This window comes from Arachis hypogaea, chromosome 14 (genome assembly GCF_003086295.3).
Source record: "Arachis hypogaea cultivar Tifrunner chromosome 14, arahy.Tifrunner.gnm2.J5K5, whole genome shotgun sequence".
Lineage (NCBI taxonomy): Eukaryota > Viridiplantae > Streptophyta > Magnoliopsida > Fabales > Fabaceae > Arachis > Arachis hypogaea.
The window spans coordinates 23323189-23395277 of record NC_092049.1 but is presented as its reverse complement, the minus strand read 5'-3'; the positions used below and the strand labels follow the sequence as shown (position 1 = coordinate 23395277).

General features: G+C 38.3%; 1 protein-coding gene and 3 non-coding genes across 4 annotated transcripts; 1 reads left to right on the top strand and 3 right to left on the bottom strand.

Annotated features, from left to right (window-relative positions):
• Positions 1-1729: 1729 nt before the first annotated feature.
• Positions 1730-1837, top strand: LOC112745508 (small nucleolar RNA R71). Its single transcript, XR_003173433.1, has one exon. It is a non-coding gene; the product is annotated as a small nucleolar RNA R71 (small nucleolar RNA).
• An 8750-nt stretch (positions 1838-10587) lies between these two features.
• On the bottom strand, positions 10588-10691 carry LOC112746119 (small nucleolar RNA R71). The gene has a single exon (XR_003174017.1). It is a non-coding gene; the product is annotated as a small nucleolar RNA R71 (small nucleolar RNA).
• A 35584-nt stretch (positions 10692-46275) lies between these two features.
• LOC112742420 (uncharacterized) lies at positions 46276-67774 on the bottom strand. Its single transcript, XM_025791655.2, has 3 exons — positions 67678-67774; positions 67117-67535; positions 46276-46916 (listed from the first exon to the last, which is right to left on the bottom strand). The coding sequence occupies exons 1-3, from the start codon at positions 67772-67774 to the stop codon at positions 46293-46295; spliced, it is 1140 nt and encodes a 379-aa protein (XP_025647440.2). The 3' UTR covers positions 46276-46292.
• On the bottom strand, positions 58471-58578 carry LOC112745387 (small nucleolar RNA R71). The gene has a single exon (XR_003173319.1). It is a non-coding gene; the product is annotated as a small nucleolar RNA R71 (small nucleolar RNA).
• Positions 67775-72089: the final 4315 nt, after the last annotated feature.

Here is a 72089-nt window from a genome sequence, read left to right as displayed (position 1 = left end):
CTTCTTTAATGTCAATAGCTTGACAGTGGACTCTCATGGAGCCTCACAGATGTGCAGAGCTTTGTTGAGACTCTCCAACACCAAACTTAGAGTTTGGATATGGGAGTTCAACACCAAACTTAGAGTTTGGTTGTGGCCTCCCAACACCAAACTTAGAGTTTGACTGTGGGGGCTCTGGTTGACTCTGCTGGGAGAGAAGCTATTCCTGCTTCCTCTCCATGGTTGCAGAGGGGGATCCTTGAGTTTTGAATACAAGGGAGTTCTCATTCCATTGAAGGAATATTTCACCTCTGTCAACATCAATCACAGCTCTTGCTGTGGCCAGGAAAGGTCTTCCTAGGATGATGGATTCATCCTCTTCCTTTCCAGTATCCAGGACTATGAAATCAGCAGGTATGTAAAGGCCCTCAACCTTTACTAATACATCTTCTACCTGTCCATAAGCCTGTTTTCTTGAGCTGTCTGCCATCTCTAGTGAGATTTTAGCAGCTTGCACCCCATAGATTCCCAGTTTCTCTATTACAGAGAGGGGCATGAGGTTTATTCCTGAACCAAGGTCACATAGAGCCTTAAATATCATGGTGCCTATGGTACAGGGTATTATGAACTTTTCAGGATCCTGTCTCTTCTGAGGCAATGTCAGTTGATCCAGATCACTTAGTTCATTGATGAACAAGGGAGGTTCAACTTCCCAAGTATCAATGCCAAATAATTTGGCATTCAGCTTCATGATTGCACCAAGAAACTTGGCAGTTTGCTCTTCAGTAACATCCTCATTCTCTTCAGAAGAGGAATACTCATCAGAGCTCATGAAGGGTATAAGGAGGTTCAATGGAATCTCTATGGTCTCTAGATGAGTCTCAGAGTCCTTTGGTTTCCCAGAAGGACGCTCCTTATTGATCACTGGACGTCCCTGGAGGTCTTTCTCCTTGGGATTCACGTCCTCTCCTCTCCTCTCAGGTTCGGCCATGGCACTTATGTCAATGGCCTTGCACTTTCCTTTTGGGTTCTCTTCTGTATTGCTTGGGAGAGTACTAGGAGGGATTTCAGTGATCCTTTTACTCAGCTGGCCCACTTGTGCTTCCAGATTTCTAATGGAAGATCTTGTTTCATTCATGAAACTTACAGTGGCCTTAGATAGATCAGAGACTAGATTTGCTAAATTAGAAGCATTTTGTTCAGAGTTCTCTGTCTGTTGCTGAGTTGATGATGGAAAAGGTTTGCTATTGCTAAACCTGTTTCTTCCACCATTATTAAAGCCTTGTTGGGGCTTTTGATCCTTCCATGAGAAATTTGGATGATTTCTCCATGTTGAGTTATAGGTGTTTCCATAAGGTTCACCTAAGTAATTTACCTCTGCTATTGCAGGGTTCTCAGGATCATAGGCTTCTTCTTCAGAAGATGCCTCTTGAGTACTGTTGGATGCAGCTTGCATTCCATGCAGACTCTGAGAGATCATATTGACTTGCTGAGTCAATATTTTATTCTGAGCCAATATGGCATTCAGAGTATCAACCTCAAGAACTCCCTTCTTCATAGGCGTCCCATTACTCACAGGATTCCTTTCAGAAGTGTACATGAACTGGTTATTAGCAACCATGTCAATGAGTTCTTGAGCTTCTGCAGGCGTTTTCTTTAAGTGAATGGATCCACCTGCAGAAGTGTCCAGTGACATCTTTGATAGCTCAGATAAACCATCATAGAATATATCCAGGATGGTCCATTCTGAAAGCATGTCAGAAGGACACTTTTTGGTCAACTGTTTGTATCTTTCCCAAGCTTCATAGAGGAATTCACCTTCTTTCTGTCTGAAGGTTTGAACATCAGCTCTAAGCTTGCTCAGCTTTTGAGGAGGAAAGTACTTGGCTAAGAAAGCCGTGACCAGCTTATCCCAAGAGTTCAGGCTGTCTTTAGGTTGAGAATCCAACCATAATCTAGCTCTGTCTCTTACAGCAAAAGGGAAAAGCATGAGCCTGTAGACTTCAGGATTTACTCCATTAGTCTTAACAGTATCACATATCTGCAAGAATTCAGTTAAGAACTGAAAAGGATCTTCAGATGGAAGTCCATGAAACTTGCAGTTCTGCTGCATCAGAGAAACTAATTGAGGTTTCAGCTCAAAGTTGTTTGCTCCAATGGCAGGAATGGAGATGCTTCTTCCATGTAAATTGGAATTAGGTGCAGTGAAGTCACCAAGCATCTTCCTTACATTATTATTATTTTCGGCTGCCATCTCCTCTTCCTGTTCGAAAATTTCTGAAAGGTTATCTCTGGATTGTTGTATTTTGGCTTCTCTTAATTTTCTCTTCAGAGTCCTTTCCGGTTCTAGATCTGCTTCCACAAGAATGTTCTTATCCTTGCTCCTGCTCATATGACAAAGAAGAAGGCACAGAAAAATAATAATAATAATAATAGAGATCCTTTATACCACAGTATAGGGATCCCTTTGTGAGTGGAAGAAAAGGGGGAGATAAAGGATGTCATGTAAAGGAAGAAACACAACTGTACAGATGGAAGAGATGTGAGATGAGATGTTAGGATATGAATGAATAAATAGAATAGGATGGAGGAAGGATAATTTTCGAAAATTATTTTGAAAAAGAGTTAGTGATTTTTGAAAATGGTTTTTGAAAAATGTTAGTAATTTTCGAAAATTTTTGAAATCAAAAATAAAAAATAAAAATAATTAGTTAATTAAAAAGAAATTTTTGAAAAAGAGGGAAGATATTTTCGAAAATTAGAGAGAGAGAGTTAGTTAGGTGGTTTTGAAAAAGTTAAGAAACAAACAAAAAGTTAGTTAGTTAGTTGAAACAAATTTTGAAAAGATAAGAAGTTAGGAAGTTAGGAAAGATATTTTGAAAAGATATTTTTGAAAAAGATAAGATAAGAAGATATTTTTGAAAAGATATGATTGAAATTAGTTTTTGAAAAAGATTTGATTTTTAAAATCACAATTAATGACTTGATTCATAAGAAATCACAAGATATGATTCTAGAACTTAAAGTTTGAATCTTTCTTAACAAACAAGTAACAAACTTCAAATTTTTGAATCAAAACATTAATTGTTTATGTTATTTTTGAAAATTTGGTATAAAAATAAGAAAAAGATTTTTGAAAAACATTTTTGGAATTTTCGAAAATAACTAAGAATTTTGAAAAAGATTTGATTTTTTGAAAAAGATTTTGAAAAAGATAAGATTTTCAAATTGAAAATTTGATTTGACTCATTGGCAACAACTTGATTTTAAAAAATTTTGAAAAAGTCAATCCAAATTTTCGAATTTGATGAGAGAAAAAGGGAAAGATATTTTTTTTATTTTTGAAATTTTTATGATGAGAGAGAAAAACATGAAAAATGATGCAATGCATGAAATTTTTAGATCAAAACAATGAATGCATGCAAGAATGCTATGAATGTCAAGATGAACATCAAGAACACTTTGAATGTCATGATGAACATCAAGAACTTATTTTTGAAAAATTTTTAATGCAAAGAAAACATGCAAGACACCAAACTTAGAATTCTTTAATGCCTAGACACTAAGAATTCAAGAATGCATATGATAAACATGAAAAGACACAAAATAAAAAATCATCAAGATCAAACAAGAAGACTTACCAAGAACAACTTGAAGATCATGAAGAACACTATGAATGCATGATATTTTCGAAAAAATGCAAGATGCATATGCAATTGACACCAAACTTATGATATGACTCAAGACTCAAACAAGAAACACAAAAATATTTTTGATTTTTATGATTTTCTAATTTTTTTGGATTTTTTTCGAAAATAGTATGAAAAAGAAAAAATAAGGATTCCAAAATTTTTAATATGAATTCCAGGAATCTTGCCATGTTAGTCTAAAGCTTCAGTCCAGGAATTAGACATGGCTCACTAGCCAGCCAAGCTTTCAATGAAAGCTCCAGTCCAAAACACTAGACATGGCCAATGGCCAGCCAAGCTTCAGCAGGTGATCATGGATCAGTAGCAGGTGGATGAGCAACAACTAATTTGCTCTTGATAACAAATTGCAAGCCTCAGTCCAAATGAATTTAGACATGGCTTTACAGCCAGCCAGGCTTCACATGCTTCATGAAACACTAGAATTCATTCTTAAAAATTTTGAATAAATTTTTGAAAACATTTTTATTTTTTTCGAAAACAAAAGAGAAATTTTTGAAAAATATTTTTGAAAAATTTTTGAAAAGAAAACGAAAAGAAAATTACCCAATCTGAGCAACAAGATGAGCCGTCAGTTGTCCAAACTCGAACAATCCCCGGCAACGGCGCCAAAAACTTGGTGCACGAAATTGTGATCTCCAGGCTCGAACAAATCCTGGTAATGGCTCCAAAGCTTGGTGCTCTTATCTTAATTCATGATTGTCACAACTTCGATACAACTAACCAGCAAGTGCACTGGGTCGTCCAAGTAATACCTTACGTGAGTAAGGGTCGAATCCCACGGAGATTGTTGGTATGAAGCAAGCTATGGTCACCTTGTAAATCTCAGTCAGGCAGATATAAAACAGTGATATGGTTTTCGAATAATGAATAATAAAATAGGGATAGAGATACTTATGTAAATCATTGGTAGGAATTTCAGATAAGCGAATGGAGATGCTTTTCGTTCCTCTGAACCTCTGCTTTCCTGCTATCTTCATCCAATCAGTCTTACTCCTTTCCATGGCTGGCTTTATGTGATACATCACCACTGTCAATGGCTACTTTCGGTCATCTCACGGGAAAATGATCCAATGCCCTGTCACGGCACGGCTAATCGTCTGGAGGCATCACCCTTGCCAATGGCTTCATCTTATCCTCTCAGTGAATAATATGCTCACGCACCCTGTCACGGCACGGCTATTCATCTGTCGGTTCTCGATCATGCTGGAATAGGATTTACTATCCTTTTGCGTCTGTCACTAACGCCCTGCAATCGCGAGTTCAGAGCTCGTCACAGTCATTCAATCATTGAATCCTACTCGGAATACCACAGACAAGGTTTAGACTTTCTGGATTCTCTTGAATGCCGCCATCATTCTAGCTTACGCCACGAAGATTCTGGTTAGGAGATCTAAGAGATATTCATTCTAGCTTATTTCATGTAGAACAGAAGTGTTTGTCAGGCACGTGTTCATAGGGGAGAATGGTGATGAGCGTCACACATAATCATCACCTTCATCACGTTCTTGGGTGCGAATGGATATCTTAGAAGTGAAATAAGATAAGTTGAATAGAAAACAGAAGTACTTTGCATTAATCTTTGAGGAACAGTAGAGCTCCACACCTTAATCTATGGAGTGTAGAAACTCTACCGTTAAAAATACATAAGTGAAGGTCCAGGCATGGCCGAGAGGCCAGCCCCTCTGATCTAAGAACCAGGCGTCCAAAGATGGTCCAAAAGACGTCTAATACAATAGTAAGAGGTCCTATTTATAATAAATTAGTCACTAGGGTTTACATGAATAAGTAATTGATGCATAAATCCACTTCCGGGGCCCACTTGGTGTGTGTTTGGGCTGAGCTTAAGTGTAGCACGTGCAGAGGCCATTTGTGGAGTTGAACGCCAGTTTCTGTGCCAGTTTGGGCGTTCAACTCTGGTTTTGGATCCTTTTTTGGCGCTGGACGCCAGATTTGGGCAGAAGGCTGGCGTTGAACGCCAGTTGACGTCATCCATTCTTGGCCAAAGTATGGACTATTATATATTGCTGGAAAGCCCTGGATGTCTACTTTCCAACGCAATTGGAAGCGCGCCATTTCGAGTTCTGTAGCTCCAGAAAATCCACTTTGAGTGCAGGGAGGTCAGAATCCAACAGCATCAGCAGTCCTTTTTCAACCTCTGAATCTGATTTCTGCTCAAGTCCCTCAATTTCAGCCAGAAAATACCTGAAATCACAGAAAAACACACAAACTCATAGTAAAGTCCAGAAATGTGAATTTAACATAAAAACTAATGAAAACATCCCTAAAAGTAACTAGATCCTACTAAAAACATACTAAAAAATGCCAAAAAGCGTATAAATTATCCGCTCATCACTTGTCCTCCTCCTTAGGAGTTTTCAGAGGCTCCTTTATTTCCCTTGGCTCCTCTAACTTAGGCTGAGCATCATAAAAGATGTCGTTCAGCTCTTCTTTGAGTCTCTCATCCATCTTCACTTCTTCTACCACGGAATCAATGATATCAATACTCATGCACTCCTTTGGAGTTTCTGGATGCTGCATGGCTTTGACAGCATTTAGTACAAACTCATCCTCATTGACTCTCAAAGTTACTTCCCCTTTCTGAACGTCAATGAGGGTCCGTCCTGTAGCTAGGAAGGGTCTTCCTAGGATGAGGGTTGCACTCTTGTGCTCGTCCATTTCCAGTACCACAAAGACTATGGGAAAAGCAAAGGGTCCAACCCTAACAATCATGTTCTCAATCATGCTTGATGGAAGCTTAACAGAGCCATCAGCGAGTTGAAGACATATGCAAGTAGGTTTAACTTTGTGAGTCAAACAGAATTTCTTTATTAGTGATGCAAGTATTAAGTTAATACTTGCTCTGAGATCACGTAGGGTTGTTGACAGACAACTGATGAGCGGATAATTTATACGCTTTTTGGCATTATTTTTAGTATGTTTTTAGTATGATTTAGTTAGTTTTTATTATATTTTTATTAGTTTTTAATTAAAATTCATATTTCTAGACTTTACTATGAGTTTGTGTATTTTTCTGTGATTTCAGGTATTTTCTGGCTGAAATTGAGGGACTTGAGCAAAAATCAGATTCAGAGGCTGACTAAGGACTGCAGATGCTGTTGGATTCTGACCTCCCTGCACTCAAAGTGGATTTTCTGGAGCTACAGAACTCCAAATGGCGCGCTTTTAATTGCGTTGGAAAGTAGACATCCAGATCTTTCCAGCAATATATAATAGTCCATACGTTGCCCGAGTTTAGATGACGCAAAATGGCGTTGAACGCCAGCTCTCTGCCCAATTCTGGAGTCAAACGCCAGAAACAAGTTGCAAAGCAGAGTTAAACGCCAAAAACACATTACAAACTGGCGTTTAACTCCAAGGAAGACCTCTCCACGTGAAAACTTCAAGCTCAGTCCAAGCACACACCAAAGTGGGCCCTGGAAGTAGATTTCTACATCATTTACTTATCTCTGTAACCCTAGTAACTAGTTTAGCATAAATAGGACATTTTACTATTGTATTTACGTCTTGGTTCTTCTGGTTCCCTCTCTGGGGGCCGAAGCCAATGAACACCATTATCACTTATGTATTTTCAACGGTAGAGTTTCTACACACCATAGATTAAGGTGTGGAGCTCTGCTGTTCCTCATGAATTAATGCAAAGTACTACTGTTTTTCTATTCAATTCAACTTATTCCGCTTTTAAGATATTCATTCGCACTTCAACATGAATGTGATGATCGTGACATTCATCATCATTTCCTACGAACGCGTGCCTAATAACCACTTCCGTTTTACCTTAGATTGAATGAGTATCTCTGAGATTCCTTAATCAGAGTCTTCGTGGTATAAGTTAGAACCCATGGACGGCCATTCCTGAGATCTGAAAAGTCTAAACCTTGTCTGTGGTATTTCGAGTAGGATCCGGGAAGGGATGGCTGTGACGAGCTTCAAACTCGCGAGTGCTGGGCGTAGTGACAAACGCAAAAGGATAGTAAATCATATTCCAGTATGATCGAGAACATCCAGATGATTAGCCATGCAGTGACAGCGCATCGGACCATTTTCACAGAGAGGACGGGATGTAGCCATTGACAACGGTGATGCCCAATATACAGCTTTCCATAGAAAGGAGTAGACCTGATTGGATGAAGACAGCAGGAAAGCAGAGGTTCAGGAGGAACGAAAGCATCTCTGTACGCTTATCTGAAATTCTCACCAATGAATTACATAAGTACCTCTATCTTTATTTTACGTTTTATTTATCTTTTAATTATTAAATCTCCATAACCATTTGTATCTGCCTGACTGAGATTTACAAGGTGACCATAGCTTGCTTCAAGCCGACAATCTCCGTGGGATCGACCCTTACTCACGTAAGGTTTATTACTTGGACGACCCAGCGCACTTGCTGGTTAGTTGTGCGAAGTTGTGACAAAGAGCTTATATTATGAATGTGCGTATTGAGTTTTTAGCGCCGTTACCAAGGAAAGAATGATCACGATTTCGTGCACCAAGTTTTTGGCGCCGTTGCCGGGGATTGTTCGAGTTTGGACAACTGATGGTTTATCTTGTTACTCATATTAGGTAATTTTATTTTAATTTTAAGCTTTTTATTTTTATTATTCTTAATTTTGAAAAAAAATAAAAATAAAAATTTATAAATTATTCTATGTTCTTCAGAATTTTTAAGAATGAATTCTAGAGTTTCATGAAGCATGTTGAAGCCTGGCTGGCTGTAAAGCCATGTCTAATTCATTTGGACTGAGGCTTCCACTTATCAGCATATGAAGTTGGATGAAGTATCAGCTGTTATATGTCTGATTTGTATCTACTGAAGCTTGGCTGGCCATTGGACATGTCTAGTGTTTTGGACCGGAGCTTTCACTGAAAGCTTGGCTGGCAAGTGAGCCATGTCTAATTCCTGGACCGGAGCTTTAGACTAACATTGCAGATTCCTGGAATTCTTATTAAAAATTTTGGAATCTTTATTTTTCTTTTTCAAATAATTTTCAAAAAATACCAAAAAAAAAATATAAAATCAAAAATATTTTTGTGTTTCTTGTTTGAGTCTTGAGTCAAATTTTAAGTTTGGTGTCAATTGCATGTTTTTAATCTTTCTTGCATTTTTCGAAAATTCATGCATTGCATTCTTCATGATCTTCAAGTTGTTCTTGATGAATTTCTTTGTTTGATCTTTACATTTTCATGTTTTGCATCTTTTGTTGTTTTTCATATGCATTTTTAATTTGTTAGTGTCTAAACATTGAAAATTTCTAAGTTTGGTGTCTTGCATGTTTTTCTTTTCTTAAAAATTTTCAAAAATAAGTTCTTGGTGTTCATCTTGACATTCATAGTGTTCTTGCATGCATCATTTGTTTTGATCCAAAACTTTCATGCATTGAGTCTTTTCATTGTTTTTCTCTTTCTTCATTAAAAATTCAAAAATCAAAAAAATATCTTTCCCTTTTTCTCTCATAAATTTTCGAAATTTGAGTTGACTTTTTCAAAAATTTTTAAAATCTAATCATTTCTTATGAGTCAAATCAAATTTTCAATTTAAAAATTCTATCTTTTTCAAATCTTTTTCAAAAAAAAAATCAAATCTTTTTCATTCTTCCTTTATTATTTTCGAAAATTTCAAATTAATTTTCAAAATCTTTTTCTTATTTTATTTCATATTTTCGAATTCAATGCTAACAACTAATGTGATTGATTCAAAAATCTTAAGTTTGTTACTTGCCTAATAAGAAAGGTTCAATCTTTAAATTTCAAAATCAAATCTTTTTGTTTCTTGTTAGTCAAGTAATCAACTTTAATTTTCAAAATCAAATCTTTTTAAATTTCTTTTTCAAATCTTTTTCAAAATAAGTTTCAATCACATCTTTTTCAAAATTTGATTCCAAAATCTTTTCTAACTTGTTATCTTTTCAAATTTGATTTTCAAATCTTTTCCAATTAACCACTTTACTTTTTGTTTGATTCTTATCCTTTTTCAAAACTACCTAACCAACCCTCTCTCTCTAATTTTCGAAAATCCCTTCCCTCTTTTTCAAATTTCCTTTTTAATTAACTAATTGTTTTAATTTTAATTTAATTTAATTTCAATTTCAATTTTCGAATTTTTAACTTTAAATTTTAATTCTATTTTATTTAATTTTCGAATTCTTCTCTTCCTCATCTCCTTCTATTTATTTATTCATCTACTAACACTTCTCTTCCACCCAAAATTCGAACCCCATCTTCTTCTCTATGTTCGAATTTTCCTCTTCTCCTTCTTATATTCTTCTCTTTTTATTCTTGCATAAGGAATCTCTATACTGTGACATAGAGGATTCCATATTTTCTTTTGTGTTCTCTTCTTTTTCATATGAGCAGGAACAAGGATAAGAACATTCTTGTTGAAGCCGATCCTGAACCTGAAAGGACTCTGAAGAGGAAGCTAAGGGAAGCTAAAGCTCAACTCTCTGGAGAAAATCTGACAGAAATTTTCGAAAAAGAAGAAGACATGGCTGAAAATAACAACAATGCAAGGAAGATGCTTGGTGACTTTACTACACCAAATTCCAACTTACATGGAAGAAGCATCTCCATCCCTACCATTGGAGTAAACAATTTTGAGCTTAAACCTCAACTAGTTTCTCTGATGCAACAAAACTGCAAGTTTCATGGACTTCCATCTGAAGATCCTTTTCAGTTCTTAACTGAATTCTTGCAGATATGTGATACTGTTATAACCAATGGGGTTGATCCCGAGGTCTATAGGCTCATGCTTTTCCCGTTTGCTGTGAGAGACAGAGCTAGAATATGGTTGGACTCTCAACCTAAAGATAGCCTGAACTCTTGAGATAAGCTGGTCACGGCTTTCTTAGCCAAGTTCTTTCCTCCTCAAAAGCTTAGTAAGCTTAGAGTGGATGTTCAAACCTTCAGACAGAAAGAAGGTGAATCCCTCTATGAAGCTTGGGAGAGATATAAGCAACTGACCAAAAAGTGTCCATCTGACATGCTTTCAGAATGGACTATTCTGGATATATTCTATGATGGTCTGTCTGAGTTATCAAAGATGTTACTGGACCATTCTGCAGGTGGATCCATTCACCTAAAGAAAACGCCTGCAGAAGCTCAGGAACTCATTGGCATGGTTGCTAACAACCAGTTTATGTACACTTCTAAGAGGAATCCTGTAAGTAATGGGACGCCTCAAAGGAAGGGAGTTCTTGAAATTGATGCTCTGAATGCCATATTGGCTCAGAACAAAATATTGACTCAGCAAGTCAATATGATTTCTCAGAGTTTGAATGGAATGCAAGCTGCATCCAACAGTACTCAAGAGGCATCTTCTGAAGAAGAAGCTTATGATCCTGAGAACCCTGCAATAGCAGAGGTGAATTACATGGGTGAACCTTATAGAAACACCTATAACCCCTCATGGAGAAATCATCCAAATTTCTCATGAAAGGATCAACAAAAGCCTCAACAAGGCTTTAATAATGGTGGAAGAAACAGGTTTAACAATAGTAAACCTTTTTCATCATCCACTCAGCAATAGACAGAGAATTCTGAGCAGAATCCATCTAGCTTAGCAAATAGAGTCTCTGATCTATCTAAGGCCACTTTGAGTTTCATGATGAAACAAGGTCCTCCATTAGAAATTTGGAGGCACAAGTAGGCCAACTGAGTAAAAAGATCACTGAAACTCCTCCTAGTACTCTCCCAAGCAATACAGAAGAGAATCCAAAGAGAGAGTGCAAGGCCATTGATATAACCAAAATGGCCGAACCTACAAGAGAAGAGAAGGACGTGAATCCTAGTGAGGAAGACCTCCTGGGATGTTCAGTGAACAATAAGGAGTTTCCCTTAGAGGAACCAAAGGAATCTGAGGCTCATCTAGAGACCATAGAGATTCCATTGAACCTCCTTCTACCATTCATGAGCTCTGATGAATATTCATCTTCTGAAGAAGATGAAGACATTGTTGAAGAGCAAGTCGCCAAGTACCTTGGTGCAATCATAAAGTTGAATGCCAAATTATTTGGTAATGAGACTTGGGAAGATGAACCTCCCTTGCTAATCAATGAACTGAATGCATTGGATAGACAAAAATTACCTCAAAAGAAACAGGTTCCTGGTAAATTCCTAATTCCCTGTAACATAGGCACCATGACCTTTGAGAAGGCTCTATGTGACCTGGGGTCAGGAATAAACTAAATGCCACTCTCTGTAATGGAGAAACTGGGAATCCTTGAGGTACAGGCTGCCAATTTCTCATTAGAGATGGTAGACAAATCTATGAAAATGGCTTATGGACAAGTAGAGGACGTGTTAGTAAAGGTTGAAGGCCTTTACATCCCTGCTGACTTCATAATCCTAGACACTGGGAAGGATGAGGATGAATCTATCATCCTTGGAAGATCCTTCCTAGCCACAGCAAATGCTGTGATTGATGTGGACAGAGGAGAGTTGGTCCTTCAACTGAATGAAGACTACCTTGTGTTCAAGACTCAAGGTTCTCCTTCTGTAACCATGGAGAGGAAGCATAAAAATCTTCTCTCACTGTAGAGTCAACCAAAGCCCCCACAGTCAAACTCTAAGTTTGGTGTTGGGAGGTCCTAACAATGCTCTGAACATCTGTGAGGCTCCCTGAGAGCTCACTGTCAAGCTATTGACATTAAAGAAGCGCTTGTTGGGAGGCAACCCAATGTTAATTAATTATATTATTATTATTTTCATGTTTATTTCGTGTTTCTTTAGGTTGATGATCATGTGGAGTCACAAAAACTACAAAAAACTCAAAAACAGAATGAAAAACAGAATGAAAAATAGCTCACCCTGGAGGAAGAGCTTACTGGCGTTTAAATGCCAGTAAGGCTAGCAGAATAGGCATTAAATGCCCAGTCTGGCACCATTCTGGGCGTTTAACGCCAGAAATGGGCACCAGACTGGCGTTTAGCGCCAGAACAGAGCATGAAACTGGCGTTAAACGCCAGAAACAAGCAGCAGTCTGGCGTTTAAACGCCAGGATTGCACTCTGAGAAAGGCTGGCGTTAAACGCCAGAAACAAGCATAGAGCTGGCGTTTAACGCCAGAAACAAGCTACACTTGGGCGTTTAACGCCAGAACCAAGCATGGAAGTGGCGTTAAACGCCAGGATTGCATGGATAGGGCATTTTACACGCCTAATAGGTGCAGGGATCTGAAATCCTTGACACCTCAGGATCTGTGGATCCCACAAGATCCCCACCTACCTCAACTCACTTTCTCCCTCTTCTTCACACAATCCAATAACCCTCTTTCCCAAACACCCTTCACCAATCAACTCAACCACTCTTCCCTATTACCCTTTCACCAATCACCTCCACCACACTTTCCCATAAATCCTACCGACCTTCAAATTCAAATTCTCTTTCCCACCCAAACCTACCCTAAATGGCCGAACCTAAACCCCTCTCCCTCCACTATATAAACCCCTCACTCCTTCTTCATTTTCACACAACACTACCCTCTTTTCTCCCCTTGGCCGAAACACATACATCTCTCCCTTTCCTCCATCTCTTCTTCTTCTTCTTCTTCTTTCTCTCTTCTTTTGCTCGAGGACGAGCAACATTCTAAGTTTGGTGTGGTAAAAAGTATAGTTTTTTGTTTTTTTTATAACCATCAATGGCACCTAAGGCCAGAGAATCCTCAAGAAAGAGGAAAGGGAAGTCAATTGCTTCCACCTCTGAGTCATGGGAGATGGAGAGATTTATCTCAAAGGTCCATCAAGACCATTTCTATGAAGTTGTGGCCAAGAAGAAAGTGATCCCCGAGGTTCCTTTCAAACTCAAAAAAAATGAGTATCCGGAGATCCGACTTGAGATCCAAAGAAGAGGTTGGGAAGTCCTCACCAACCCCATTCAACAAGTCAGGATCCTAATGGTTCAAGAGTTCTATGCAAACGCATGGATCACTAGGAACCATGATCAAAGTGTGAACCCTATCCAAAGCATTGGCTCACCATGGTTCGGGAAAAATACTTAGATTTTAGTCCGGAAAATGTAAGGCTGGCGTTCAACTTGCCAATGATGGAAGAAAACGCACGCCCCTACACAAGAAGGGTCAACTTTGATCAAAGGTTGGACCAAGTCCTCATGGACATATGTGTGGAAGGAGCTCAATGGAAGATTGACTCAAAAGGCAAACCGGTTCAACTGAGAAGACTGGACCTTAAGCCTGTAGTTAGGGGATGGTTGGAGTTCATTCAATGCTCAATCATTCCCACTAGCAACCGGTCTGAATTTACTATAGACCGAGCCATCATGATCCATAGTATCATGATTGGAGAGGAAGTGGAAGTTCATGAGATTATACCTCAAGAACTCTACAAGGTGGCTGACAAGTCCTCCACTTTGGCAAGGATAGCCTTTCCTCACCTCATTTGCCATCTATGCAATTCGGCTGGGATTGACATAGAGGGAGATATCCTCATTGATGAGGATAAGCCCATCACTAAGAAAAGAATGGAGCAAACAAGAGAACCTATTCATGGATCTCAAGAGACGCATGAGGAAGCTCATCACCATGAAATCCCTGAGATGCCTCAGATGCACTTTCCTCCATAGAACTATTTGGAGCAAATCAACACCTCCCTAGGAGAATTAAGTTCCAACATGGGACAACTAAGGATGGAGCACCAAGAGCACTCCATCATCCTCCATGAAATTAGAGAAGATCAAAGAGCTATGAGGGAGGAACAACAAAGACAAGGAAGAGACATAGAGGAGCTCAAAAGCACCATTGGTTCTTCAAGAAGAGGAAGACGCCACCCACACTAAGGTGGACTCATTCCCTAATCTCCTTGTTCTTATTTTTCTGTTTTCGGTTTTTGAGTCGAATGTTTTATTTATGTTTGTGTCTTTATTACATGGTCATTAGTATTTAAGTGTCTATGCCTTAAAGTTATGAATGTCCTATGAATCCATCACCTCTCTTAAAGGAAAAATGTTTTAATTACAAAAGAACAAGAAGTACATGGTTTCAAATTCATCCTTGAAACTAGTTTAATTATTTTGATGTGGTGACAATACTTTTTGTTTTCTGAATGAATGCTTGAACAGTGCATATGTCTTTTGAATTTGATGTTTATGAATGTTAAATATGTTGGCTCTTGAAAGAATGATGAAAAGGAGACATGTTATTTGATGATCTGAAAAATTATAAAAATGATTCTTGAAGCAAGAAAAAGCAGTGAATACAAAGCTTGCAAAAAAAAAGCGAAAAAAAAAGAAGAAAAAGAAAAAGCAAGTAGAAAAAGCCAATAGCCCTTAAAACCAAAAAGGATCCAAGGCTTTGAGCATCAGTGGATAGGAGGGCCTAAAGGAATAAAATCCTAGCCTAAGCGGCTAAACCAAGTTGTCCCTAACCATGTCCTTGTGGCGTGAAGGTGTCAAGTGAAAACTTGAGACTGAGCGGTTAAAGTCGAGGTCCAAAGCAAAAAAAAGAGTGTGCTTAAGAACCCTGGACACCTCTAATTGGGGAGTTTAGCAAAGCTGAGTCACAATCTGAAAAGGTTCACCCAGTTATGTGTCTGTGCCATTTATGTATCCGGTGGTAATACTGGAAAACAAAGTGCTTAGGGCCACGGCCAAGACTCATAAAGTAGCTGTGTTCAAGAATCAACATACTGAACTAGGAGAATCAATAACACTATCTGAACTCTGAGTTCCTATAGATGCCAATCATTCTGAACTTCAATGGATAAAGCGAGATGCCAAAACTATTCAAGAGGCAAAAAGCTACTAGTCCTGCTCATCTGATTGGAGCTAAGTTTCATTGATATTTTGGGATTTATAGTATATTCTCTTCTTTTTATCCTATTTGATTTTCAGTTGCTTGGGGACAAGCAACAATTTAAGTTTGATGTTGTGATGAGCGGATAATTTATACGCTTTTTGGCATTGTTTTTAGTATGTTTTTAGTATTATTTAGTTAGTTTTTATTATATTTTTATTAGTTTTTAATTAAAATTCACATTTCTGGACTTTACTATGATTTTGTGTGTTTTTCTATGATTTCAGGTATTTTCTGGCTGAAATTGAGGGACTTGAGCAAAAATCAGATTCAGAGGCTGACAAAGGACTGCAGATGCTGTTGGATTCTAACCTCCCTGCACTCAAAGTGGATTTTATGGAGCTACAGAACTCCAAATGGTTCGCTCTCAATTGCGTTGGAAAGTAGACATCTAGGGCTTTCTAGAAATATATAATAGTCCATATGTTGCTCGAGTTTAGACGACTCAAAATGGCGTTGAACGCCAGCTCTCTGCCAAATTCTGGAGTCAAACGCCAGAAACAGGTTGCAAAGCAGAGTTAAACGCCAGAAACACGTTACAAACTGGCGTTTAACTCCAAGGAAGATCTCTCCACGTGAAAGCTTCAAGCTCAGCCCAAGCACACACCAAAGTGGGCCCTGAAAGTGGATTTTTACATTATTTACTTATCTCTGTAACCCTAGTAACTAGTTTAGCATAAATAGGACTTTTTACTATTGTATTTACGTCTTGGTTCTTCTGGTTCCCTCTCTGGGGACCGAAGCCAATGAACACCATTATCACTTATGTATTTTCAACGGTAGAGTTTCTACACACCATAGATTAAGGTGTGGAGCTCTGCTGTTCCTCATGAATTAATGCAAAGTACTACTATTTTTCTATTCAATTCAACTTATTCCGCTTCTAAGATATTCATTCGCACTTCAACATGAATGTGATGATCGTGACACTCATCATCATTCCCTACGAATGCGTGCCTGACAACCACTTCCGTTCTACCTTAGATTGAATGAGTATCTCTGAGATTCCTTAATCAGAGTCTTCGTGGTATAAGTTAGAACCCATGGACGGCCATTCTTGAGATCTGAAAAGTCTAAACCTTGTCTGTGGTATTTCGAGTAGGATCCGGGAAGGGATGGCTGTGACGAGCTTCAAACTCGCAAGTGTTGGGCGTAGTGACAGACGCAAAAGGATAGTAAATCCTATTCCAGTATGATCGAGAACCTCCAGATGATTAGCCATGCACTGACAGCGCATCGGACCATTTTCACAGAGAGGACGGGATGTAGCCACTGACAATGGTGATGCCCAATATACAGCTTGCCATAGAAAGGAGTAGGACTGATTGGATGAAGACAGCAGGAAAGCAGAGGTTCAGGAGGAACGAAAGCATCTCTATACGTTTATCTGAAATTCTCACCAATGAATTACATAAGTACCACTATCTTTATTTTACGTTTTATTTATCTTTTAATTATTAAATCTCCATAACCATTTGAATCCGCCTGACTGAGATTTACAAGGTGACCATAGCTTGCTTCAAGCCGACAATCTCCGTGGGATCGACCCTTACTCACGTAAGGTTTATTACTTGGACGACCCAGTGCACTTGCTGGTTAGTTGTGCGAAGTTGTGACAAAGAGATAATATTATGAACGTGCGTATTGAGTTTTTAGCACCGTTACCAAGGAAAGAATGATCACGATTTCGTGCACCAACAACCCAAATTGCATGGGTTAGGAACTTGATTATCAAAAATGGAATTGGCGTTGTAAGTATAGTCCTAACCCAACAAATTAGCCATCAATCAAATTGAAAACTCACAAGATGTGTCACAATTCAAAACTAATTCAAAACCGAGAGTATTTGACTCCCGAGTCATCTCCCAAGGATCACTTTAGAAAAATGAGTGTGCAATTTCGGTTGTAGTGATCAAGGGGTTGTCAATAAAGAAATGAACATATAAAGCAACAAAAGAACATGCAAAATTGTAATGACTGAACTAATGAAGGATTAAAGAACTGACTATATAATATTAACAAGTAAAGTATAAAAGAGATTAACATAGAAGTGTATAAAAGATTGAAAGCATAAAAAGAGTCTTGGCTTGGAGTGAGCTAAGGGTCCTTTCCTTGTTGGAACCACAACTATTACAATTATGATGGATTAGTCTCACTTGATCAACCCTCACATCGGAAGGTAAGTTAAATGAGCATAAGTGTTCTCAACCCACAAATCCTAAATTGCTTGCTGATTGCCTTAGCAACAAATTAGTGTTAGTGGGAACAAGAACAATTAACAATCCAAGAATTGAAACTAAATGTTGGACATTCCAACTCTAGAAACCCAATTGCTCACTTTACCCAAGCCAAAAGCCAAAAATTTAGCCTAAAACCATGTTTGACATTTTGTCAAACACTTGGTGGGCAAAAACCTTAAACATGGAGAAAATGAGAAAAGGCTTGAAACTAAAAGCAACAATTGATCTCAATCAACAAGAATAATACAAGAAAGCATGAAACAAACATCAAACATCAAATTCATCAACAAGAAATTGAAATTGCAAGAGAGAAGCAAAATTGAACTATAACTTGAATTAGAAGAAAGAGTAATGACAATGTAACTATAAAGAGTAATAACAAGAGAATACTTACAATGAAAGCTAGCAAAATCCGAGATAAAAAATGGAAATGGCACTTGAATGTAAAACCCTAATATAAACCCTAATAGAGATGATGAAAAACTTAGAGAAAAACTAAACTAAAAGCTTCCTACTACTACTCCTAAATTATACTAATGATATGCTATGTTATGCCTTCATTCCCCCTTCCAATATGAGCTAGAAGACTTCAGAAATGGACCTCCAAAGCCTTAAAATTGCGAGTCACGTGCCATTTTAATGAAGTCATGCGCGGACACCTGTGCGGACGCATAGACGTGTGCGTGCACATACTTTGTGAAGGATCCCTTCCTGTGCGTATGCACAAGTAGCTGTGCGCACGCACACTAGGCGATGCTTGGCTGGACACGCGACGGGCTTGAAATGATCCACACGCTCTAATTGGGCTGCTGTGCATATGCACAAGTAGCTGTGCTCACACACACGTCTCTGAACTCATCTCCTTTGATTCTTCTTGTTTCCTCCACCTTGCATGCTCTTCTTCCATTTTCTCCAACCCATTCCCACCTTATACACCTGAAATCACTCACAAACAACATCAAGGCATCGAATGGAAGGCAAATAGAATAAAATAGATTAAATTAGGCACAAAAGAGCATATTTTCATAATGAAGCGCAATTTGGGAGGAAGGTTCAAAAGCATGCTATTCAAGGGAATAAGTGCAAGTTTATGTGATGAAAATCCATTCAATTCTAACCAAATAATCATCATCAAATATGGATTCATCAGTTGTCTTTGTGCAGGCATCCCCTAAGGTGCAGGGTATCATAAAGCTCCCAGGATCTCCAAGTTTCTCTGTTAAGCTCTTTTGAATTACTGCACTGCACTCTTCAGTGAGGAGGACTGTTTTTGCCTCTCTCCAATCCTTCTTATGACTTAAGATGTCTTTCATGAACTTAGCATAAGAAGGTATCTGTTCAAGAGCCTCTGCAAAAGGGATCTTGATCTCAAGTGTCTTGAGATAATCCGCAAAGTGGGCACACTGTTTATCCTTTTCCGCTTGGCAAAGCTTCTGAGTGTATGACATCTTAGCCCTATACTCATCAACCTTAGTGGATGTAGGTTGAATGCCTACAGAATTGGAAGGGGGGGTCAGTAACTTGCTTAGGAAGGACCTTCTCAGCACTTGCATGTGTCTGACCATCCTGGTTGGGCATTTAACGCCTTTGCTGCCCTCTTCCTGGCGTTCAATGCCAGGAGGACTGCCCCTAGTTGGGCGTTCAACGCCAAGGGTGGGTACCCCTTCTTGGCGTTGAACGCCAAGAGTGTTACCCCCATTTGGGCATTCAACACCAGGAGTGAGCACCTCTTCTTGGCATTGAGAGCCAATGACATTCCTCTTAGGGCGTGCAACATCCTCAGAGGTGTCTTGAACAGTAGTCTAGTTATCCTCTGTCAGCTTTTCTTATTCTGGTCTCCTGTTGCTCTGAAGTTGGGTGTTCAATGTTGTCCCATTCCTCAGTTGGATAGCCTGACATTCATATTTTATCTGCTTAGATAATTGCTGCCTTGTTTGACTCAACTGGGCTTCTACATTCCTGTTAGAAGTCTGAGTTTCTCCCAAAGCCTCTTGCAATTCCAGCAACTGTTATGCAAAGGCGTGTAGCTACTAAGTCAATTGGCTATATTGTTTTGGAGGGTTAGATTCAGTAGATATTGCCTTAACCTCTCCTTCCATAGAAGTCACATCAACTGAGTACAGATGCTGGTTCATGGCAACTGTCTCAATAAGTTCACGAGCCTCTTCAATTATTTTTCAAGGTGTGTGCGGACGCACAGATAGCGAAAAATACAGTTTTGTGCGTTGATAAACTGATATTTTATGGTTTATCTTGTTCTTAATTTAGTGGATTTTATCCACTATTCTCACACTTATTCATAGAATTCGCATGTTTTACATTTTCCTTCCTAATTTTGTGCTATGATTGAAAACATGCTTCTTTGGCTTTAATTTTGCTATGTTTAATCCTCTCTTATTACCATTCGATGCCTTGATATGTTTGATAAGTGCTTTTAGGGTTTATAGGGTAGGAATGGCTTAGAGGATGGAAAGGAAGCATGCAAAAGTGGAAGGAATACAAGAAATTGAAGGAATTGCTAAGATGTCAAGCCTGACCTCTTCGTACTAAATCGATCATAACTTGAGCTACAGAGATCCAAATGAGGCGGTTCCAATTGCGTTGGAAAGCTAACATCCGGGGCTTCACAATGATATAAAATTTTCTATAGTTTCCTGGCGTCTAGGGATGCGTACACGTGCATCACGCATATGTGTGGATAGTGCGGCAGACAAGCGACGCGTACGCGTGGGCAACGCGTACGCGTGACAGAGCCACGTACTGGACGTATCAGAAATCACTGGGGCAATTTCTGGGCTGTTTTTGGACCAGTTTCAAGCCTGAAAAACATAGATTAGAGGCTGCAGAGTGGGGGAATCATGGACACTTCTCATTCATTCACTTTTCATTCATATAATTTTAGGTTTTAGATATAGTTTTCTAGGTTTTAGGGTTCTTAGGTTTAATTCTTTCCAATTTTAAATTTCTATCTTAGTTTAATTAGTTTCTCTTCTACTTTTATTTGTCTTAGCATTCTAGTCTATTTAGTTCCCTTGTTGATTACTTTATGTTGCCAATGTAGTTTAAGAATTCTCATGTTAGATTTGATTTTCCATGTAATGCAATTTGAGGTATTTCATATTTATTGTTTCTTCTATTATCAGTTAGTCATTGATGTTTGCAATTGGTTGTTTGGATTTAATATTCCTTGCTAGTTTTCTATGTTTTTATGTTGTGCCTTCCAAGCGTTTGATAAAATTCTTGATTTGATTATAGAGTAGATTTCTCTCCTTTTGGCTTTGGTTGAGTAATTGGAGACTCTTGAGTTATCAAACTCCTTTGTTGATTGATAATTGAAAGTTGCTAGTTGATTTGGATCCCTCTAAAGCTAGTCTTTCCTTAGGAGTTGACTAGGACTTGAGGAATCAAATTGATTTATCCACTTGACTTTCTTTTATAGTTAGAGGTTAACTAAGTGGGAGCAATGGACAATTCTCATCACAATTGATAAGGATAACTAGGATAGGACCTCTAATTTTCATACCTTGCCAAGAGTTTTCTTAGTTGTCAATTTATTTTCTTGTCATTTACATTCCTTGTTCCACATTTTAAAAACCCAAAAAGATACAATCCCATAACCAATAATAACACACTTCCTGCAATTCCTTGAGAGACGACCCGAGGTTTAAATACTTCGGTTTAATTTTATTGGGTTTGCTTTAGTGACAAACAAATTTTTGTATGAAATGACTCTTTGTTAGTTTAGAAACTATACTAGCAACGAGAATTTATTGTGAAATTCTTTACCGACAAAAATTCCGATCATCAAAATGGCGCCGTTGCTGGGGAATTGCAAACGTGTGCCTTATTATTGGTTATTGTTAATATTTGTTTTTTTCTTATTTGTTGCTTTTTTTGTTAGTTTTAGGACTTAGCTGCTTATTTTTATTAGTTTTTATTTTTATTAGCTACTATGAATTCTCACCCCTTTGGCTATGAGTTTGGTTCGAACTATGTTGCAGGAAATGGAAGCTACAATGAGGATGTGCATCAAGGATGGAACAATCAAGGTTGGGAGGAGCAACAAGCTTATAGACAATCTTCTTGGCAACAACATCCTCCGGTCTCATACAGGTATAACTCCAATCCTCATGCATACCAATCAAATGGATGTGGTAGTCCTTCTTGTATGTGTCACCAACCACCACCACATACCTATGGACTACCTCCTCAACATAGCTTTGAAACACCCTACTCACAAGCCCCTTTCCACCATTCACCTCCATATGACCTTAACCCATATCCATCATACCAACCACCTTATGAGCCAAATGAACCATACATAGAACCACCACAATTCCAACCCAATTACTCCCAAGAACCACCACCTCAATATCCCCATCAAAATGAACCATCTCTATATCCTTATCAAAATGAATCACCCTCTTATTATGAACCCTTTCTCTAAAACAATGAACCCTCCTATCCACCTCAACCTCCACTAGATGACAACACCCTTAATATTATTCGCCAAGGGAAAATAGAGCTTTAAACCACACTTACCTCTGCTTTCACTGGTCTAACCTCTATTATCCAAGATTTTATATCCCGCATGGATCAAGCCTCTACCTCGAATACTCAACCCTCAAGCTCTAGTACACCACCACCCTCTATGGAAGAACATCCATATCCATCAATCCAAGAGCAACATGATCCCAATTATGCTATTGACATAGAACAAGAGAGAAGGGATCGTCTAGGGGACTTAATGGATCGGATTCATGCATCTATACTTCAAAAGAAGAAAGAGGAGGCCCAAAAGGTGGAGGTAGTAGAAACCCTTGAAGATGAAGGAGTAGTTGAAGAATTAATGAAGAACGACATCAAGGAGGAGTTTGATTTTGTATTAGAGCAAGTAGAGAAGGCAGACATTATCAAAGAAGAGGAAGTGGTTGAAGACTCAGGAGATGCGGAACCTCCATGGGAAAGTCACACCATAGAGCCTCCTTCCAAGACGTTTGAATTTGATGTTGAGGAGGGTGTACAACCTCCAAGGCATACCATGGTTGAAGACTTTGAAGAGGTTGATCAAGAGATGAAGATTAAAGAAGAAGAGGCACAACCTCCCATGCCCTTGGTGAGCAATGAAGAAGAGATTGAATTGGAAGAAAACTACCAAGAGGAAGAGATTGAAATTGAAGAAGCTTGCAAAGAGGTGGAAGTTGTCAAGGAAGAGCCCAAGGGAGTGAAGCATAAATTGGCAAGGCTGCCACGGGAGATACCTTCCCCCAAGCCATTACCATCCAACACAACATTCAAGTGGGTAAATTTCTTATCCTCAAACTTTACCTTCCCACTTGAATATGGTCTGCTTGAAACGGATGGACAACTTAGAGCTATCTGCGACTTTAAGAGTACAAGGGAGATGGTTAGTGGTTGGCAACACCATCCTAGGTTCGTTATGGTTGGAGGCTCAAGGTCTAATTGCAAGGGTTGGTATAATTCTCAATTAATTGGGTCTAGGAGAGTGTTTGAGTGCTTAAATGAGAATTCCAAGGCTAAACCACCCGGATGGAATCATGATGATCAACTTACAGACGGGCGTAGAAACAAGATTTAGGATCCCGGCATACAAGAGGATCGACTTTGGGAGCTCAAAGCTTGTGGAGAACATTATCAAGGCTTGGTGAATTTATCTGGAGATGTTGAAGCTTATTGGAAGTCCAAGTGTTGGTGAAAGTTTCAAGATGAGTTCAAGCACAAGCCACCATGACAAAGAGCTCACCAAATGTCCAACTTAAGGACTTTAACTAAAAGTGCTAGGTGGGAGACAACCCACCATGGTATGATCGTCCATTTTTATTCTTAGTTTTATTTTTATTTTATTTTTATCAGTGTTCATTCATGATTTCTGCATCATCACCTGCATTCTGCATAAAAAAAAAAGGGATGTTCGACGCGCAAGCGTCACTGACGCGTGCGCGTCATGCGTGAATTCGCACCACCAAGGAATTGAACAGAGAGTTGGGCAGGAGTGGTGCTGGAACCTTGCCTCGCGCATAAACAAGCCCAAGCGTACGCGTACTTCACAGGTGCGCATCGCTTGCGCTTTCAGCAGGCCACGCGTAAGTGTCCATGACACATATGCGTGACCCTGGAAATCGGCGTAAATAACGTGCTGAACAGAGCATTGTGCTCCCCCCACGCTGGAACTGTGCTAGAGGCACAAATTTAGTCATGCGTACGCGTCTCTGACGTGTACGCGTCACCATCAATTTACGCGACCCACGCGTACGCGTGCTGTACGCGTACGCGTCATATGCGACGCACAATTAAACCAGTATGCCGCCAGTTTTCAATTATCCCCTCCCCCAATCCTAATTTCTTTTCCTTCCTAAGTCTTTCTTCTTTATTCTTTCTTCCTTATTCCTTCTTACTATTTACTACTTTCTTCTACGCCCTTCCATCTTCTCACTCAGGTTCTTTTCTCTCCTCTCCTCTACTTTTTCATTCTTCTTTCAATTATTACATTTAGTTATTCTTTCTTTCTTCTAAATTTTTCTTTTATGCTTAGTTATTTATGGTCTCTTTTTCATTCTCTTCTTTTTCCATGCATTTTTATGTTGGCATTGGAGTTTTATTTGGGTAGTACCTTATTATACTTGAGCTTGTGAATATTATGAGGAGTGATTTGACAATTGACATTTAATTTTGGCTCTCATATACATTTGGATTCATTATTCTCATTCCTCTTTTCACATTGCACACCAAGTGTTTGTGAAAAAGCTCTTATGGCATTTTGAATCCTATTTTATTTTACTCTTACACTTTAATGCCTCTTTTTCACAACACTTGTAATCCACATGTATCTGAGATTATCATTCACAATTGTCATCACACAAATGTTCAACCTTTCCTTCCATGTGATACTTCTTATTCAATTTGATGCTTGAGTTATGCTTCTCATACCTCTTGTTATTTACTTGCCTTTCTTTAATATTCTTTATATTGTTTAATGTCTTTTGAACTCTCAAACATTATTTCCTGTTTGCCTGACTAAGCTTATCACTCAATTATTGTTGCTTGATCTATCAATCCTCGTGGGATTGACCCTCACTCACCTGAGGTATTACTTGGTATGACCCGGTGCACTTGCCGGTTAGTTTGTGATTTATAAAATCCGCACCAAGTTTTTGGCGCCGTTGCCGGGGATTGATAGTTGAACCTCCCTTGTTCATCAATGAACTAAGTGATCTGGATCAACTGACATTGCCTCAGAAGAAACAGGATCCTGGAAAGGTCATAATACCCTGTACCATAGGAACCATGATCTTTAAGGCTCTGTGTGACATTGGTTCAGGAATAAACCTCATGCCCCTCTCTGTAATAGAGAAACTGGGAATCTATGGGGTGCAAGCTGCTAAAATCTCATTAGAGATGGCAGACAGCTCAAGAAAACAGGCTTATGGACAAGTAGAGGACGTGTTAGTAAAGGTTGAAGGCCTTTACATCCCTGCTGATTTCATAGTCCTGGATACTGGAAAGGAAGAGGATGAATCCATCATCCTAGGAAGACCTTTCCTGGCCACAGCAAGAGCTGTGATTGATGTTGACAGAGGTGAAATATTCCTTCAATGGAATGAGAACTCCCTTGTGTTTAAAACTCAAGGATCTCCCTCTGCAACCATGGAGAGGAAGCAGAAAAAGCTTCTCTCCAAGCAGAGTCAACCAGAGCCCCCACAGTCAAACTCTAAGTTTGGTGTTGGGAGGCCACAACCAAACTCTAAGTTTGGTGTTGAACTCCCATATCCAAACTCTAAGTTTGGTGTTGGAGAGTCTCAACAAAGCTCTGCACATCTGTGAGGCTCCATAAGAGCCCACTGTCAAGCTATTGACATTAAAGAAGCGCTTGTTGGGAGGCAACCCAATGTTTATTTATCTAACTATGTTTTTCTTAGTTATGTGTCTTTATAGGTTCATGATCATGAGGAGTCACAAAATAAATATAAAAATTGAAAACGGAATCAAAAACAGCAGAAGAAAAATCACACCCTGGAGGAGCATCTGTCTGGCGTTCAAACGCCAGAACAGAGCATAGTTCTGGTGCTGAACGCCTAGAATGGGAGCATCCTGGCGCTGAACGCCCAGAACAAGCATGGGTCTGGCGTTCAACGCCAGAAATGGCAGCAAAGGGGCGTTGAACGCCCAAAATGGGCACCAACCTGGCGCTGAACGCCCAGAGTTGTGTGCAAGGGCATTTTGCATGCCTAAATTGGTGCAGGGATGTAAATGCCTTGACACCTCAAGATCTGTGGACCTCACAAGATCACCTCAGGATCTGTGGACCCCACAGAATCCCCACCTACCTCCACTCACTCTCTTCTCTCTTCTCAATCATCCTCTATTCCCAATAAACACTCTTCCCTATTAACCCTTTACCACTAACATCCAAACACCCACTTACCTTCAAAAATTCAACATCTCTCTCCCACCCAATCCCACCCATATGGCCGAATACACACTCCCATCCATCTCCTCCATATCTTCTTCTTATTCTTCTATTCTTTCTTCTTTTGCTCGAGGGCGAGCAACATTCTAAGTTTGGTGTGGTAAAAGCATAGCTTTTTTGTTTTTTCCATAACCATTGATGGCACCTAAGGCCAGAGAAACCTCTAGAAAGAGGAAAGGGAAGACAAAAGCTTCCATCAAGGGTCTATAGCTCAGTGGTAGAACATTTGACTGCAAATCAAGAGATCCCTGAGATACCTCAAGGAATACATTTTCTTCCACACAATTATTGGAAGCAACTAAGGGTGGAACATCAAGAGCACTCCATCATCCTTCATGAAATCAGAGAAGATCTAAAAGCACTGAAGGAGGAGAAACAAAGGCAAGGAAGAGACATAGAAGAGCTCAAGGACATCATTGATTCCTCAAGAAGGAAATGCCACCATCACTAAGGTGGATTCATTCCTTGTTCTAAATTCTTCTGCTTTTCGTTTTCTATGTTATGTGCTTATCTATGTTTGTGTCTTCATTACATGATCATTAGTAGTAGTAACTATGTCTTAAAGTTATAAATGTCCTATGAATCCATCACCTCTCTTAAATAAAAAAATGTTTTAATTCAAAAGAACAAGAAGTACATGAGTTTCGAATTTATCCTTGAACTTAGTTTGATTATATTGATGTGGTGACAATGCTTCTTGTTTTCTGAATGTATGCTTGAACAGTGCATATGTCTTTTGAAGTTGTTGTTTAAGAATGTTAAATATGTTGGCTCTTGAAAGAATGATGACTAGGAGACATGTTATTTGATAATCTGAAAAATCATAAAAATGATTCTTGAAGCAAGAAAAAGCAGCAAAGAACAAAGCTTGCAAAAAAAAAAAAAAAATAGGCGAAAAAAAAAATATAATAGAAAGAAAAGCAAGCAGAAAAAGCCAAAAGCTCTTAAAACCAAGAGGCAAGAGCAAAAAAGCCAATAACCCTTAAAACCAAAAAGCAAGGGCAATAAAAAGGATCCTAAGGCTTTGAGCATCAGTGGATAGGAGGGCCTAAAGGAATAAAATCCTGGTCTAAGTGGCTAAACCAAGCTGTCCCTAACCATGTGCTTGTGGCGTGAAGGTGTCAAGTGAAAACTTGAGACTGAGCGGTTAAAGTCAAGGTCCAAAGCAAAAAAAGAGTGTGCTTAAGAACCCTGGACACCTCTAATTGGGGACTTTAGCAAAGCTGAGTCACAATCTGAAAAGGTTCACCCAATTATGCGTCTGTGGCATTTATGTATCCGGTGGTAATACTGGAAAACAAAATGCTTAGGGCCACGGCCAAGACTCATAAAGAAGCTGTGTTCAAGAATCATCATACTGAACTAAGAGAGTCAATAACACTATTCGAAATCTGAAGTTCCTATAGATGCCAATCATTCTGAACCTCAATGGATAAAGTGAGATGCCAAAACTATTCAAGAGGCAAAAAGCTATAAGTCCCGCTCATATGATTGAAGCTCTGTTTCATTGATAGTTTGGAATTTATAGTATATTCTATTCTTTTTATCCTATTTTGATTTTCAGTTGCTTGGAGACAAGCAACAATTTAAGTTTGGTGTTGTGATGAGCGGATAATTTATACGCTTTTTGACATTGTTTTTAGTATGTTTTTAGTAGGATCTAGTTACTTTTAGGGATGTTTTTAATAGATTTTGTGTTAAATTCACATTTCTAGACTTTACTATGAGTTTGTGTGTTTTTCTGTGATTTCAGGTATTTTCTGGCTGAAATTGAGGGACTTGAGCAGAAATCAGATTCAGAGGTTGAAAAAGGACTGCTGATGCTGTTGGATTCTGACCTTCCTGCACTCAAAGTGGATTTTCTGGAGTTACAGAACTCGAAATGGCGCGCTTCCAATTGCGTTGGAAAGTAGACATCCAGGGCTTTCCAGCAATATATAATAGTCCATACTTTGGCCAAGAATAGACGACGTAAACTGGCGTTCAACGCCAGCTCTCTGACCAAATCTGGCGTCCAGCGCCAGAAAAGGATCCAAAACCAGAGTTGAACGCCCAAACTGGCACAGAAGCTGGTGTTCAACTCCACAAATGGCCTCTGCACGTGCAACACTCAGGCTCAGCCCAAACACACACCAAGTGGGCTCCGGAAGTGGATTTATGCATCAACTACTTACTTCTGTAAACCCTAGTAGCTAGATTATTATAAATAGGACCTCTTACTATTGTATTAGGCATCTTTGGTCTCAGTTTTATTCCATTGTTCATCTTAGGAGACTATTGATCTCGTTTAGGGGGCTGGCCATCTCGGCCATGCCTGGACCTTTCACTTATGTATTTTCAACGGTAGAGTTTCTACACTCCATAGATTAAGGTGTGGAGCTCTGCTGTTCCTCAAAGATTAATGCAAAGTACTACTGTTTTCTATTCAATTCTTCTTATTTCGCTTCTAAGATATCCATTCGCACCCAAGAACGTGATGAAGGTGATGATTATGTGTGACGCTCATCACCATCTCCCCTATGAACACGTGCCTGACAAACACTTCCGTTCTACATGAAATAAGCTAGAATGAATATCTCTTAGATCTCTTAACCGGAATCTTCGTGGCGTAAGCTAGAATGATGGCGGCATTCAAGAGAATCCGGAAAGTCTAAACCTTGTCTGTGGTATTCCGAGTAGGATTCAATGATTGAATGACTGTGACGAGCTCCTAACTCGCGATTGCAGGGCGTTAGTGACAGACGCAAAAGGATAGTAAATCCTATTCCAGCATGATCGAGAACCGACAGATGAATAGCCGTGCCGTGACAGGGTGCGTGAGCATATTATTCACTGAGAGGATAAGATGAAGCCATTGGCAAGGGTGATGCCTCCAGACGATTAGCCGTGCCGTGACAGGGCATTGGATCATTTTCCCGAGAGATGACCGAAAGTAGCCATTGACAGTGGTGATGTATCACATAAAGCCAGCCATGGAAAGGAATGAGACTGATTGGATGAAGATAGCAGGAAAGCAGAGGTTCAGAAGAACGAAAAGCATCTCCATTCGCTTATCTGAAATTCCTACCAATGAATTACATAAGTATCTCTATCCCTATTTTATTATATAATATTCGAAAACACCATTATCAATTTATATCTGCCTGACTGAGATTTACAAGGTGACCATAGCTTGCTTCATACCAACAATCTCCGTGGGATTCGACCCTTACTCACGTAAGGTATAACTTGGACGACCCAGTGCACTTGCTGGTTAGTTGTATCGAAGTTGTGACAATTATGAATTAAGATCAGAGCACCAAGCTTTGGAGCCATTACTAGGATTTGTTCGAGCCTGGAGAACACAATTTCGTGCACCATTACCTCACTGGGAGTTCTCTGCACTCTGACGTAGAGATTCACATCTTTTCTTGTCTTCTGTCTATTTATGAGCAGGAACAGGAACAAGGAACCGCTATTAGACTTTGATCCTGAACCTGAAAGAACTTGTAGGCGACGTTTACAACAAGCAAGATTTTACAAGGCTGCAGAATCTGCTATGGATAATAATAATGCTGTTAATGCCAATGTGGTAAATCCGAATGGGGATGAGCAACAAAGGAGAGTGCTTGGCTCCTATTCTGCCCCTACTGCGGATCTTTATGGAAAAAGCATTGTGGTGCCTCCTATAGCTGTGAAAAACTTTGAGTTGAAGCCACAATTGGTCACCCTGGTGCAACAAAATTGCCAGTATCATGGACTTCCTCATGAAGATCCAAATTAATTTATATCTGATTTTCTGCAGATTTGTGATACTATGAAGAAAAATGGAGTGAACCCTGAGGTGTACAAACTCATGCTCTTCCCATTTGCTCTGAGGGATAAAGCAAAGCTATGGCTAGATTCCCAATCCAAGGAGAGTTTGGATACTTGGGAAAAGGTTGTTACTGAATTTCTTACTAAATTTTTCCCACCAAAGAAGCTGACTAAGCTTAGGTTGGAGATTCAGACCTTCAGGCAGAAGGTCGGTGAAACTCTGTATGAAGCTTGGGAGAGGTATAAGCTACTGACCAGGCAATGCCCTCCGGACATGTTCTCCAAATGGACCCAACTAGATATCTTTTATGAAGGCTTAGGTGAGATGTCCAAGATGAGCTTAGATACTTCTGCAGGTGGTTTATTGCACAAGAAGAAGACACCAGAGGAGACTATTAAGCTTATTGAATTGGTGGCTAGCAACCAATATTTATACTCATCTAACAGGAATCCTGTGAACTCTGATACCTCCCAGAAGAGAGGCGTGTTGGAAGTTGAAGCTGTTAATGCTCTTATTGCTCAGAACAAGCTTATGTCTCAGCAAATAAATCTACTTACTCAACAGATGGGTGGCATGCAAGTCTCAGCTATCAACACCCAAAACCTACCTCAAGAGGTCTCTTATGACATGGCAGGTAATTTTGTACAAAATGATAATTATGATTATGCTAAATCCTCTTCTGAACAGGTGAATTACATGGGGAGTGGTCCTAGAAATCCCAATAATGATCCATATTCTAAGACATACAATCAAGGATGGAGAAATCACCCAAACCTTGGGTGGAGGGACCAACCTCAGAGACCTCAGAACTTCAACAATAATTCTCAAGGCGGCTTCCAACAGAATAATTACAATAACCGCCAATTTCAGTCTCAGCAACAACAACCACCTCAGCAAGCAAACTCTAAATCCTAAGAAGATTCTAATTGGGAGATGATGAGGAGTTTTATGTAGGAAACCAGAGCCTCCATTGGAAACTTGGAGGTGCAAATGGGCCAAATGAGTAAGCAATTACCTGAGAAGTCTGCAAATACATTTCCAGGTGATACAGTGGTGAACCGAAGGAAAGATTGCAAGGTTATTCAGTTGAGAAGTGGTAAGACAGCTGGCTCTGAGACAAAGGCCAATGAAGAACTAGTTGAAAAGGCAGCTCCAGAGGAAAAGAAGGGAGAAGTGGAGCACGCCCCTCCTAAACGTGCAAACAATCCATTTCCTGATTCTCTTGACACTTATCCTACCTTGCCAAAGGCTCCTGAATACAAGCCAAAAATGCCATACCCTCAGAGGCTTCAAAAGGCTTCCAAAGAAAAGCAATTCTCTAAATTTTTAGATGTCTTCAAGAAGCTACAGATCAACATTCCTTTTGCAGAGGACCTTGAGCAAATGCCTCTCTATGCTAAGTTTATGAAAGAGTTGTTGACCCACAAGAGGAATTAGAAGGAACAAGAGACAGTGGTGTTAACTAAGGAATGTAGTGCCATTATTCAACACAACCTTCCTGAGAAGATGCCAGACCTAGGGAACTTTGTCATTCCTTGCACCATTGGAGATGTCACCATTCAGAGAGCTTTATGTGATCGTGGAGCTAGCATGAATCTAATGCCACTTTCAGTGATGAAAAAGCTTCAAATTGAGGAGGTGAAACCCACTCGTATTTTTCTTCAACTTGCTGATCTTTCTATTAAATTACCTGTGGGTGTTGTTGAGGATTTACTGGTTAAAGTATGACCATTTATTTTTCTTGTGGACTTTGTTATACTAGACATGGAAGAGGAGGTAAAATCCTCTATTATACTTGGTAGACCTTTTTTAGCTACAGGGTGCTTGAGAGCTTCAAAAACATTGAGGACCACCTGTTCTTCATTGACCCTCAGGGTTAATTCACCCTTTTTAGCTACAGGTAGAGCTCTGATTGATGTGCAAAAGGGTGAATTAACCCTGAGGGTCAATGAAGAACAGGTGGTCCTCAATGTTTTTGAAGCTCTCAAGCACCCCAATGATTCTGAAGAGTGTATGAAAATAGATGTTATTGAGCCATTTGTTCAAGAGATACTGGAAGCTGAGGTGCTTGATGACATTCTGGATCCTATTTCTAAGTATGAATTAATGGAAGTTGATGATTCACCACCCCAGAAGGCTGTGGTTTACACGCCTAAAGTAGAGGAGGAAGCCCCCAAGCTTGAGCTCAAACCTTTACCTCCTTTTCTGAAATATGTGTTCTTGGGTGAAAATGATTCCTATCCAGTGATTATTAGCTCTTCTCTGAAGTCTGAAGAGGAAGAGACGCTTATTTCAGTGCTCAGGACATAAAATAGCTCTTGGGTGGACCATTAGTGACTTGAAAGGGATTAGTCCAACCAAGTGTATGCACAAGATCCTCCTTGAAGATGATGCTAAACCAGTTTTGCAACCACAAAGGAGACTCAATCCAACTATGAAAAAGGTGGTCCAAAAAGAGGTAATAAAATTATAGGAAAGAGGTATTATTTACCCTATTTCTGATAGTCCTTGGGTAAGTCCTGTGCAGGTAGTTCCCAAGAAAGGAGGGATGACAGTAATCAAGAATGAAAAGAATGAGCTTATTCCTGTAAGAACAGTCACAGGATGGAGAATGTGCATAGACTACAGGAGGCTCAACACTGCTACAAGGAAGGATCACTTCCCCCTGCCTTTCATTGATCAGATGCTTGAGAGGTTAGTTGGTCATGCTTTTTATTGTTTTCTAGATGGATATTCCGGATATAACCAAATTGCAGTGGACCCTTAAGATCAAGAGAAGACAGCATTCACATGCCCCTTTGGAGTATTTGCTTACAGGAGGATGCCATTTGGACTTTGTAATGCTCTAGCAACTTTTCAGAGGTGTATGCTTTCAATTTTTTTTGATATGGTTGAAAAGTTCATTGAGGAATTTATTGATGATTTTTCTATTTTTGGTAATTCTTTTGAATCCTGCCTTAAACATTTATCTCTCGTCTTGAAACGGTGTCAAGAATTAAACCTTGTTTTAAATTGGGAAAAATGCCATTTTATAGTTACAGAAGATATTGTTCTTGGGCACCGGATTTCACGTAAGGGGATTGAGGTTGACAGAGCAAAGGTGGAGGTAATTGAAAAATTACCACCACCAGCTAATGTTAAGACAGTCAGGAGTTTCTTGGGTCATGCAAGATTTTATAGAAGATTTATAAAAGATTTTTCTAAAATTGCTAAACCATTAAGCAACCTGTTAGTTGCTAATGTTCCTTTTGTCTTTGATTCTGATTGTCTGCATGCTTTTGAAACTCTGAAAGCAAACCTTACCTCTGCTCCCATTATAGCTCCCCTTGACTGGGATTTACCATTTGAATTGATGTGTGATGCCAGTGACTTTGCTATAGGAGCTATTTTAGGACAGAGGCATGGTAAGCTTGTACATGTTATTTACTATGCTAGTTGTGTATTAAATGATGCCCAAAAGAGTTACACAACTACAGAAAAGGAATTATTAGTTGTTGTGTATGTTGTTGATAAGTTTAGGTCCTATTTACTTGGTTCTAAGGTTATTGTTTATACTGACCATGCTGCTTTGAAGTACCTTCTAACCAAGCAGGACTCTAAACCAAGATTAATCAGATGGGTGTTGCTCCTTCAGGAGTTTGACATTGAGATAAAAGACAGGAAAGGGTCAGAAAATCAAGTAGCTGACCATCGCTCCAGAATTGAGCCTGAAGCAGGAGTACAACCACCCACAGCTGTGACTGAGACGTTTTCGGATGAGCAATTATTCCTCATTCAGCAGGCTCCATGGTTTGCAGACATTGCAAATTACAAGGCCATGAATTTTATTCCAAAGGAGTACAGTAGGCAACAAGTAAAGAAGCTATGACCGATGCCAAGTACTACATTTGGGAGGAACCATACCTTTTCAAAAGGTGTTCCAATGGTATCATCCGGAGATGTGTCCCAGATGAAGAAACACAGCAAATCCTTTGGCACTGTCATGGTTCTGATTATGGAGACCACTTTGGTGGTGAAAGGACAGCTACAAAAGTCCTTCAGAGTGGGTTTTACTGGTCGACTCTCTTAAGAGATTCAAGAGAATTTGTGAAGCACTGTGACAGATATGCAAAAGCCACGAATTTTCCTGTCAACCATGAAATGCCACAGCAGTGGATTCTTGAGGTTGAGTTGTTTGATGTGTGGGGTATTGATTTCGTGGGACCTTTCCTACCCTCACATTCAAACAACTATATTATAGTGGCAGTTGATTATGTGTCCAAGTGGGTGGAAGCTGTAGCTCTACCCACCAATGATGCCAAAGTGGTAATGAGCTTTCTTCAGAGATACATCTTTAGCCAGTTTGGTGTCCCAAGGACACTCATTAGTGATCGAGGAAGTCACTTCTGTAACAGACAGTTGGACTCCCTTCTGCAGAGATATGGAGTCCGTCATAAAGTGGCAACCCCCTACCACCCTCAAACAAGTGGACAGGTTGAAGTTTCTAACAGGGAACTTAAGAGGATTCTAGAGAAGACTGTCAGTGTTTCAAGAAAGGACTGGTCTAGGAAGCTTGATGATGCTCTCTGGGCATATCGGATAGCGTACAAGACTCCCATTAGCATGTCCCCTTATCAGTTGGTCTATGACAAAGCCTGTCACTTGCCAGTTGAGCTGGAGCACAAAGCTTACTGGGCAATCAGGTATCTGAATCATGATTCAGAAGCTGCAGGAATTAAGCGAATGCTTCAGTTGAATGAGCTTGATGAATTCCGACATTCAGCCTATGAGAATGCCAAGATCTATAAGGAGAGAACCAAGCTACTGCATGACAAGAAAATTCCCATCAGAGTCTTTGAGCCAGGACAGAGAGTGCTTCTATATAATTCAAGGCTCAAATTCTTTCCCGGTAAGCTGAAATCCCGGTGGTCAGGACCGTTTGTGGTTACCAGAGCTTCACCATATGGTCATGTAGAAATACAGGAAGAGAATTCTGACAGGAGATTTATAGTGAATGGCCAGAGGTTGAAGCACTATCTTGGAGGCGAGATTGATTGCCAGAGGTCTGCTCATCTGCTGAACTAGCAGAACTGACCGTCAAGCTAGTGACATTAAAGAAGCGCTTGTCGGGAGGCAACCCGATAATTTCGTATCCTTAGTTATTTTTCGTAGTAGTAGTTTTCTTACTTTTTTTTTTTTTTGAGTTTTACGTGTGTTCTGATCATGCAGCTATCTTAGAACAGGAACTGGATTTTTCAACAAAAAAAAAACAAGCACACGACGCGTACGCGTCATATGTGTGTGCGTGAAAAATAAAAGTGAACAGAGAGTTGAGCAGGAGTGGTGCTGGAACAATGCTTGGCGCACAAACATGACCGCGCAAATGCGTACCCCACGCGTGCGTGATGTTTGCACTTTTCGCCATCCACGTGTACGCGTGCATGATGCGTCCTGAAAAATCGGCGTAAAGGCGTGTTTGGGCAGAGAGATATGCTGGTTTGGGGCTAGAAGTGTGCTAGAAGAACAAACTTGATCACGCGTACGCGTCCCTGATGTGTGCACGTCCTTTGCACAATTGGTCATCCACGCGTATGCGTGCATGACGCGCACGCGTCGTATGAAAATATTGGTTGCCAAGCAACGCGAACAGCAAGTTGTGCATGCGCGCGGCTGCCTTTGTGCGATTCGCACAAACCAAGGGCACGCGTACGCGACAATGACACGCACGCGTCATTTTGAAAATCGCGACACACGCGGACGCGTGCTGTACGCGTACGCGTCGCATGCGCCGCACAAATCCACTAGTTTGCCGCCCAGTTTTAGATTTTTATTCTCTCTCCCTCCCAAATCCTAATCCTCTCTTGTTCTTTTATCCCTTTATTCTTCTTCCCTCATACTTTTTGTTTTTGTTTTCAGTTCTTCTTTGCTTGAGGACAAGCAAACCTTTAAGTTTGGTGTTGATGCTCGGCTTATGGGTTTTCTGTTTATTTTTATGGCACAAAAGGGAGGCAAATCATCTTCACGAAGGAGCACAACCTGAAGAATAAGACAAGGTGGTTGAGTTCCTTTCATTCTATATTCCTTCCCGCTTTTACTATGTAAGCTCCGATTTTCTGCTATTTTGCTTTGTTTATTGCATGATCCTTTATTTGTTAGAATCCTAGGTTCTAGTTTAGTTTTCTGTTAATTGCTTTAATTCTGAAAGATGTCTCATGTATTGCCCACTAAGCTTGAAATCAAAAAGAAAGAAGAAAAAGATGTAGTGCATGAGAAATTGAGTTTAATTTCTAGAATAGTCTCATTTATTCAAATGTGGTGGTATTTTCTGTGACTCTGAATGCATGACATGAACAGTGCATATTTAAATTTGAATCAAAGAATGTTGATGTACAAGAAACGAGAATTTAGAGAACTATTATGAAGTCTCTACAATAAGTAAAAGTTTAATCCTTGAAGCAAAAGAAGCAGCAAAAAGAAAAAAAATAATAATAATAAAAATAAAAACAAGGTCCAAGACTCTGAGCATCAATGACTAGGGAGGTCAGACATGATTAAAAGCTCAAAGAGTTGTTTCCCTAGTCACATGCTAGTGGTATTCTTGTGTCAAGTAATCCTTCAGACAAAACATTTAGAGTCGAGATCAATTACAATTAGCAGAGTATGCCAAAGGCTTTGAGCACCACTGTCTGGGAGTAACTAAAAGGAAAATCAGAACTCAAAGAGAGTTCTCCAGTTAAGTGCTTGTGGTGTTTCTGTGTCAAGTGAAGCTTGAGACAAAACATTTAAAGTCACTGCTAGGCTCAAGGTGCAAAGCACCAAAGAAAAAAAAAGAATCAAAGAAAAAAATTGCTATGTTCAAGGATTAAATCGAGTTACAAAAGATCAGAGAATTCATAATATTAATTATCCGGATTCTAATTCCGAATGACAGTGACATCTTTCTGATTCAAAGGAGAGTGAGATGCCAAAACTATTCAGGATTGCAGTTGTAAACCCCACTGTAAGAAGAGACATGAGCTTAATCGAACTCTCATTCTCATGCAAATTCACATCCTAAGTCTATATTAGTTTTGGTTGCTTGAAAACAAGCAACAATTCAAGTTTGGTGTTGTGATGCGTGAGCATCTTTCCTATCTTTTCCTAGTGAATTTGCATTTAATTTGTTAAGTTTAATCAAGAATTAGTTATCTTTTAGCCACTATGGATGCTATTTTGAGTCTTTTACAATTCTATTTATTTTATGTAGCATTCGGCTGGATTTGATGGAGTTTCTGCAGGACAAGAATTGAAGGAGATAACCAGCGAGGAGCGACGCGCACGCGCACCTGACGCATGCGCGTGATTTGGAGCTTTCCATGGTGACGCGTGCGCGTACCTGACGCGTACGCGTGACTGACGCGTACGCGTGACATGTGCCACGTGCAGAAAAACACAGAAAACGCCGGGGGTGATTTCTGGGCTGTTTTGACCCAGTTTTCAGCCCATAAAACACAGATTAGAAGCTGCAGAATGGACGAAACAAGTGGTGTCCATCCATCAATTGAAGACTTGCCGATTATTTAATTAATTCTAATTTAAATTTTTATTTTAGGAAAAGATATTATTTTAATTTTAGAAATTAGTTTTTAAATTAATTAGGATTAGATATAAAAAGAAGAAACTTTTCTTCTGGGGATTATCCCATATTATCCCAACATTAGTTAACTTTTCATTCCACCTCAGCCCAATTTACAATCTTAGTTTTTCACTCTGAACCATGAGCAACTAATCCTCCATTGTTAAGCTTAGGAGCTCTGTCTATTTGTATGGATTGATTCTATTGTTTTTCTATTTTAATTTACGCACTAATTTATAATTTAAGAATTGTTTTCGTTCTTTATCTTATGAATTTGGGTGGAACGGAAGTATGACCCTCTTTCTACTTGAGTTCTTGTATAACTTGGAAAAGCTCTTTACTTGAACAACAGCTTGAAATTAATTTCTCCTAAACTTCTAATTATCTGGACTTAACGGGATACGTGACATATAATCCTTTTATTTTTAGGTAATTAGAGTTTTTGTGGCATATAAAATAGAATTTAAACTTCACCTTCTAATTGGAATTAATTGACCAAGGAATTGGCAGTTGATGAAAATTAGAGGAGACTAGAAAGGTCTAAGGAATTAGGGTCTAGTCACATATAGTTTGCCATAAATTAAATCTTGCATGATTAAAATAATTTAATAAGAAAAGTCAATCCGGAAAAATAGATAACTCTGAAGCCTTAACTGCCTTCTCCATATTTTATTCCCAACTTATTTACTTACCTTTCTTTAATATTTTTTATATTGTTTAATGTCTTTTGAACTCTCAAACATTATTTCCTGCTTGCCTAACTAAGCTTATTACTCAATTATTGTTGCTTGATCCATCAATCCTCGTGGGATCGACCCTCACTCACCTGAGGTATTACTTGGTACGACCCGGTGCACTTACCGGTTTGTTTGTGGTTTATAAAATCCGCACCACACCTCCACCATACCACCATTTTTGTTCCCCATCTCCACCTTCATTTTTGTGCCTTTTTCGGATCTCTGCCTTTTGGCATCCCCTTCACCTCTGTGTCACCTGTTCTCCTCTATGTCACCTTCCAGATTTGCCTCGCAAAGCCACCGTCACCTCTCGGTCGTCAGTTCTAATTATTAGAAATAGGACTTTTCAAACAAAAATTTCAGACGAAATTTATTCGGTCCGAATGGCTTTTTAATTTTGGGAATATTTAAGACAAATGTTGAACAATTTTTAACGGAGGTTTTGGAAGAATATATTCTGTTCTAAATTTGTCTAAATTTTGTTCTAAATTTTGGCGCCAAATTTTTTTTGGATGGCGCCAAAATTTTCATACATAATAGCAACACATTTTAGACAAAAATTATAATTTGTTCGTATTCCATCTGAATATGCACAATAACTTCAGACGGATTTGGAACATATTTTGAAAAATGTTAATTCTATCCCAAATTTATCTATAATTAGTCTTAAATATTTTTACTATAGCTAACCCTTTGAAGTAGTCAAAATTTTTTTTCACAAATTTACGACGAAAATAACAATATTTATAAATTCTATATAAAAGTGCATCAGTTTTTAAACAGATTATTTCATAGTTTATTCAGAAATTATAATATTTAGTATAAAAATATTGTTTATATTTTAAATTTATCTATAATTTAATTGAGGAATCGGTTGTTCATAACTCTGTCATATGCATCTCATAGATTTAATCTAACATTATTTCCAAAAAAACAAGTCTTTATTCTAATTCTTTTTAATTAATTTGCTTATAGACAATTTTTTTTAAAAAAATATCTACAAGAATTCACTCGTTCTTTTTATTTCTATTCTACTTTATTTAAACAAAATTGTGTCTATTAATATTGCTTTATCTATTCTTTCGTTACTAAGTGGATCTTAATGAATAAGTTGGATAGAAAAACAAAATTAGCAATTAAACAATAAGTCTCAATTTTTTGTGAATAGTAATGTAATTTTTGTTTGTTCAAAAGAAAAATCTACTATAATCCATATAGTAAGATTTTATATATATATGTAAGTATAACTTCATATATTAATTTATCTATTAGTTAAATAATTGCGTCACACATATAGAAATTATATAAATACTTTGAAGAATTTGGAGAAAAATTTATTTGTAACTTAATTGAAACCTATCGACATATATCACCATAAAGAACGTTTATGCTCAATTGAACACTTTATATATATATATATATATATATATATATATATATATATATATATATATATATATATATATATATATATATATATATCATGTTTGTTTAAATAATTATAAATATCTTTTTTTGAAATATATTATAAATATATTTAGTTAACATTAATATTAAATTTGATTTTATTAAATATTTATATTTTAAAATTATTATATAATGAAGATTTAAAAATATAACTTAATTTAAATAATTTAAAATTAAATTTTAGATATGATTTTATTAAATATTTATTTTTTAGGTACCAATATTATAATTTTATTTTTCTAATTTATTAATAAAAATTAGTTATAGTTTAATTTTAAAATTTTAGTATAGAGAGCTACTCAAATGAAGATACCAAAAACATCTTTTTATGAAGATGTTTTTGTATAAAAGTGTGATATATTTATTTGGTCACATTTTAAATAAAAACACTTTCATAACATATAAAATCTAATCCTACAATTCATCATCCAAGGGTAAAAAAAAAAATTTTTACATAAAGACAATTATAAAATCTTCATTGGAGTATGACCTTTAATATATGTAGTTGTTTTAAAACCAAATCTTTACTCGGCACCAAAAAGCCAAATTTTAAAAGCCAAACTCAATTCCAAAGCCGCCCTTTTGGTTTCAATTTTTATCTCCTCAAAAACTGCCCTGCCTCACTCACACTGCTCTCCTACCTGTGGCTGCTGTCGATCTTTCGGGTCGCACTCTAGCCAGCCTCCGACCTCACAGATAGAATTCGTGCATGGCTGCTGCTGTTTTTACTTGCTGGATTTGATTTCAAACTTTGTAGTTGTTGTTAAAGCAATTTAAATTCGATTGAGTATTTGTCTTCTTTTACTTGATTGCTCAATTTGATTTCGGAAGGAATGACTATGGAATTATTTGGGTTCTTTAATGGTTTGTTATGGTTCAAGGAATTTTCCTGAATTTGGAATAGATTAGGAGTATAATGCTCATGAACCTTAGCTCTAGTGACAGAACGTTATTTTGGTTATGACTTGATCCCTAATTGAATAGTTCAAGAAAAAATACCTTAAATATCTTTAATATGTTTAAAAAAATAATTTATGCTCAGTGAGTTAATAGTCACAATAAGCTTCTTCATGTTATATAGGTGTTGTTAAATTAACTCTTGTAGTATTATCTTTAGTAGATGGACTCTGTTTGGCAGTTAGAAAACTAATTCAGGCAACTAACTCTTGTATTCTTTCTAGAGTTGTTTCCCGTAGCCGTGTAAGTTGCAACTTTAGTTTGTATTTTGTGCTACTAATGTCGTTTGACATTTCGCAATAATTAATCATAAGGTACTATGTTTAAATAATCGTTTATGCATTTGTTTGCTTTATTTCTTTTTTCAAGACATATACTATCTTAATATAGTTCTCTTTTATAAATATTTATTTTGTTAATTTATTTTAACAATTGCAGGATATGCTTTGCAGTTTCTTCAGCATAGTAGGATATATATGCTAGATCAAGCATTGATATATTTTTACTATATTCAATTATTCATCATTTATTGTAAATTTCGTTGAGAAATTAAGCTCTGGTAGTCAATAATATTAACCCATACATATATACTTATAATTTTTTATCTTACAAATTTTAAAAATGGACCACTTTCATTTCTTCTAAAAGTATGTATCCAATAAGACTTATATATAAATGAATGATGAATATATGTGTATAAATTAGTATAATCTATGAAATCCACCGTGACGGATTACAAATTTTTATTATTAGCTATCATTATATTCTCTGAATGCTTAGTTTTCCTGTAATCAATGGATATTTTGAAATAATAAAAAAATTTATTTCAAATTATAGTTTAATTTTATGGGTGAAGATGCATGCAAAATAGTAAGATAGATAAAAATAGTTTAATTTTAGTATTTGTTTTTATTATGAGCAGAGCTTTCTTCATAAAAAATTACTTTTGATTTAGATCTTTCTTTAAAATTAGATTTTAAAGATTGTTTAGAGACATCTAAAGACGATATAAATATTGAGCAAGAACTTCACATGTGAAAAGAAAAGGCAAAAGAGAAAGAAATGATCAATGATGAACAAAAAGTTAAAGTTGAATGATGTTGAGTAAATGTTAAAAGATCAAGGACGTCAGCTAAAAGTTCAACAGAAAAGAATTGGATTATATGTAAATTTAATCGAAAAGAAATATGTAAATTATATTAAATTAAATTTGTTTGAAATTTAATCGAAAAGAAATATTTGATTTGTCTAAAATTTATTCGAAAAAATCTGTTATATTTGACTAACATCGTTAGAAATTTGTCTGAAATGAAGTATATTTTTTGTTTGAAATTTGCTTGAAATATATTGTTTTTATGTTGGCTAATCTGTCTAAAATTCGTCTAAAATACATCATAATAGTTAGAAATCTAGCAGATAAATGCTTATTCGAAATCCGTCATAAAATCATCTGACAAAAATTTCGGACGAAATTTCAGACAAAATGTAAATTAACACCAACGGTTTTTGAGACGAAGAAAATTTGTCTCAATTTTATTTGGAAAAAAAAAATTGTCTCTAATTTGTCCAAAATTTATCCCAATTTCATCTCAAAAATACTGAATTTTAGTCGTCTCCCTCCTTCCTCTCTCTCTTTCGTGTTTTATTTCTCTCTCAACCTCTTGGCGGTTGCTTTCTCTGTCGCTGTTTTTTCCTCCTTCCTTTCTCTCTTCTTTTTTCTTCTTTTTCTTCTGTTTTATCTTTTTTTCATTCAAATTCCCTTCTTTACAAACACAGAGGCTATTGAAATTCTCTTGTTAAAAAATCCATTCTTCCAAAATAATCTTTTTTCTATGTTGAATCTAATGAGTAAATAGCCAAAATCGTTCCTGAAAGATACCCGATCTCCATTTTGGTCCTCGAAAGATAAAGATAATCAAAATCGTCCCCGAAAGATACACGATTGGTCACGTTAGTCCTTCCGTCAGTTGGATGATGACGTGTCACGTTAAGTACCACGTGGCATATGATGACGTGGAGGACTAATGCCACGTGTCAGGTCAGTGACATGTGGTCAGATGACATGTAAAAAAGTTATTTATAATCAAAATAGTCCTTGAAAGTTCAGACGTAAGTCATTTTCATCCCTAAAATTTTAAAAATTAATCAAATTAGTCCTTATATAAATTTTTTATTTTTCTTGATAATATTAAATTTAAAATATTTTTTGATACTACTAATTTTAATAGAAATGTAATTGACAATCAAAAAATTAATAATCGTATCTTTTCTTCTTAAAAAATTTGTTCAATAAAATTATCTCTCTCCTTTAATTCTTGTCAAAATCTCTTTTATTCTTTTCTATTCTAAAATATTTTTCTTACATTATTACATTTTGCTGGAATATATATATATATATATATATATATATATATATATATATATACTCAAAATTAAAATGTATGTATTTGTTAACCTAAACAAAGTTATTTTCTCAAAATAAAAATTTATGTATGTTAACCTAAACAAAGTTAATAAAAATTTATACATCTTTTTTTTTTCATTACGGTATTACTTTCATTTAGGTTAATGTAATAATGTAAGAAAATGTAATAATGTAAGAAAAAGATTTTAGAATAGAAAAGGGCTCATCTTTAAATGCTCCTTACTAAGTATGGAGTGTTGCACACCTTGTGAATTCGTTAAATCTGAACTCTTCATTTATTATATTTTATTTGAATGGTCTGGATTTAAAAAGGTAACCTGTTAATCAGGTTAATCATTTTTTTTACAAGTTTTAAAATTTTTTTGTAAATCTCAAATATTGGGCTGAAGTTCAAAATAAAAAAATAATATATAAATATTAAAAATAACATGTATGTATAATAAAAAAGTTATTAGATTTTAGAATTAAAATAAATAATACATAAAAAATAAGTTGAAAATTCATGTACTAAATCTAGAAAAAAAAAGATATATTAGAATCTTAAAAAAAATATATTATTTAAATATATTATGTTAATAAAAAATTTTGTGTTATATATATTATGTATATAATATTAAAATTTAAATAAATTTTATTTTATGTGAAATAAAATTATAATATTAAATATAAACACAATGATAAAAAATTTTGTATTATATATATATATATATATATATATAATTTTATTTTGTGAGAAATAAAATTAAAACATTAAATATGAATAAAATGATAAAAGATTTTGTATTATAGTAATTTAATTAAAAAAACATATATAAAACGTAAAATGCAAACAAACATATAATAATTTTATTTTGTGCGAAACAAAAATTCATATAATTTTTTATTAACAATTTTTTTATTGAAATATGTCATTTTACTATATTTATAATATATTATTTGAGATAATTATATTATTTTAGTTAATATATATTATTTAAAAAAATTTAAAATTTTTTATTTTTTATTAAGAATATTATTAAAAATATATTAATAGTTTTTCTTAAAATAATACTTTCTTTTCTCTGGTTCAAATACTATGACAATAAAAAAATTTACTTAACTGCGTCTACTCAATAAATATTATATTCATTTATTTCTATATTGTATGTAAAATAAATAATTAATGTTTAAAAAAGTTAATAAAAAAAGAAGTATTCTTTTTTTTTTACCAACTTTTAGGTGAATATAGAAACTATGTCATTTGAACTATAATTCGTTGGCAAAGAAAGAAATACTCTTAATTATATATTAAATAAAATAATTATTTATTAGGCTCATTCTTATACAAATAAAAATTTTTCTTAATTTTATATCGGTAATATTTTATACCAATTAGCTTCAAAATTTAATTTTTTTTGAATAAATTAATAAAAAATAATACAAATAATTGTTTAAATATAATTGTATTTTAATTTTTCATTTTACGTACATGTTGAGGATAATTTGAAATAAAAGATAATGGACTTGTTGTAACTGTCATGTATTTTGTGCTTTGACTGCGTCGTCATCTGAAAATCATGGCGCCTTCATGGAGAATCATGGCGCCTTCATGGAGACCGGGTTCTTCTACAAAATCAATTTTACGTTTGGAGTTAGCCAACCAGCAGCGGTGACAGACAGCGTCTTCCTTTTCTATGGCAGCAATTTTTCAGACTTTGAAAGTCCATTTATGGTTGAGGTGGAATGAAGGTGGGTTCAAGAGCGTCAAAATCTGTGGCTAGACAAAATAATAGTGGAAGCACCTGCTAGCAAACAAAACAGTGAAAATACTTGAAGACATCACATCAACAATAACAGAGTAACGTAAGAATTCGATCAAATTTTTCTGAGTACTTTTCTGGTGTAAAGATAGTCCTGTGTTAAACGAGCCAATTAGTTTTTTTTGTTAGTGCCAGTTTGTTTGTTCAGCCCATGACAGAAAAAAAATAATAATAATAAATAAATTTAATTTACCTAATCACTTTTGATAGTAAGTTAATTTTTAAAGAGTGCTGCACTCCCTACTTTGCTTGGAGTGCACTAGCTTTCGCCATAGAAAAGAATAAGAGAGATTTTGACAAGAATTAAAGGAGAGAGATATTTTTATTGAAAAAATTTTTAAGAAGAAAAGATACAATTACTAATTTTTCGATTGTCAATTACATTTCTATTAAAATTAGTAGTATCAAAAAATATTTTAGAATTTAATATTATCAAGAAAAAATAAAAAATTATATAAGGACTAATTTGATTAATTTTTAAAATTTTAGGGATGAAAATGACTTACGTCTGAACTTTCAAGGACTATTTTGATTATAAATAACTTTTTTACATGTCAAGTGCCATGTAGCCACCGACCTAACATTAACCCTCCACGTCATCATCCAACTGGCGGAAGGACTAACGTGACCAATCGTGTATCTTTCGGGGACGATTTTGATTATCTTTATCTTTCGAGGACCAAAATGAAAATCGGGTATCTTTCAGGGACGATTTTGGCTATTTACTTTAAATCTAATTTTAAAATATGTTTATGAGTAATTGTTGTTGTTCTTAGTATTATTGTTGGTGGTGGTAAATTACATGTGAGAAGAGACTAGTTATGTGATGGTAGCAAGAGTGAAAGGTTCAGGATGAGGTCAGAGCGGGCCTGTAAAGTGTGCTGGTAATGGATGGAGGCTGTGAAGTGTAAGGGATAGTGGGGATGATGGTGATGATAGATAATGTGACATCTAATGTGAGTGGTTCTGATAGTTACAATGGAAAGAGAAAAATAAAGAAAATGATGACGATGATAATGAACATTAGGGGTAGAACTAGAAAAAAAATTGACTGATTATTGACCATCAAAAAATTAACAACAAAAACAAAATTGAAATTTATTAAAATTTTAAGGATAAAATTAAAATAAATTAAATATTAAGAATATTTTTAAATTTTTTTAAAAACATTATAGATAAAAAAATATATTTATTTTTTTAATAATATAAAAATAAAATATTAATCTAAAGTTTTAAGTAATATTAATAAAAAAATATTGGCTCTTAATATTTTTCTTTTACATTTCCACTAATAGTACATAAAGAATACTTTTGTCTGGCTTAAAAATATTCTTACAATAAAAAGTTGAATACATTATGTCGCACCATAATGAAAATTGCAAAACTATGAATAGAAGTATTGGCAAAAAGGCAAATGCGGAAATGAAAATTGGGACTCGATTTGAGTCATAGTAGTAAGTAATAAAGAAGGCACTTGCAAATGTTACCATCATGCTTGTTATTGAGGAGAACAACGCCACCAATAATCCAAATATGAGCTTCAAGGGCAGTGACTTGTAGAAATCAGACTCAGCATAACGCGAAACAAGAATGGACAAGAATATTAATATTGCAGCTGTTGATGAGATAAACGCAACTGCATCTGAGATTGCAAACACCAAGAATGGTGGCTTTTTCAAGTAGTTTGGTTTCCCTGATTTATCATCGAGACCGCCTGGTATGGTTATTGAAGCAGCAAACACCCCTGTTGCAATGACAGTTGAAATCAGCATACAATTTTGGGCTGTGCTTTTCATCCAAGATTCCGCATCGTTTCTCAACTCAGCGTGCTCTCTTCTGAACAATTCACTAGCAGTTCTTTCTTCAGAGTTTTTCAGTGGTGACATTATTTTCTGGACCTCCTATTAATGCCATTGCCTCATGAGGCCACAAAATGTGTATCCAAATGTTAATAACTAAAAAAATACGAACAACAAATAAATTTTTAAAAAATTTAAAAACGTAATAAAAATAATTAGATATTAAATATAATTTAAAAAATAAAAATTAACTTTTGATATAATTTTTTATAAATATTACTAGAAAAATAAAAATTTTTTATTCTTAAAATTTAATAATTTTATACTAAATGAATTTTTTTAAAAAAAAATATTGTGAATGATTATTTTTTTTAAAAATAAAAAAAATTTATAAACTGCTCATACCCTGACCCAATGATAAGGCCCAGATCTAAATGAAAGGCCCAATCCAAAGGATTGAGCCTCGCCCTACACCGACCTTCTCCCTATGAAGTCGGTTCTTACCACAACTTACCCTAAAGAAGTCGGGGACGAGGATTAGCTTGTAGATAAGCACTCAGTCAAATGAGTAACTGCCCCTAAAATCTCTCTACTCACTTCCAGGAGCCATATCTCAACTTTCCTAAGATAAAGGGACGGTTATCCACCTTAAATGGCGGAACTACTCCAACGGTGGTTATGGGTTCACCACTATAAATACCCTTAAATTCCTCAGGTATCTCATAAGTCCAATACTCTCTAGACCTGTTTTGCTCCCTTTGCTGACTTTGGCATCGGAGTGTCTTTGCAGGTACCACCCCCCATTCTCTCACACTGAAGTCGGACGGGGATCTTAGGTCACTAACCCATTCGGATACTTCCTCATTCAGACGATTGGGCCAGCTAAACTAATCCAACCCATTAATCTCCGGTTACCCATCGTAACATTGGCGCTGTTGCCGGAGACCCGAGAGATCAACCAGTAATGGCGGACATGTCACCGGAAGACGGTCATGTGGCGTCGGATTCTGAACAAGAGAATCTAGATACCGGAAACAATGACGCAGACTTAGCCCTTCACCAGGGAACCAGCGACTAACATAGGGAAGGCACCTCCGGATTTAAAAATCCGAAGACGAACTCCTCGGAGGGGCGTGAATCGGAAAAGGATGGACCACCCCATGCAACTAAACTAATGGGACTAGTCCATGGCTACCAAGGTCGCTTGGAACAGCTGGAACAGGAGCGGGAGCGACAAAGGGAGATAGAGAAGAACCTAAGAGAGGAGATGGAACGACGAAAAGAGTTAGAGGAAAAACTCTTAAAGTTAGAATCCTCCCTCAAAGGTCGGAACTCCCGTGGCGATCGAGAAGAGTCACCTCCAGGAGGGGAGGACCCTTTTAGCGAGGACATAATGAGGGCAAGAGTTCCAAGAAACTTTAAAAGCCCTGATATGGACCTCTATGATGGAACCACAGATCCAAAGCATCATTTAAGCAATTTCAAAAGTCGGATGTATCTGGCTGATGCTTCTGATGCGACGCGTTGCAAAGCTTTCCCGACCACCTTATCGAAAGCAGCGATGAAGTGGTTTGATAGCCTCCCTCCAAGATCGATCACCAGCTTTGAGGACCTCTCAAGAAAGTTTCTAATGAGGTTCTCCATTCAGAAGGATAAAGTAAAGCATGCACCGAGCCTCCTGGGAATAAAGCAGGAGGTCGGAGAACCTCTACGGGACTATATGGAAAGGTTCAACAAAGCCTGCTTAGAGATTCAAGACCTGTCCACCGAGGCAGTCATTATGGGGCTGGTAAATGGGCTTAGAGAAGGTCCCTTCTCACAGTCCATATCAAAAAGGCACCCCACCTCCTTAAGTGATGTACAAGAAAGAGCTGAAAAGTACATCAACATGGAGGAAAATGCCAGACTGAGAGAGTCGAGTTGGTGACCTGGGCACCTTCCCTCGATAAAAAAGAGGGAGAGGGAGCCCAAAAAGAAAGAAGACCTCGGTCTCGACAGACCCCGAAAATATCACTCTTATACTCCTCTAAAAGTTTCTATAGTGGATGTATACAGAGAAATTTGCAATACTAAAAGGCTGCCGCCTCCCAGGCCTATTAAAAACAAAAGAGGGGGAAGTCACGGCGAATACTGTGAGTACCATAAGATATATGGTCACTCAACAAACGATTGTTACGACCTTAAAAATGTGATAGAAAAGTTGGCCAGAGAAGGCCGACTTGACCGATATCTCATAGAAAGATCGGACTATCATGGGAAGAGAAAGCGAGATGACACAGATAGAAGAGACCCACCATCGCAGACTCCGGAGAGACATATACATATGATCTTCGGCGGATTCGCGGGAGGGGGACTCACTAAGTCCTCTCGCAAGAGACACCTCAAGCGAGTCTACTAGGTCAGAAGCGAATCATCCGACCTTCCTACAATCTCATTTACAAGGGAAGATGGGCAAGGAGTAATCCCTGGACACGACGATCCAGTGGTGATAACCATGATCCTAGCCAATGCCCATCTCCACAGAACCCTAGTAGATCAAGGAAGTTCGGCAAACATCCTTTTCAAGCCTGCGTTCGACAAACTAGGGTTGGATAAAAAGGAGTTAAGAGCCTACCCCGACACCTTGTATGGGCTAGGCGACACGCCAATAAAACCACTGGGATTTCTACCCCTCCACACTACCTTCGGAAAGGGGGAAAAATCTAAAACTCTGAGCATAGACTTTATAGTCATCGACGTAGGGTTAGCATATAATGCCCTAATCGGCAGAGCTACCCTAAATCGACTTAGAGCGGTGGTGTCTACTCCCCATCTCTGCATGAAATTTCCGACACCAGCGGGGATAGCAACGGTGAGGGGGGACCAGAAATTGGCAAGAAAGTGCTACAATGAAAGCCTGAACCTGAGGGGAAAGAGCAAAGAAGTCAACACCATAGAGCTCGGCGGTGCAAGGGCCAAAGAAGAGTTGCGACCACAGCCAGGAGGAAAAACTGAGGAAATACAGGTCGGCAAAGAGGAAGGAAAAAATACCAACATAGGAGCCAACCTAGGGGAAACCCTGAAGTAAAGGTTGACCAAGCTCCTAAGAGACAATTCTGACCTCTTCACCTGGAAAGCCTCCGACATGCCCGGGATAGATCCCGAGCTTATGTCCCACAAGCTCTCGGTATATCCGGGATCCCGACCTATACAACAGCGGAGGCGCAAGCTCGGCCCAGAACGAGCCCTAGCGGTGGAGGAGCAAGTACAGGCACTCCTAGAAGCCGGCTTCATCAGAGAAGTTAAATATCCAACATGGCTAGCAAATGTAGTGCTAGTCAAGAAGCAAAACGGCAAATGGAGGATGTGTGTCGACTACACCGACTTAAATAAGGCATGTCCCAAAGACCCTTATCCACTCCCAAGTATTGACACTCTAGTAGACTCTAGCTCGGGATATCAATACTTGTCGTTCATGGATGCCTACTCGGGATATAACCAAATCCCGATGTATGAGCCAGACCAGGAAAAAACATCGTTCATCACGCCCAGAGCAAATTTTTGCTACGTGGTCATGCCATTTGGATTAAAAAATGCAGGAGCCACATATCAAATGCTGATGAACAAGGTGTTCGCTCCCCACCTCGGGAGTTTAATGAAAGTCTACGTAGACGACATGCTAGTAAAAACCAAGGAAGAAGTCGACCTCCTGACAGACCTCTCGCAAGTCTTCGACACCATAAGGTTACACGGGATGAGGCTAAATCCCGCAAAGTGTACCTTCGCAGTGGAGGCCGAAAAATTCCTAGGGTTCATGCTGACGCAAAGAGGGATCGAAGCAAAAGCCGATAAGTGTCAAGCTATACTGGAAATGAAGAGCCCGACTTGCTTAAGAGAGGTTCAACAGCTAAACGGCCGACTTGCGGCCCTCTCTAGGTTCTTGGCAGGATCAACATTAAAATCCCTTTCACTGTTCTTTTTATTAAGAAAGGGATGCCAGTTTGAATGGACTCCGGAATGCGAAGAAGCGTTCCAGGAGTTCAAAAGGTTCTTGAGCCAACCTCCAATCCTAACCCGACCTCAAGTTGGGAAAGATCTCGTCCTATACTTGTCTGTAGCAGACAAAGCTGTCGCATCAGCCCTGATAAGGGAGGATGAGGTTGGACAGCATCCAGTGTACTTCATCAGCAAAGTTCTACAAGGCCCCGAACTAAGGTACCACAAGCTGGAGAAGTTTGCTTACTCCTTAGTAATAGCCTCATGGAGGCTACGGCCTTATTTTCAAGCTCATACGATAAGAGTCCAAACGAACTAACCCATGAAGCAAATCCTCCAAAAGACGGATGTTGCAGGGAGAATGGTTCAATGGGCAATAGAGCTCTCCGAGTTCGACTTGAAGTATGAAACTCGGACAGTAATTAAAGCCCAATGCCTCACCGACTTCATAGCAGAGTACGCAGGAGACCAAGAGGAAAAGCCAACTACATGGGAACTCTATGTAGATGGATCCTCAAACAAGACAGGAAGCGGTGCAGGCATAATACTGGTGGATGAAAGGGAAACTCAAATAGAGGTATCCCTCAAATTTGAATTCCCAGCTTCAAATAATCAAGCAGAATATGAAGCCCTGATTGCAGGATTGAAGCTGGCAGAAGAAGTCGGTGCAACAAAAGTGATGATATATAACGACTCTCAAGTAGTAACCTCCCAGATAAATAGAGAGTATCAGGCCAAAGACCCAAACATGAAAAGATACCTGGAAAAAACTCTGGAATACCTCGGGCACTTTGCGAAAACCGAGGTTAAGCATATAACTCGGGATCTCAATAGCAGAGCAGACGCCCTCTCCAAGTTAGCAAGTACTAAGCCAGGAGGGAATAATAGAAGCCTGATCCAGGAAACTCTCCAAGAGCCCTCTGTGGTGAAAGCAGAGGACAAACAAGATGTCCTTGAGGTATCCGGGCTAAACCTCGGATGGATGAATCCCTTGGCCGAATACCTAAAATTTGACATCCTCCCCAAAGAGGAAAAAGAGGCTAAGAAAATCCGGAGGGAAGCACAATATTACACTCTGGTGAAAAATATCCTTTATAAAAGAGGAATATCAACGCCATTGTTGAAGTGCGTACCGACCTCAAGGACCACTGAAGTGCTGGAGGAGGTCCATAATGGGATCTGTGGAAACTATCTCGGAGCCAGGTTGCTAGCCAGGAAAGTAATCCGAGTTGGATTCTACTGGCCGACCTTGCAGAAAGATACCACAGAGTTTGTGAAAAAATGCCAACCATACCAAATGCATGCAAATTTCCACATGGCTCCCCCCGAGGAGCTCATTAGTATAACTTCTCCATGGCCCTTCACAAAATGGGGAATGGATTTGTTAGGTCCTTTTCCCCAGGCGCCAGGACAAGTCAAATACTTAATCGTGGGAATAGATTACTTCACAAAGTGGATAGAAGCAGAACCATTAGCCACCATCACAGCCCAAAGAAGTCGGAGGTTCCTCTACAAAAATATCATCACGAGGTATGGGATACCTTACTCCATCACCACAGATAATGGAACCCAGTTCACCGACTCTACCTTTAGAAGCCTAGTGGCCAGTATGAAGATCAAACACCAGTTCACCTCAGTGGAACATCCACAGGCAAATGGACAAGCCGAGGAAGCCAACAAAGTCATATTGGCAGGGCTAAAGAAAAGGCTACAAGATGCAAAAGGAGCCTGGACAGAAGAGCTTCCCCAGGTGTTGTGGGCTTACCGGACGATGCCCCAATCTGCCACTGGAGAAACACCCTTCCGACTTGTCTATGGTGTAGAAGCTATGATACCAGTGGAAATCAGAGAGCAAAGTCCAAGGGTAATTTTTTCCATGATGAAATCGGAAACATACAAGGGCACAAAGTGGAGCTTGAATTGCTCCCCGAAGTCCGAGAGCAAGCCCAGATAAGAGAAGCAGCATTGAAACAAAGGATGACTACCAGGTACAACAAAAAAGTCATTCGAAGGAGTTTTACTCCAAACGATTTGGTCTTGATCAGAAACGACATTGGAGTCAACAAATCGGGGGAAGGAAAGCTCGCTGCTAATTGGAAAGGACCATACACAATTAATGAGGTCTTAGGGAAAGGTTATTATAAGGTGACCGACCTAAACAGCACCGAATTACCAAGGTCATGGCATGCTTGTAACATGAAAAGGTACTATAGTTAAAAGCGAACTCTACTCCCTGATGTACTCTTTTCCCAACTTCACGATTTTTTTCCCAAAAATCAAAGGGTTTTTTCTGAAGAAGGGTTTTTAACGAGGCATCAAAGTAGAGACTAAGGGAGAATGGATTATTAAAAACCCTTAGTAGCATTAAAGTACCTTCCCAAATAAATAAAGATCTTTTTACAATATCTCTTATAAATTCCTTCTCGTTTGTCTTTCTTTCTACGAAACGCGCCGACTTAAGCTCGACAAAACGTGAAAATCCCATGAACCGACCTAGGTGGTCGTCAGGATAAAACGACGAGGTACAAGTCGGCGTAAAGAGGTTATAAAAGTTGATCGTGAGAAACTCGAAAAGATTCCGACTCATAAGTCGAAATGAAAACCCGAGAAACAAAGAAAACACATCGCGAAAATAACCTAAGTCATAGGAACTCAATGAATCAAAAAATTGAGTATGAGGAATACCAAAAAGAGATCGAAAAACCTATCAAAAAGCCAAAAGACTGTCCTAAGTCCTTAAAGTTAAAAGACTCAAAAGGACAGACAGCCAAGAAAAGGTTTCAAAAAGATCAAAGGGGATTTTTCAAAAACCAACATCAGAAAAGCATGCACACAAAAAGGTAACTTAGACCCTTATCCAAAAAAGGGTATTTCTTGTTAACTTAAACCCTTATCCAAAAAAGGGTATTTTATTTACGGCCTTAAAAGGCCAAGGAAAATGTCAGCAAACCACCACCACATAGAAACTAATAAGTTTAAAAAAGAGGGGACCCACAGGCCGGGCCCCCGTATAGCCAACAAATTTTTCAGAGAACATCACCACCAGAATCAGGAAGAGTAGACGGATCACCACCAGAGTCAGGAAGAGTAGTCGGAGCGCCATCAGGACCAGGGAGAGAAGTATCCATAGGAGATGGAGAAGAGGTACTCGGAGCCTTCGAAGAACTCGGAGCGTCCCTTGATCGGGGAGGGGACTCAATTATTCTCTGCCCCCGAGTCTTTAAATCTGACTCGGTGACATACTTGGGAGAGGAAGGAGGATAGACTATCGTCCCATCAATGACAACCTTGTCAGGATCCAAGGGAGATAGATCCAGGTCGGGAGCAAGAACTCCGACCTGCTCCTTAAAAATCCTCCAGGCTTCCTGATGAGCGGATAATTTATACGCTTTTTGACATTGTTTTTAGTATGTTTTTAGTAGGATCTAGTTACTTTTAGGGATGTTTTCATTAGTTTTTATGTTAAATTCACATTTCTGGACTTTACTATGAGTTTGTGTGTTTTTCTGTAATTTCAGGTATTTTCTGGCTGAAATTGAGGGACTTGAGCAGAAATCAGATTCAGAGGTTGAAAAAGGACTGCTGATGCTGTTGGATTCTGACCTCCCTGCACTCAAAGTGGATTTTCTGGAGCTACAGAACTCGAAATGGCGCGCTTCCAATTGAGTTGGAAAGTAGACATCCAGGGCTTTCCAGCAATATATTATAGTCCATACTTTGGCCAATAATTGACGACGTAAACTGGCGTTCAACGCCAGCCTTCTGCCCAAATCTGGCGTCCAGCGCCAGAAAAGGATCCAAAACCAGAGTTGAACGCCCAAACTGGCACAAAAACTGGCGTTCAACTCCACAAATGGCCTCTGCACGTGCAACACTTAAGCTCAGCCCAAACACACACCAAGTGGGCCCCGGAAGTGGATTTATGCATCAATTACTTACTCATGTAAACCCTAGTGACTAGTTTATTATAAATAGGACCTTTTACTATTGTATGAGGCATCTTTGATCAGTTATATGCTATCTTAGATCACAATAGGGGGCTGGCCATCTCGGCCATGCCTGGACCTTCACTTATGTATTTTCATACGGTAGAGTTTCTACACTCCATAGATTAAGGTGTGGAGCTCTGCTGTTCCTCAAAGATTAATGCAAAGTACTACTGTTTTCTACTCAATTCTTCTTATTTCGCTTCTAAGATATCCATTCGCACCCAAGAACGTTATGAAGGTGATGATTATGTGTGACGCTCATCATCCTTCTCCCTTATGAACGCGTGCCTGACAAACACTTCCGTTCTACATGAAATAAGCTAGAATGAATATCTCTTAGATCTCTTAACCGGAATCTTCGTGGCGTAAGCTAGAATGATGGCGGCATTCAAGAGAATCCGGAAAGTCTAAACCTTGTCTGTGGTATTCCGAGTAGGATTCAATGATTGAATGACTGTGACGAGCTCCTAACTCGCGATTGCAGGGCGTTAGTGACATACGCAAAAGGATAGTAAATCCTATTCCAGCATGATCGAGAACCGACAGATGAATAGCCGTGCCGTGACAGGGTGCGTGAGCATATTATTCACTGAGAGGATAAGATGAAGCCATTGACAAGGGTGATGCCTCCAGACGATTAGCCGTGCCGTGACAGGGCATTGGATCATTTTCCCGTGAGATGACCGAAAGTAGCCATTGACAGTGGTGATGTATCACATAAAGCCAGCCATGGAAAGGAGTAAGACTGATTGGATGAAGATAGCAGGAAAGCAGAGGTTCAGAGGAACGAAAAGCATCTCCATTCGCTTATCTGAAATTCCTACCAATGAATTACATAAGTATCTCTATCCCTATTTTATTATATAATATTCGAAAACACCATTATCACTTTATATCTGCCTGACTGAGATTTACAAGGTGACCATAGCTTGCTTCATACCAACAATCTCCGTGGGATTCGACCCTTACTCACGTAAGGTATTACTTGGACGACCCAGTGCACCTGCTGGTTAGTTGTATCGAAGTTGTGACAATTATGAATTAAGATCAGAGCACCAAGCTTTGGAGCCATTACCAGGATTTGTTCGAGCCTGGAGATCACAATTTCGTGCACCAAGTTTTTGGCGCCGTTGCCGGGGATTGTTTGAGTTTGGACAACTGACGGCTCATCTTGTTGCTCAGATTAGGTAATTTTCTTTTCGTTTTCTTTTCAAAAATTTTTCAAAAATATTTTCAAAATTTTCTCTTTTGTTTTCGAAAAATATAAACATGTTTTCAAAAATTTGATTCAAGATTTTTAAGAATGAATTCTAGTGTTTCATGAAGCATGTGAAGTCTGGCTGGCTGTAAAGCCATGTCTAAATTCTTTTGGACTGAGGCTTGCAATTTGTTATCAAAGAACAATATACTCTCGTGTTAAAGACTAAAGCTTGGCTGGCCATTGGCCATGTCTAGTGTTTTGGACTGGAGCTTTCTTTGAAAGCTTGGCTGGCTAGTGAGCCATGTCTAATTCCTGGACTGAAGCTTTAGACTAACATGGCAAGATTCCTGGAATTCATATTAAAAATTTTGGAATCCTTATTTTTTCTTTTTTTCATATAATTTTCGAAAAAAAAAAATACAAAAAAAATTATAAAATCATAAAAATCAAAAATATTTTTCTGCTTCTTGTTTGAGTCTTGAGTCATGTTATAAGTTTGGTGTCAATTGCATGTGCATCTAGCATTTTTCGAAATTTTCATGCATTCATAGTGTTCTTCATGATCTTCAAGTTGTTCTTGGTAAGTCTTCTTGTTTGATCTTGATGATTTTTTGTTTTGTGTCTTTTCATGTTTATCATATGCATTCTTGAATTCTTAGTGCATAAGCATTAAAGAATTCTAAGTTTGGTGTCTTGCATGTTTTCTTTGCATTAAAAATTTTTCAAAAATATGTTCTTGATGTTCATCATGAAATTCAAGGTGTTCTTGGTGTTCATCTTGACATTCATAGCATTCTTGCATGCATTCATTGTTTTGATCTAAAAATTTCATGCATTGCATAATTTTCATGTTTTTCATAAAAAATTCAAAAATAAAAAAAATATCTTTCCTCTTTTCTCTCATCAAATTCAAAAATTTGGATTGACTTTTTCAAAAATTTTTAAAATCAAATTGTTTCTCATGAGTCAAATCAAATTTTCAATTTGAAAATCTTATCTTTTTCAAAATCTTTTTCAAAAATCAAATCTTTTTCAAAATTCTTAGTTATTTTCGAAAATTTCAAAAATATTTTTCAAAAATCTTTTTCTTATTTTTATACCAAATTTTCGAAAATAACATAATCAATTAATGTTTTGATTCAAAAATTTGAAGTTTGTTACTTGCTTGTTAAGAAAGATTCAAACTTTAAATTCTAGAATCATATCTTGTGATTTCTTATGAATCAAGTCATTAATTGTGATTTTAAAAAATCAAATCTTTTTTAAAACTAATTTTATCATATCTTTTCAAAAATATCTTCTTATCTTATCTTTTTCAAAAAATATCTTTTCAAATATCTTTCCTAACCTCCTAACTTCTTATCTTTTCAAAATTTGTTTCAACTAACTAACTAACTTTTTGTTTGTTTCTTAACTTTTTCAAAACTACTTTCTAAAATATCTTCTTATCTTATCTTTTTCAAAAATATCTTTTCAAAATATCTTTTCTAACTTCCTAACTTCTTATCTTTTCAAAATTTGTTTCAACTAACTAACTAACTTTTTGTTTGTTTCTTAACTTTTTCAAAACTACCTAACTAACTTTTTCTCTCTAATTTTCGAAAATATCTACCCTCTTTTTCAAAAATTTCTTCTTAATTAACTAATTATTTTTATTTTTATTTTTTGAATTCAAAAATTTTCGAAAAAAATACTAACCTTTTTCAAAAACTATTTTCAAAAATCACTAACTCTTTTTCAAAATAATTTTCGAAAATTATCCCTCCCCCATCTCATTCTATTTATTCATTCATATCCTAACATCTCATTTCACCTCCTTCCATCCTCACAGTTGTGTTTCTTCCATTATATTACATTCTTTATCTCCCCCTTTTCTTCCACTCACACAGGGATCCCTATACTGTTATAAAGGATCTCTATTATTATTATTATTTTTCTGTGCCTTCTTCTTTGTCATATGAGCAGGAGCAAGGATAAGAACATTCTTGTGAAAGTAGATCCAGAACCTGAAAGGACTCTGAAGAGAAAATTGAGAGAAGCTAAAATACAACAATCCAGAGATAACCCTTCAGAAATTTTCGAACAGGCAGAAGAGATGGTAGCCGAAAATAATAATAATATAAGGAAGATGCTTGGTGACTTTACTGCACCTAATTCCAATTTACATGGAAGAAGCATCTCCATTCCTGCCATTGGAGCAAACAATTTTGAGCTGAAACCTCAATTAGTTTCTCTGATGCAGCAGAACTGCAAGTTTCATGGACTTCCATCTGAAGATCCTTTTCAGTTCTTAACTGAATTCTTGCAAATATGTGATACTGTTAAGACTAATGGAGTAGATCCTGAAGTCTACAGGCTCATGCTTTTCCCTTTTGTTGTAAGAGACAGAGCTAGATTATGGTTGGATTCTCAACCTAAAGACAGCCTGAACTCTTGGGATAAGCTGGTCACGGCTTTCTTAGCCAAGTACTTTCCTCCTCAAAAGCTGAGCAAGCTTAGAGCTGATGTTCAAACCTTCAGACAGAAAGAAGGTGAATCCCTCTATGAAGCTTGGGAAAGATACAAACAGTTGACCAAAAAGTGTCCTTCTGACATGCTTTCAGAATGGACCATCCTGGATATATTCTATGATGGTTTATCTGAGTTATCAAAGATGTCATTGGATACTTCTACAGGTGGATCCATTCACCTAAGGAAAACGCCTGCAGAAGCTCAAGAACTCATTGACATGGTTGCTAATAACCAGTTCATGTACACTTCTGAAAGGAATCCTGTGAATAATGGGACGCCTATGAAGAAGGGAGTTCTTGAAATTGATACTCTGAATGCCATATTGGCTCAGAATAAAATATTGACTCAGCAAGTCAATATGATCTCTCAGAGTCTGCATGGAATGCAAGCTGCATCCAACAGTACTCAAGAGGCATCTTCTGAAGCAGAAGCCTATGATCCTGAGAACCCTGCAATAGCAGAGGTAAATTACTTAGGTGAACCTTATGGAAACACCTATAACTCAACATCGAGAAATCATCCAAATTTCTCATGGAAGGATCAAAAGCCCCAACAAGGCTTTAATAATGGTGGAAGAAACAGGTTTAGCAATAGCAAACCTTTTTCATCATCAACTCAGCAACAGACAGAGAACTCTGAACAAAATACTTCTAATTTAGCAAATCTAGTCTCTGATCTATCTAAGGCCACTGTAAGTTTCATGGATGAAACAAGATCTTCCATTAGAAATCTGGAAGCACAAGTGGGCCAGCTGAGTAAAAGGATCACTGAAACCCCTCCTAGTACTCTCCCAAGCAATACAGAAGAGAACCCAAAAGGAGAGTGCAAGGCCATTGACATAAGTGCCATGGCCGAACCTGAGAGGAGAGGAGAGGACGTGAATCCCAAGGAGGAAGACCTCCTGGGACGTCCAGTGATCAATAAGAAGCTTCCCTCTGAGGAACCAAAGGACTCTGAGGCTCATCTAGAGACCATAGAGATTCCATTGAACCTCCTTATACCCTTCATGAGCTCTGATGAGTATTCCTCTTCTGAAGAGAATGAGGATGTTACTGAAGAGCAAACTGCCAAGTTTCTTGGTGCAATCATGAAGCTGAATGCCAAATTATTTGGCATTGATGCTTGGGAAGTTGAACTTCCCTTGTTCATCAATGAACTAAGTGATCTGGATCAACTGACATTGCCTCAGAAGAGACAGGATCCTGGAAAGTTCATAATCCCTTGTACCATAGGCACCATGATCTTTAAGGCTCTGTGTGACCTTGGTTCAGGGATAAACCTCATGCCCCTCTCTGTAATAGAGAAACTGGGAATCTATGGGGTGCAAGCTGCTAAAATCTCACTAGAGATGGCAGACAGCTCAAGAAAACAGGCTTATGGACAAGTAGAAGATGTATTAGTAAAGGTTGAGGGCCTTTACATACCTACTGATTTCATAGTCCTGGATACTAGAAAGGAAGAGGATGAATCCATCATCCTAGGAAGACCTTTCCTGGCCACAGCAAGAGCTGTGATTGATGTTGACAGAGGTGAAATATTCCTTCAATGGAATGAGAACTCCCTTGTATTCAAAACTCAAGGATCCCCCTCTGCAACCATGGAGAGGAAGCAGGAAAAGCTTCTCTCCCAGCAGAGTCAACCAGAGCCCCTACAGTCAAACTCTAAGTTTGGTGTTGGGAGGCCACAACCAAACTCTAAGTTTGGTGTTGAACTCCCATATCCAAACTCTAAGTTTGGTGTTGGAGAGTCTCAACAAAGCTCTGCACATCTGTGAGGCTCCATGAGAGCCCACTGTCAAGCTATTGACATTAAAGAAGCGCTTGTTGGGAGGCAACCCAATGTTTATCTAATTCTTATTTTTATTGTTTTTCATGTTTTCTTAGGTTCATGATCATGTGGAGTCACAAAATAAATATAAAAATTGAAAACGGAATCAAAAATAGCAGAAGAAAAATCACACCCTGGAGGAGCATCTGTCTGGCGTTCAAACGCCAGAACAGAGCATAGTTCTGGCGCTGAACGCCCAGAATGGGAGCATCCTGGCGCTGAACGCCCAGAACAAGCATGGTTCTGGCGTTCAACGCCAGAAATGGCAGCAAAGGGGCGTTGAACGCCCAAAATGGGCACCAACCTGGCGCTGAACGCCCAGAGTTGTGTGCAAGGGCATTTTGCATGCCTAAATTGGTGCAGGGATGTAAATGCCTTGACACCCCAAGATCTGTGGACCCCACAGGATCCCCACCTACCTTCACTCACTCTCTTCTCTCTTCTCAATCATCCTCTATTCCCAATAAACACTCATCCCTTCTGTCTTCCATTTACCACTCACACCCATACACCCACTTACCTTCAAAAATTCAACATCTCTTCCTCACCCAATCCCACCCATATGGCCGAATACACACAGCCATCCATCTCCTCCATATCCTCTTCTTCTTCTATTCTTTCTTCTTTTGCTCGAGGGCGAGCAACATTCTAAGTTTGGTGTGGTAAAAGCATAGCTTTTTTGTTTTTCCATAACCATTGATGGCACCTAAGGCCAGAGAAACCTCTAGAAAGAGGAAAGGGAAGACAAAAGCTTCCATCAAGGGTCTATAGCTCAGTGGTAGAACATTTGACTGCAAATCAAGAGATCCCTGAGATACCTCAGGGGATACATTTTCTTCCACACAATTATTGGAAGCAACTAAAGGGTGGAACATCAAGAGCACTCCATCATCCTTCATGAAATCAGAGAAGATCTAAAAGCAATGAAGGAGGAGCAGCAAAGACAAGGAAGAGACATAGAAGAGCTCAAGGACATCATTAAGGTGGACTCATTCCTTGTTCTTACTTTCTCTGTTTTTCATTTTCTATGTTATGTGCTTATCTATATTTGTGTCTTCATTACATGATCATTAGTAGTAGTAACTATGTCTTAAAGTTATGAATGTCCTATGAATCCATCACCTCTCTTAAATAAAAACTGTTTTAATTCAAAAGAACAAGAAGTACATGAGTTTCGAATTTATCCTTGAACTTAGTTTAATTATATTGATGTGGTGACAATGCTTCCTGTTTTCTGAATGTATGCTTGAACAGTGCATATGTCTTTTGAAGTTGTTGTTTAAGAATGTTAAATATGTTGGCTCTTGAAAGAATGATGACTAGGAGACATGTTATTTGATAATCTGAAAAATCATAAAAATGATTCTTGAAGCAAGAAAAAGCAGCAAAGAACAAAGCTTGCAGAGAAAAAAAATAGGCGAAAAAAAATAGAAAGAAAAAGAAAAAGCAAGCAGAAAAAGCCAAAGCTCTTAAAACCAAGAGGCAAGAGCAAAAAGCCAATAACCCTTAAAACCAAAAGGCAAGGGCAAATAAAAAGGATCCCAAGGCTTTGAGCATCAGTGGATAGGAGGGCCTAAAGGAATAAAATCCTGGTCTAAGCGGCTAAACCAAGCTGTCCCTAACCATGTGCTTGTGGCGTGTAGGTGTCAAGTGAAAACTTGAGACTGAGCGGTTAAAGTCAAGGTCCAAAGCAAAAAAAGAGTGTGCTTAAGAACCCTGGACACCTCTAATTGGGGACTTTAGCAAAGCTGAGTCACAATCTGAATAGGTTCACCCAATTATGTGTCTGTGGCATTTATGTATCCGGTGGTAATACTGGAAAACAAAGTGCTTAGGGCCACGGCCAAGACTCATAAAGAAGCTGTGTTCAAGAATCATCATACTGAACTAGGAGAGTCAATAACACTATTCGAAATCTGAGGTTCCTATAGATGCCAATCATTCTAAACCTTAATGGATAAAGTGAGATGCCAAAACTATTCAAGAGGCAAAAAAGCTATAAGTCCCGCTCATATGATTGAAGCTCTGTTTCATTGATAGTTTGGAATTTATAGTATATTATCTTCTTTTTATCCTATTTGATTTTTAGTTGCTTGGGGACAAGCAACAATTTAAGTTTGGTGTTGTGATGAGCGGATAATTTATACGCTTTTTGACATTGTTTTTAGTATGTTTTTAGTAGGATCTAGTTACTTTTAGGGATGTTTTCATTAGTTTTTATGTTAAATTCACATTTTTGGACTTTACTATGAGTTTGTGTGTTTTTCTGTGATTTCAGGTATTTTCTGGCTGAAATTGAGGGACTTGAGCAGAAATCAGATTCAGAGGTTGAAAAATGACTGCTGATGCTGTTGGATTCTGACCTCCCTGCACTCAAAGTGGATTTTCTGGAGCTACAGAACTCGAAAGGGCGCGCTTCCAATTGCGTTGGAAAGTAGACATCCAGGGCTTTCCAGCAATATATAATAGTCCATACTTTGGCCAAGAATTGACGACGTAAACTGGCGTTCAACGCCAGCCTTCTGCCCAAATCTGGCGTCCAGTGCCAGAAAAGGATCCAAAACCAGAGTTGAACGCCCAAACTGGCACAAAAACTGGCGTTCAACTCCACAAATGGCCTCTGCACGTGCAACACTTAAGCTCAGCCCAAACACACACCAAGTGGGCCCCGGAAGTGGATTTATGCATCAATTACTTACTCATGTAAACCCTAGTGACTAGTTTATTATAAATAGGACCTTTTACTATTGTATTAGGCATCTTTGATCAGTTATATGCTATCTTAGATCACAATAGGGGGCTGGCCATCTCGGCCATGCCTGGACCTTCACTTATGTATTTTCATACGGTAGAGTTTCTACACTCCATAGATTAAGGTGTGGAGCTCTGCTGTTCCTCAAAGATTAATGCAAAGTACTACTGTTTTCTACTCAATTCTTCTTATTTCGCTTCTAAGATATCCATTCGCACCCAAGAACGTTATGAAGGTGATGATTATGTGTGACGCTCATCATCCTTCACCCTTATGAACGCGTGCCTGACAAACACTTCCGTTCTACATGAAATAAGCTAGAATGAATATCTCTTAGATCTCTTAACCGGAATCTTCGTGGCGTAAGCTAGAATGATGGCGGCATTCAAGAGAATCCGGAAAGTCTAAACCTTGTCTGTGGTATTCCGAGTAGGATTCAATGATTGAATGACTGTGACGAGCTCCTAACTCGCGATTGCAGGGCGTTAGTGACAGACGCAAAAGGATAGTAAATCCTATTCCAGCATGATCGAGAACCGACAGATGAATAGCCGTGCCGTGACAGGGTGCGTGAGCATATTATTCACTGAGAGGATAAGATGAAGCCATTGACAAGGGTGATGCCTCCAGACGATTAGCCGTGCCGTGACAGGGCATTGGATCATTTTCCCGTGAGATGACCGAAAGTAGCCATTGACAGTGGTGATGTATCACATAAAGCCAGCCATGGAAAGGAGTAAGACTGATTGGATGAAGATAGCAGGAAAGCAGAGGTTCAGAGGAACGAAAAGCATCTCCATTCGCTTATCTGAAATTCCTACCAATGAATTACATAAGTATCTCTATCCCTATTTTATTATATAATATTCGAAAACACCATTATCACTTTATATCTGCCTGACTGAGATTTACAAGGTGACCATAGCTTGCTTCATACCAACAATCTCCGTGGGATTCGACCCTTACTCACGTAAGGTATTACTTGGACGACCCAGTGCACTTGCTGGTTAGTTGTATCGAAGTTGTGACAATTATGAATTAAGATCAGAGCACCAAGCTTTGGAGCCATTACCAGGATTTGTTCGAGCCTGGAGATCACAATTTCGTGCACCACTTCCTCGGCCCCGTCGGCAATGGAGTCCTCCAACTCGGCATAAGCATTCCTAGCATTCAACAAGTCCTTCCTCACCTCTACAAGATCCGTGAACAGGCTCGAATAATTCTCCTGCGCCTTCAACCTTAGGCCCTCCTCCATGTTACACTGAGCCTGCAACTTCTTTTCCCTCTCCTGGAGGCCATCCCTCTCTTCCTTCAATTTGGCGACCTCTTCCCTCAGAAACTTCTCCTGCCCTTGATATAAGAGAGGCCTCCCCTCCAACTCTTCAACCCTCGAGGTTGAACCCAGAGAGCTAAGAGGAGTTTTCTCAAACATATCAAGGAACTTTGTACAAACCCCCGCCGCCCTGATACTCTCCTGAGCCAGAATAGTGAGGTGGTTCCAAACAGAAACATCATCCATACCTATACGGGTATGAGGATAGATGTATTTCCGGACAAACTGAGGTGCATCCACCTTAGCCTCACCTTCAAAAGAAGAGCTAGACTCTAAAGTCTTGCGCTTCTTCTTCTCTGGTTCAGGGGAAGATTGGGGGGGACGGGACGGCTGAGAAGAAGCCGAGGAGGAAATAACGATAGGTCGGGAAGGGGTCCCTAAATTTTGGGAAGAAGGGGGAGGAGGAAGAAGAGGAGAGCTAGTTACCCTGGCGCCGCCAGTCCTGGCACGGGACCTTGCCTTGGCCTCCTGGACTCTCTGGTAAGACTCTCTAGAATTCTTCTTCACCATCTCTGTAAAAAACAATTAGTAGTCAGAAAAACAAGTCGGAGGAAACGAAGTCGGAAAACATAAACAAATCAAAGACTACCTAATTGTGTTTGGACGAAAGTCGGACCCCCCTGGAGAAATTTTTTGGTATCCAAATAGGGAGCCTCCCCCACACTTCTCGGAGGAACCCCACAATGGATGCCTCCACTTCATCCAAGTCATCCAAACCATATTTCTCACAGGGGGAGGCCTCCAACCAGTACAGAGGAAAGCGAGGAGAAGATCTCTCATCCAAGAAAAAGGGGTGGTGACCCTCTACGGCTTGAACTTTGAAAAAGTAACTCTTGAAGTCATGAAAAGATTCATCAAAAAGGGTGAAGACTCTCCGACCTTGTATAGCTCGGAAAGACACCCATTGTTGCTTGTTATTTTTCCCACTAAAGGGCTTGGTCATATGAAAAAGGAAAAAAAAATCCTCAAGGAAGTCGGAAAGTCTAAAGCGTGGCTGATAAACTGGTAGATTTTCAGAAAACCCCAGGAATTGGGGTGAAGTTGGTTAGGAGCAACACGGCAGTGACGCAAGACAGCCATTTCGAAGTTAGAAAATGGAAGAAAAACACCCAAACGGGTCACCATGCTCTCATACATGTAGAAGAAATGAGGGGCCGTCTCAGTAGCCCTCCCGAAGCAAACCCGGTCTTCCGGACCCGGGACCACCAATTCATACTTCGGCTCATCCTCCTCAGAAGTACAAATTCTGTGGTGAGTGCGAAGATTGGTAATAAATTCGATATCAACCAAATGTTCCTCTCCTAAAATAGTGACATCGACCCATTGAGCAAGAGTTTCTATGGAAGACATTTTTCTTTTCCTAAAAAGGATTAGTGAGACCTACAAAGGAAAAAAGAAAAAGATCAAGAACATGGTCTCTAAGGGGCATGGAATCAAACAGACGCCTACAAGTCTCTCTCTAAAAAAGTAAAAGCATGCAAACAGAAGCATTTCATAAAAGAGAAGAGGAAAAAAATGACTAACCTTTGTCTGGAAAGAAGGTAGAGGAAGATGAAAGCCTTCAAACAAAGAACGCCCCACGAACAGATAAGAAGGAAATTTGAAAAAACGCAGAAACGAAACAACGAAAGAGAGGGAAAGTATTTTTAAACACGTTAGGGGCATAATGGTAAAAACGGAAGCCGTCATTAATGGGCGCACCGTTACCAAGGCAATTAATCCCTACGCGAACCTCTAACAGACGCGACGTTTAATTAGACGTAACTGTGAAAATCAAAAGTCACAAAAGATCACGTCGGTTCCCTCACAGGTCGGCTACGACCCCGAGTAGAATACTCGAACCCAAGTCTCAAAAGAAATTGGGCTCGAGTAGGGGCACTGTTCATACCCTGGCCCAATGATAAGGCCCAGGTCCAAATGAAAGGCCCAATCCAAAGGATTGAACCTCACCCTACACCGACCTTCTCCCTATGAAGTCGGTTCTTACCATGACTTACCCTAAAGAAGTCTGGGACGAGGATTAGCTGGCAGATAAGCACTCAGTCAAATGAGTAACTGCCCCTAAAATCTCTCTACCCACTTCCAGGAGCCATATCTCAACTTCCCTAAGATAAAGGGACGGTTATCCACCTTAAATGGCGGAACTACTCCAACGGTGGTTATGGGTTCACCACTATAAATACCCTTAAATTCCTCAGGTATCTCATAAGCCCAATACTCTCTAGACCTGTTTTGCTCCCTTTGCTGACTTTGGCATCGGAGTGTCTTTGCAGGTATCACCCCCCATTCTCTCACACTGAAGTCGGACGGGAACCTTGGGTCACTAACCCATTCGGATACTTCCTCATTCAGACGATTGGGCCAGCCAAACTAATTCAACCCATTAATCTCCAATTACCCATCGTAACAAAAACTAAATTCTGTTATGATTTGTTGTGTATATCTTTTAAATAGTTATTCATATATTATTATAAAAAATTTTATCAAATATATGTCGTTCATTAAATACAAATTTTTTTATTTATAAAAAATAAAATAATTATTGATTATACTTGTCACACTTTAAAATCATTCAAAAATTTATTTACGTTTGTGTCTTTAAGAGTTATCTTTTTGAATAACATAAATTTTAAAATATCATTTCAGTAGTTTAGCTAGGCTGTCACAAAATAAAATTGCGAAAAATACTCATAAATGTTTTAACTTACTAATACCTTGAACCATACTAACTGAAGGCACATTTGGAGAGCTGCTCCAGATACCAATTCAAGTTGACTTTCCGGTGCTCTTTTTGCAGCCAAATGCAACAGAGTATTTCCTTCTGTGTCCGTCATAGTTGCTATGATGTCCTTTTGAGATCCAATCTCTTGAATGAGACTGTAGATGCTTGCATGGAGATTCGTAACTGCTACGTGAATTATAGTTTGGTCTCTGCTATCCATTTCCAATATCAAGCTTGGATACGCATTAATAAGCTCTGATAAGAATCCAAAGTTACCAACTTTTGCAGCATCAAATAACAAATGAGAAGGGTTTCTTATGAATTCGAATATCTCATTTTTTGAAGAACTCTTGAAGATAAACGTCTGCCACAGAAATTTAACTAGCTGAAAAATCACTTGTCGCTTCATGCCTGTGATATAAAGTGATGTTGTTCAAAATAACAACATTCGTAAAACAACACTGGAACCTATGTATCTACATTGTCGTAATTAAATTGTCAATGTTTATAAGGATTTACCAGGGTTGAATAATGGGGTCTTGGTGTTCTAAACCTTGACAACAAGATTCCAAGGAGCTTCTAGCTAATAGATGCAGAGCTGTTTCTTCGTTCTCGTCCCTTGTAAAAGCTATTTGGTTTTCTTTCGCCATTTTTAAGGCTAAACCTGCAAAATTATTGATGAATTTTGAAAATTCAAATGCAATTTTACGACCACGGATTTTTTAAAAAAAAAATGACATCAGCAAAGAATTAAAAAAAATGAAAATAAGCACTTTATAATTAAAAAATCTACTTACTTAGAAGTTCAGATTTTAAATTAATATAATTTCACTTCTTTTTTCGCCTTCTAATACGTAATTAAAAGCTTATATTTTTGTCTTCAGAAACTCATAAAACAAGTTTTAAAAGTAAATTATTAAAATTTGAGCACCAATAAACCTAACTTGATATCTATTATAAATTGGGTGAGTTAGTTTAACAAAATTAATCAACGATCCATCTATTTTGATTGGCGTGCAAATATTTCATTGTAAAAGTGATAATTTATTCTTTTAATTATATTAGATATACACTAAAATTAATCATTAAAATCAACTATTAGTATAAAATACATATTAAAATATAAAATATGTATTAAAAATAAATTAAATTATATATATTTATACATAAATATATAATAGCTTATTTTTTGTGTGTATTAAAGATATACTTATTTATGTTACCTCTTCTAATCAATTTAAATTTTTAGGAAAAATAATATCATGACATAGTATTAGAGCATAAGATAAATAAAATAAGAAAAGAATGTCTATATAAAAATCAAACAAACAAAAAAACCTCTTATTTAAAAGAGCATATTAAAGATATAACTATTCATATTATTTTTTTCAATGGACTTAAACTTTAGAAGAAATAGTATCATAATTGTGTGTACATTATATTTTTGTTATTTTTTATTAATAAAAAAGAGTAAAAGACTGTGTACTCCAAAAATTAACTACACACTTTTCAATACTTGTCTTCTAAGATATATTTTATGGTGGATACTACAATGAAGACTTTATAATTGTCTTTCATATGAAAATATTCCCTTTTGACCTTTGAATGATGGATTGTATGGTTAGATTTTGATATTTATAAAAATATTGTCTTTATTTAAAGTGTAGCTAAATAAATAAATCACACTTTTAAACAAAGCATTTTCATAAAAAGATGTTTTTGCCATCTTCATTTAAATCGTTGCTATATTTTATGCCAACAGACTAATCTAATATTTTTTTCATGCAAGTTTATTAATAGGCCATAGGCAGAGTCAGGTATATTTAGTTTCACAAAAGCATTAAAAATGTAATTTGAAACAATCCGTTAAAGTTTCAAAAATATTGATCTAAATGCATAGAAGATGATGGTGATGCATACCATAGTTGCCAGTGTTGATACAAGTGAAGAACAATAGTTGCAAGTCATCTTCTCTCTCTCTCTCTCTCTTAAGAAATAGTAGGACAAGAGAGAAAAATTAGAGAGAGAGATGTTAGAGAGAGAGAGGTAGAGAGAGAGTGTGGGTGGGAAACACTGAGAGGGGTAGCTATAGGAATCAGGTTAAGGATCCTAGGGTTTGGAACAGAGAAGAGTATCGTCGATTGAAAAATGAATCGTTCTCGATTTTCTTGGATAATCTACCAGAAGACATCTCGAAGAGAGAATTGTATCAGTTGTTCAAGTGGACTGGCCGCATAAATGACATATACCTCTCACGGAAATAAAAAAAGGGTACGATCTACATGTTTGCGTTCATACGCTACACTACAAAGGGAGGAGCTTTGAAAGCTATAACAAAAATGAATCGTATGAAGCTGAGAGGAAAGGAGGTGTTTGTTGGAGAAGCAAAGTACAGGAGATCTGTGGTTACGAAAGACATGAAGAAGATACAGATAGCAGATGACAACCGAAATGACATGATCCGCCAACCGCTGCGAGAAAGTAAGCCTGTTCAGATAACCTCATCTAGCTGCCCTGAAGAGGTATCCAAAGGGAAAAAGAACCAAGATCCACATGGAAATGGGTGGACAAAGAAACTGGAAGTGGCTGTGGCGAAGGAAAATCTAGACTGGCTACAGAAAAGTCTTATAGGTGGTACGACGAAGGCCATTGACTTTAGGTCACTAGAGGGCATGGTTAAGAAGATGTTCCCTCAAGTAGTTCAAGTTCGTGAAATGGGAGCGTATAAAGCAATGTTGACCTTCGACAGTCTGCTGAACGCTGAAGAGACGTACACGTTTAAAATGAATAGCCTACTGCAGCTGTTTCATAGCGTATGGAGGTGGGATGAATCAGAAAGAAGTGAATCTCGCAGGGTGTGGTTAAAGTGCTTTGGGATTCCGCTTCATGTTTAGTCTGTGGATACCTTTAGGTCGATAGGAGGTCTGTGGGGGGAGGTGGTCGGGTGTGATAAAGCAACGGAATCATGCTCTTCGTTCAGTGTCGGACGGGTCCTAATTGATACCTGTGCTATGGATGTAATCAATGAATGGGTTCATATCACAATAGGCACTAGTGGATTCGATGTTTTGGTAAAAGAGGTGGGTAAGGAAGTTTATGGTTCGCATTGTAACATGAACAACGTGGCAGATGGTATACAAAGACGCGATTACTGGGATTATGCAACAACAAAGGTTGGTGATGATAAAGATACAACGTCTGTAACGTCAACAAAGCTGATAAGTTATGATGATCAGGCTGCAGAAGTTGCTATGAAGGTGCTAAGGGAGGAGGTTGAAGATGAGGGTAGACTTGTAATTTCAGAATTAATTTTGAACGAGTGGAGTTATGACAATTTAATACAGAATCAAAGTAAAACGGTAACACACCAGTCTCTTAATGAAGTGAATAAAGGTTTGGCAGCTTCGGCGGGATTTGATGATTGCAACGAAGAGGATTCTGAGGCCACCTTACCGTGGAACTATAGTGGACCACATATTGGGCTGGGTAAGGGGGTTAGTTTGGTTAACTCCAATGTAAGGGGCTTGGTAAACTTTGCAGACAGCTATGGTTTGGGCCAAGAAGGCCCAAGATCACAACCAGCAATGATAACAAGTCCACAACGCAAGAAGGGCGCTGGTGGACCTCCTGGGCTGGATCCATGCATGCTGATTCGGGTCGGTGGGTTCCAAGGAGAACAGGGCGGGTCTGGTTATGCTTCTATGACACCAAGGTGTTCCCGTGTGTGGAGGGGCGAGGGCAGTTCATCGCGCCAGGAAGTCACCGGCGATGAAGGCCGACGAGGGGACCTGGCGGTGATTAGGGAGTCGGATCAGGCGCGTCATTGGGTGATCGACGAACCCACGCTGAAAGCCAGAAACACCTACGGAGAAGTGCGAAGTCCCGTGGAGGGGGAAGAAGCCTTCGACCGATCTGCTGGAGGGGGTCCGAGGATGCCTGGCCCTGTCGACGGCGGGGATGAAGCTAGAGGATGCCGATCGGTGATGGTGGTGGACCGCGTGAGAGAGGGGGCAGTGGATGCGATCGTGTTCGACAAGATTACAAACGAACCTGAGGAAGATACTGCCTTCGGGTTTCACGGGGAAAAAATGGCTACTGTTGGTAATGAAGTTAGTGGTATTGGCTCCATAGAAGACATTAATCTCACTGATCAGAATGTTAGCAAGAGTGCCGGTGACAGACATAACCAACCGGGGGAAGAAGGCCACGCGATTTCTGATGAGGGCAGTGGCACTGAGGCCCCAAGCCTGGATGAGCAGGAGACGGAAAATAAGAAGACCTGGGAACTAGCCAAGGAATCAGGAGCAGTGCTGTATGATGAAGAGGATGACATTATGGCTATTCTCCAAGAACAGAATGAAGATATCACTCGGAAAAAGAGGTTAGCAAAACAGAAAGCTAAAGCAAGGCGGAGCAGGCCAAAATCTCACAAAAAGTTGTGTAATTATATTGTAAAATGACTATAGGATCATGGAATGTTAGGGGGTTAAGGGGGGATGGGAAGATGAGGATGGTGAAGGCCCTAAAGAGAAAATATAGATTGAACATGTTAGGCCTGGTAGAGACTAAAAGACAGATTATAACAAGATTTGATGTTTTGAAAATTTGCGAGAATGGCTGTGCAGGGTGGGAGTATGTGGGGTCTGGTGGTGCATCTGGTGGGCTACTGTTAGTGTGGGATGATGGTTTTTTTAAATTGCGTAATTACCATAAAGGAGAGAGGTGGTTGTGTGTTGAAGGGAGCTTGTTGAATAATAATGTTGATTGTGCTTTTTTCTTAGTTTATGGTGCACATTCTAGAAATGAAAAACTTATTGTGTGGGAGGAATTGAGTTACATAACTGGTTTGTGCCAAGACCCCTGCTGCTTTTTTGGGGACTTTAATGAGATTGTACAGGTGGAGGAAAGACAAGGCACAGATACGTTAACTCCATCGGCGGAAGATTTCAAGGATTGGATATCTGA

Bases quoted from the DNA above. Each gene is read 5' to 3' on its own strand.
- LOC112742420 (XM_025791655.2), bottom strand. From the start codon at position 67,774: ATGGCGAAAGAAAACCAAATAGCTTTTACAAGGGACGAGAACGAAGAA. The intron at 67,536-67,677 runs GTTTAGAACACC...TTTATATCACAG, and splicing joins CTTGGAATCTTGTTGTCAAG to GCATGAAGCGACAAGTGATT. The intron at 46,917-67,116 runs GTATTAGTAAGT...TGGCATTAATAG, and splicing joins TTCAGTTAGTATGGTTCAAG to GAGGTCCAGAAAATAATGTC.